The sequence below is a fragment of the Salmo salar genome, chromosome ssa12 (assembly GCF_905237065.1).
Source record: "Salmo salar chromosome ssa12, Ssal_v3.1, whole genome shotgun sequence".
NCBI lineage: Eukaryota > Metazoa > Chordata > Actinopteri > Salmoniformes > Salmonidae > Salmo > Salmo salar.
In genome coordinates this window covers 98,833,900-98,905,988 of record NC_059453.1, presented here as the reverse complement: position 1 = coordinate 98,905,988, position 72,089 = coordinate 98,833,900, and the positions used below count along the sequence as shown (strand labels likewise).

General features: G+C 43.5%; 2 protein-coding genes across 2 annotated transcripts; both read left to right on the top strand.

The window, feature by feature from the left end:
• The first annotated feature begins 28,651 nt into the window (after positions 1–28,651).
• LOC106566241 (dual specificity protein phosphatase 7) lies at positions 28,652–48,169 on the top strand. Its single transcript, XM_014134132.2, has 3 exons — positions 28,652–29,538; positions 38,283–38,714; positions 46,994–48,169. Exons 1-3 carry the CDS (start codon positions 29,130–29,132, stop codon positions 47,302–47,304), a joined length of 1,152 nt encoding a protein of 383 aa, XP_013989607.1. The 5' UTR covers positions 28,652–29,129; the 3' UTR covers positions 47,305–48,169.
• Positions 48,170–50,664: 2,495 nt separating this feature from the next.
• Positions 50,665–55,210, top strand: LOC106566242 (repetitive organellar protein). The gene is made up of 2 exons (XM_045691984.1): positions 50,665–52,419; positions 52,453–55,210. Exons 1-2 carry the CDS (start codon positions 52,351–52,353, stop codon positions 53,824–53,826), a joined length of 1,443 nt encoding a protein of 480 aa, XP_045547940.1. The 5' UTR covers positions 50,665–52,350; the 3' UTR covers positions 53,827–55,210.
• Positions 55,211–72,089: the final 16,879 nt, after the last annotated feature.

Genomic DNA, 72,089 nt, shown 5'->3' with positions numbered 1-72,089 from the left:
ATTTTCTATAGGATTGAGATCAGGGCTTTGTGATGGCCACTCCAATACCTTGACTTTGTTGTCCTTAAGCCATTTTGCCACAACTTTGAAAGTATGCTTGGGGTCATTGTCCATTTGGAAGACTCATTTGCGACCAATCTTTAACTTCCTGACTGATGTCTTGAGATGTTGCTTCAATATATCCACATAATTTTCCTCCTCATGATGCCATCTATTTTGTGAAGTGCACCGGTCCCTCTTGCAGTAAAGCACCCCCACAACATGATGCTGCGTCCCCCGTGCTTCACGGTTGGGATGGTGTTCTTCGGCTTGCAAGCCTCCCCCTTTTTCCTCCAAACATAACGATGGTCATTATAGCCAAACAATTCTATTTTTGTTTCATCAGACCAGAGGACATTTCTCCAAAAAGTACGATCTTTGTCCCCATGTGCAGTTGCAAACCGTAGACTGGCTTTTTTATGGCGGATTTGGAGCAGTGGCTTCTTCCTTTCTGAGCGGCCTTTCAGGTTATATCGACATATGACTCGTTTTACTGTGGAAATAGATACTTTTGTACCTGTTTCCTCCAGCATCTTCACAAGGTCCTTTGCTGTTGTTCTGGGATTGATTTGCACTTTTTGCATCAAAGTACATTCATCTCTAGGAGACAGAACACGTCTCCTTCCTGAGCGATATGATGGCTGCGCGGTCCCATGGTGATTATACTTGCGTACTATTGTTTGTACAGATGAAATTGGTACCTTCAGGCATTTTGAAATTGCTCCCAAAGATAAACCAGACTTGTGGAGGTCTACAATTTTTTTCCTGAGGTCTTGGCTGATTTCTTTCGAATTTCCCATGATGTCAAGCAAAGAGGCACTGAGTTTGAAGGTAGGCCTTGGAATACATCCACAGGTACACCTCCAATTGACTCAAATTATGTCAGTTAGCCTATAACCGGAACCTACCGTTGATTTGTCAGAGGACAAACAAATACACAGAGACAAACTGATATCTTTCCCACAAAAAAGATCTAAACCAGGCAAAAAACTTGTCCGTGTAGATTAGGGTTTCCAATCTCTCCAAAATAACGTGGTGATCGATGGTGTCAAAAGCGACACTAAAAAAGTGCTTTACCATATCATAATGTTAGTGGATATACACTGAGTGGTGTGAATGTTAGTGGATATACACTGAGTGGTGTGAATGTTAGTGGATATACACTGAGTGGTGTGAATGTTAGTTGGCTCTAGAGACTCGCCTGGGAATCTTGCATCCCATATTGATGCGTCTCCAGCATCATGGAGTTCTGATTGACGAGGAGAAGGAGGTGATGTCCAGCGACTCCACCAAGACCAGAACCCTTGTCATGTCCTGCCCTGCTGGACATGGTGGTAAGGAAAGGGGATGAAGCCCAGGAGGAGTTCTACCAGGTCCTGAGAGAAGCAGACCAGCAGTCTCGGGTCCAAAACCATACTGGAGCATTTCATATACATTATTGGTCTTCAGGAAGGTAGTGAGTTGTTGAGAAAGAGCTTTACAAAAAAATTCTAAGATTTAATATAGGCCGATATTCTTTTACATTTTCCAGGTCAAGGTTTGGCATTTTCAGAAGTCTTTATCACTGCCACTTTTAGTGAGTTTGATACACATCCAGAGGATAGGGAATTATTTATTATGTTCAACATAGAAGGGCCAAGCATTGTCACATCCTGACCAGTAATAGGGGTTATTTTGTTATCATAGTTTGGTCAGGACGTGGCAGAGGGTGTTTGTTTCATGTGGTTTGGGCTATGTATTTAGGTAGAGGGGTATTTGTTTTATATGGTTCGGGGTGTGTGTGTATGTAGAGGGGTGTTGGATTTATGTGTTCCGGGGTTTTTGGTTTATGTTCTTGTTTTGTATTCTAGGGTTTCTATGTTGTGTATTTCTTTGTGTTGGCCTGGTGTGGCTCTCAATCAGGAACAGCTGTACATCGTTGTTTCTGATTGAGAGTCATACTTAGGGAGCCCTGTTTTTACCTGTCCCTTTGTGGGAGATTGTTTTTGCACTGCTGTGTGTAGCCTGCGAAACTGTCGTTCTTTGTTTATTGTTTTTTCGTGTTCACCTATAAATAAAATAATGATGAGCACGCAACCCGCTGCGCCTTGGTCTTTAACCTACAACATCCGTGACACTCTTTCAGTAGTTTAGTTCAGTGGAAGGTTTGGAGGCCATTACTATGTTCTGTGGAGAGATACAGGATTAAATTATTAATGTGTCTCCATTGATCCTAGGTCCTGGCACTTCAGACTCAGGACCGCTGTTTTAGAGAAATACACGTAATTTGTTTTCAAATGATTATGATATTTTCCTCATAGAAGTTCATGAATTAATCACTGCTGAAGTGAAGGCCATCTCACTTGGGGAATGCTGATTTCTTTAGTTAGCATTGCGACAGTATATATATATATTTTTTTGCGATTGTTTATATTCTCCTCAATCAAGTTGGAACAGTAGGCTGATCGATTTTCAACATTGCACAGTATTGTCTTTCCAAGCTAGTGAGAAGACTTCGCATTTGGTGGAGGGTAATTTCCGTTCCAATTTTTTGGAAGCTTCAGGGTATTTTCTGTTGACCAGGGAGTTAATTCTTGTGAGACATTTTGTTTTGTTTTTAGAGGTGTTGAGTCCACTGGTCCCACTTACACAGAACTACCCTACGCCTTGACCTCTTTGATTGGCCAACATAAACCAAAACTTTGGTGAAATTACACTTTACTTTTTTACCCTCTTAATATTTTTTACCCTCACTCATCTACTTCTAGGAGCTCTTATTCTATCCATATTCACAGTAGAAGCATGAAACAATGTTCTAAAGACTGTTGACATCTAGTGGACGCCTTAGGAAGTGCAAAATGAACCCAAAGTCACTGTATACTGTAAAGGCAATCACTTGAAAAACTACAAACCTCAGATTTCCACACTTCCTGGTTGGATTTTTCTCAGATTTTTGCCTGTCATATGAGTTCTGTTATACTCACAGACATCATTCAAACAGTTTTAGAAACTTCAGAGTGTTTTCTATCCAAATCGAATGATAATATGCATATCCTACCTTCTGAGCCTGAGTAGCAGGCAGTTTAATTCGGGCGCGCCTTTCATCCGGACGTCAAAATACTGACCACTACCCTAAAGAAGTTAATGGTGTTCTTTAGTAGTGGTTTCTTTGCAGCAATTGACTGACCTTCATGTTTTAAGGTAATGATGGACTGTCGTTTCTCTTTGCTTATTTGAGCTGTTCTTGCCATAATATGGACTTGGTCTTTTACCAAATAAGGCTATCTTCTGTATACCCCCACTACCTTGTCACAACATAACTGATTGGCTCAAATGCATTAACCTGTCTGGGAGCCTGAGTCAACAGCCAGTGGAATCGCGTCGCGTGGAATACAAATACCTCATAAATGCTATAACTTAAATTTCTCAAACATATGACTATTTTACACCATTTTATAGATACACCTCTCCTGAATCGAACCACGTTGTCCGATTTCAAAAAGACTTTACAGTAAAAGCAAACCATTAGATTATGTCAGGAGAGTACCCTGCCAAAAATAATCACACTGCCATTTTCAAAGCAACCAGCATGCATCACAAATACCCAAAACACAGCTAAATGCAGCACTAACCTTTGACAATCTTCATCAGATGACACTCCTAGGACATCATGTTACACAATACATGCCTTTTTTGTTCGATAAAGTTCATATTTATATATAAAAACAGCATTTTACATCGGCGCGTGACATTCAGAAAATATTTTCCCTCAAATGCTTCCGGTGAAACAGCGCTACAATTTACAGAATTACTATTCGAAAACATTGTTAAAATGTTATATTGTCATTCAAAGAATTATAGATTAACATCTCGTGAATGCAACCGCATTGCCAGATTTAAAAATAACTTTACTGGGAAATCACACTTTGCAATAAACGAGGTGCTATGCTCAGAAAAATAGGCTAGGCGATACAGGTTAGCGCCATCTTGGAACCATCTAAAATCAAATATACTATTGTAAATATTCCCTTACTTTTGATTATCTTCATCAGAATGCACTTCCAGGAATCCCAGGTCCACAACAAATGTAGTTTTGTTCGAAAAAGTTAATCATTTATGTCCCAATAGCTCCTTCTTGTTAGCGCGTTCCGAAGGCTACTCATAATGTACGAGGCGCGCGGGACTTGTCGTCACGAATGTGCAAAAAATATATATTTACGTTTGTTCAAACATGTCAAACGTTGTATAACATAAATCTTTAGGGCCTTTTTCAATCAGAGCTTCAATAATATTCAAGGCGGACAATTGCATTGTCTTACTAAACGTTTCGGAACGAAAGGGTACCCACGGGCGCCCGCGTCATAGTAGTAATGGCCCTCCCCCATGACCAACTTTCCAGGCCTCTTGTTTGGTCAGTTTTTACCGGAGAAGACTCAAACCACTTTGTAAAGACTGTTGACATCTAGTGGAAGCCTAACTCATGGTGTGTTTCATAGGCAAAGTGTTGAAGGTGATTCCACAAATCAGATTTCCACTTCCTGCATGGAATCTTCTCAGGTTTTTTCCTGCCATATGAGTTCTGTTATACTCACAGACACCATTTAAACAGTTTTAGAAACTTTAGAGTGTTTTCTATCCAAATCTACTAATTATATGCATATTCTAGTTACTGGGCAGGAGTAGTAACCAGATTAAATCAGGTACTTTTTTTATCCGGCCGTGCAAATACTGCCCCCTAGCCCCAACAGGTTTATGAAGGAAAGAAATTCCACAAATTAAATTTTAACAAAAGTAAATTGAAATGCATTTCAGGTGACAACCTCATGAAGCTGGTTGAGAGAATGCCAAAAGTGTGCAAAGCTGTCATTAAGGCAAAGGGTGTCTATTTGAAGAATCAAATATAAAATACACTTTTTTTTGGTTACTACATGATTCCATGTGTTATTTCATAGTTTTGATGTCTTCACTATTATTATACAATGTAGAAAATAGTCTAAAATAAAATAAAAACCCTTGAATGAGTAGGTGTGCCCAAACTTTTGACTGGTACTGTAGGTGCACACAGGTCTAGAGACAAATTTGATGTGACTCATGAACAGATGGTGACATTCAATACCACTTTGAACACACTTGCCTGCTGATAGTTCTAATCATTAGTCCAATCATTAGTCCAACAATTGCAAGCGAGAGTTTCTATTGGACAAATTCAGGTATGTTTATCCCCGTTTTGTTCCGTTTGCTTCTGTTTTAAGAAACTTTTTTCAACAGAATTAATTCATTAATACACCCCTGATCACACGTTAACACAGTTCACCATTTCATAGCAGCCACGTTGTATTCCTTCTCGCATATACGAAATGCGCTCTCCTTCTTTCACCTCTTCCCTTCGCTTGTGGACAACAGATTAGCTGTATGTGACCAGGCGAAAAAAAACTTTCCAAGCCAAATCGCTTCACACAGCCTGCATCGTTGTCACCATATTATCTAAAGTAACATCATAGTCAACATAGCGAATGGAACTAATGTATTAGTAAACCCGCTACAGTCATGCAGTAACATTACAGTCTGTAAGCAGTTACACCGGCGGGCCCCGGTGACAATACATTTGTTAAACCAAAAGCTTACCTTGTCTTGGAAAAGTTCCAGTGTTGTGTTGGAAAGACATAGCCAGCTAGCTAACATAGCATCCCTCTGTTTGAGCAGAGTGTTTCAGTAGGCTAAACTAGCTAGCTGCATTTGCTAGCTAAGTAAGTGAAACTGGACCTGGACCTGTCTCCCTCTCCATCCCTCCATTCTCTGTCATCTATATTTATTGAGATCTGCTCAGTGTATTTCCAGAGGAGACTATGGCAGTTAGGACTACCCCCGCAGAAACTACAACACATCCCAGGGTCCTTCACAGCCAGTCAGCTTGTCCTGGTGTACCAATCATGCCATGTCGCCGCTTTGTGTAAGGGTTAGGTTTGGTAAGGGTTAGAGTTAGGTAAGGCTTAGGTGTCAGGTAAAGGTTAGGGTTAGGTAATGGTTAGAGTTAGGTAAGGCTTAGGTGTCAGGTAAAGGTTAGGGTTAGGCAAGGGTTAGGCAAGGGTTAGAAAAGGGTAAGACTAGGGTTAGCTAAGGGTTAAGTTAAGGTTAGTTTATTGTTAGATTAGGTTAGGGTTAGGTACGTGTTACGTAACAGTTAAGGTTAGGTAGGGGTTAGGTGAGGTTATTGTTAGGTTAGGTTAAGGTTAGGTAACGGTTACGGTTAGGTAAGGGTTAGGTAAGGGTTAGGTGAGGTTATTGTTAGGTTAGGGTTAGGTTATTTTTAGATTACGTTAGTGTTATGTACAGGTTAGGTAACAGTTAGGGTTAGGTGAGGTTATTGTTAGGGTTAAGTACGGGTTAGGTAAGGGTTAGGTTAGGTTAGGGTTAGGTAAGAATTAGGGTTAGATTAGGGTTAGGTAGGGGTCAGGTTAGGCTAGGGTTAGGCTAGGGTTAGGTAAGGGTTAGGTTATTGTTAAGTTAGGATTAGGTTATTGTTAGGTAAGGTTTAGGTTATTGTTAGTTTAGGGTTAGGTTATCGTTAGGTTAGTGTTAGGTAAGTTTAGGTAAGGGTTAGGTTATTGTTTGGTTAGGGTTAGGTTATTGTTAGGTTAGTGTTAGGTAATGGTTAGGTAAGGGTTAGGTTATTGTTAGTTTAGGGTTAGGTTATCGTTAGGTTAGTGTTAGGTAAGTTTAGATAAGGGTTAGGTTATTGTTTGGTTAGGGTTAGGTTATCGTTAGGTTAGTGTTAGGTAATGGTTAGGTAAGGGTTAGGTTATTATTAGGTAAGGGTTAGGTTAGGGTTAGGTTATTGTTAGCTAGGGGTTAGGTAAGAGTTATGTAAGGTTTAGGTAAGGTTTAGGGTTAGGTAAGAGTTAGGACCCATCATCCTTCCACTCCCTCTTCAGTCACTGCTAAAGCTACTTTCTATGACTCTAAATTTAAAATGTCTGCCTCTAAGCCAAGGAAACTCTTCTCCACCTTCTCCTCCCTCCTCCATCTCAGTGGACGACTTTGTCAACCACTTTGAAAAGAAGGTTGGTGACATCCGCTCCTCATTCACTCAGCCTATTGAGTCCACTGGTCCCAGTCATTCACTCAGCCTATTGAGTCCACTGGTCTCACTCATTCACTCAGCCTATTGAGACCACTGGTCCCACTCATTCACTCAGCCTATTGAGTCCACTGGTCCCAGTCATTCACTCAGCCTATTGATTCCACTGGTCCCAGTCATTCACTCAGCCTATTGAGTCCACTGGTCCCACTCATTCACTCAGCCTATTGAGTCCACTGGTCCCACTCATTCACTCAGCCTATTGAGTCCACTGGACCCACTCACACAGAACTACCCTACGCCTTGACCTCTTTGATTGGCCAACATAAACAAAAACTTTGGTGAAATTACACTTTACTTTTTTACCCTCTTAATATCGCTGACTGCTGATAGCTACTTTATTGAGGAAAAAATGTACTTACTGTGACTGTGATATGTGGTTGTCCCACCTAGCTATCTGGAGATGAATGTACTGACAGAAATCGCTCTGGATAAGAGCGTCTGCTAAATGACTAAAATGTAGAAATGTTAGGTAAGGGTTAGGCAGGGATGGGGGGGTTTGAAATATTTGAAATAATTTCACTATTCTAATAGTATCATGAATTTTTGTTGGATATATGCGTACTCGAAAAACACTTATTTTTTTACATACGATTTTAACCTGAGCCAAGGGAGAGCGGCATGCTCTCTATTGCTGCAGCTACAGATGGGTCGTGGATGCAGAAGCGAGCAGACGGAGGGAGAGAGAGAGAGAGAGACACAGTAGCCTCCTCGGCTACAGCCATGACTAGGTAACTTGTAGCAACCACAATGTTATTTATCATCCACATAACGGTGCCTGTCTTGACTGAACTAGCCTAGAGAAGCTAGCCAGCTATAGCTAGCTAGGCTAATTGATGCCACATCGCGCTCTTTCTCTCCAACCCCTTTCAGATAAAACGACAGCCTATCTGTTGGTTGCTTGTGGTCCCCTCCGAACTCCTTCGCCATTTTGATAACTTTTTTAATTCCGTCATTTTATTCCATCTTGCATTAGTGACCCCTCACACCTCTCGCCTTTGATTGGCCGACATAAACAACATGCTACACACATGCAAAGGCTAACAGTCATTTTATGGGGGGCGCACGTCATAAAAACTACATTGAAAAGTTTTGTTTTATTAAATTAATATTTTGAAATGTCGTTGTATATCCTTATATAAAACAATGTTACATGGATATTTTTAATTGAATTTAGAAAAATCATTTTCATTGTTAATATAGGTCTATAATATCTTTTTTCTTGCAAAAATGAATACTCACATATTCAGTATTACTCAGCTTTCAAATACTAATATCCGTACCGAAAATGTTATATTCAAATAACCATGAACATCCCTAGGGTTAAATTAGGTAAGGGTTAGGTAAGGGTTAGGTTAGGGTTAGGTAAGGGTTAGGTTAGGGTTAGGTTAGGGTTAGGTAAGGGTTAGGTTAGGGTAAGGGTTAGGTTAGGTTAGGGTTAGGTTAGGGTTAGGTAAGGGTTAGGTAAGGGTTAGGTTAGGGTTAGGTTAGGGTTAGGTAAGGGTTAGGTTAGGGTTAGGGTTAGGGTTAGGTAAGGGTTAGGTAAGGGTTAGGTTAGGGTTAGGTTAGGGTTAGGGTTAGGGTTAGGTAAGGGTTAGGTAAGGGTTAGGTTAGGGTTAGGTAAGGGTTAGGTTAGGGTTAGGTTAGGGTTAAATTTGGTAAGGGTTAGGTTAGGGTTAGGGTTAGGTTAGGGTTAGGTAAGGGTTAGGTTAGGGTTAGGTAAGGGTTAGGTAAGGGTTAGGTAAGGGTTAGGTTAGGGTTAGGGTTAGGGTTAGGTAAGGGTTAGGTTAGGGTTAGGGTTAGGGTTAGGTAAGGGTTAGGTAAGGGTTAGGTTAGGGTTAGGTAAGGGTTAGGTTAGGGTTAGGTTAGGGTTAGGTAAGGGTTAGGTTAGGGTTAGGTAAGGATTAGGTTAGGGTTAGGTAAGGGTTAGGTTAGGGTTAGGTAAGGGTTAGGTTAGGGTTAGGTTAGAGTTAGGTAAGGATTAAAAAGTGCTCATTATAGATTATGGACTGCAAAAACACTTTACTTTTGTAAATTGTTTATAAATGTGGGATTAATGATTAATAAATGGTTTATAACGGACTGTTAAAATAATGTGTTACCAGAAGTACAACCCCTGGACGCTAGTCTATTGCAGGGCCTTACCCACAATACATCTCTTTAATGCTGAGTGCCAGGCAGAGATGCATCGGGTCCCATTTTTACAATCCATAAAATTTGACCCTCCAATCTCAGGGTTAGGGTTAGGGCACTGAGTCGGTCTAAACTGTAATCTCAGGTCAGACACTCTAACCACAAGGCCACTGAGTCGGTCTAGGCTGTAATCTCAGGCGAAGACACTCTAACCACAAGGCCACTGAGTCGGTCTAGGCTGTAATCTCAGGGAAGACACTCTAACCACAAGGCCACTGAGTCGGTCTAGGCTGTAATCTCAGGGCAGACACTCTAACCACAAGGCCACTGAGTCGGTCTAAACTGTAATCTCAGGGCAGTCACTCTAACCACAAGGCCACTGAGTCGGTCTAGGCTGTAATCTCAGGCGAAGACACTCTAACCACAAGGCCACTGAGTCGGTCTAGGCTGTAATCTCAGGGAAGACACTCTAACCACAAGGCCACTGAGTCGGTCTAGGCTGTAATCTCAGGTCAGACACTCTAACCACAAGGCCACTGAGTCGGTCTAGGCTGTAATCTCAGGGCAGACACTTTAACCACAAGGCCACTGAGTCGGTCTAGGCTGTAATCTCAGGGCAGACACTTTAACCACAAGGCCACTGAGTCGGTCTAGGCTGTAATCTCAGGTCAGACACTAACCACAAGGCCACTGAGTCGGTCTAGGCTGTAATCTCAGGTCAGACACTAACCACAAGGCCACTGAGTCGGTCTAGGCTGTAATCTCAGGTCAGACACTAACCACAAGGCCACTGAGTCGGTCTAGGCTGTAATCTCAGGGCAGACACTTTAACCACAAGGCCACTGAGTCGGTCTAGGCTGTAATCTCAGGGCAGACACTTTAACCACAAGGCCACTGAGTCGGTCTAGGCTGTAATCTCAGGTCAGACACTAACCACAAGGCCACTGAGTCGGTCTAGGCTGTAATCTCAGGTCAGACACTAACCACAAGGCCACTGAGTCGGTCTAGGCTGTAATCTCAGGTCAGACACTAACCACAAGGCCACTGAGTCGGTCTAGGCTGTAATCTCAGGTCAGACACTAACCACAAGGCCACTGAGTCGGTCTAGGCTGTAATCTCAGGGCAGACACTTTAACCACAAGGCCACTGAGTTGGTATAGGCTGTAACCTCAGGGCAGACACTTTAACCACAAGGCCACTGAGTCGGTCTAGGCTGTAATCTCAGGGCAGACACTTTAACCACAAGGCCACTGAGTCGGTCTAGGCTGTAATCTCAGGGCAGACACTTTAACCACAAGGCCACTGAGTCGGTCTAGGCTGTAATCTCAGGTCAGACACTAACCACAAGGCCACTGAGTCGGTCTAGGCTGTAATCTCAGGTCAGACACTCTAACCACAAGGCCACTGAGTCGGTCTAGGCTGTAATCTCAGGGCAGACACTTTAACCACAAGGCCACTGAGTCGGTCTAGGCTGTAATCTCAGGTCAGACACTAACCACAAGGCCACTGAGTCGGTCTAGGCTGTAATCTCAGGGCAGACACTTTAACCACAAGGCCACTGAGTCGGTCTAGGCTGTAATCTCAGGTCAGACACTAACCACAAGGCCACTGAGTCGGTCTAGGCTGTAATCTCAGGGCAGACACTCTAACCACAAGGCCACTGAGTCGGTCTAGGCTGTAATCTCAGGGCAGACACTCTAACCACAAGGCCACTGAGTCGGTCTAGGCTGTAATCTCAGGGCAGACACTTTAACCACAAGGCCACTGAGTCGGTCTAGGCTGTAATCTCAGGGCAGACACTCTAACCACAAGGCCACTGAGTCGGTCTAGGCTGTTTAGTTTAGTATAGTATAGTTCCTTATTCTTTTTGTTCAATTTAGTCAGTTGATATATCAATTTGAAATGTGTTTGCCAATCGGTTGTCCTGCCAGATTTATTTGCCTTTTACCTCATCCCTCTCTACCATACCATTTTTTCAATTCCTCATCAATCCAAGGGGATTCAACAGTTTTTACAGTCATTTTCTTAATGGGTGCATGCTTATTATTAAATGGAATAAGCAATTTCATAAATGTCTGGTTGCTCCTCATTACACACCACAGACCAGCAAATATTATTTACATCATCAACATATGAATCACTACAAAACGTATTGTATAACATCTTATACATATTAGGCCCAGCCTTTAGAACTTTGGTTTTCCTAGATATGGCTACTATATTGTGTTACGAACCGGCTCAGAGTTCGCAACAAAAGGGAGACAACGTGGAGACAAGGAGTATCAAAATATATATTTATTAAATAAAGTAACTAAGTAATTAACAATGGTGTGTGTAATCAGTAATCAGTAGTGTAAGTGAGTGTTTTGCATACCTGAATGTAATAATGCAGAGTGTTGAAAAGTGCCAAAGCAAATAATCCAAAAAGCCACCAAAATACTACAACCAACATCAACAAAGTGTCTGCGTGGAGAGAGTCTCCTCAATAACTGTGGAAGAGGTGCCTTTATCCTGGGACACACCCGAGCCCAGGTGTTTCCCATTTAGCTGACGACCCTCCCAACTCCGCCCACCGGCATCCTAATAAGGAAACAAGAGCAGAGAGAGAGAATACGGCAGACAGAGTGGGAGGGACCAACAAGGACCCCGGAACAACGTACCAGCCTCTGCGTCCCAAATTGACAAGGGGTTACGTGTTCACAGTTCCACCTGCCCCAACCAACCTCCTCCCCAGACCTCAGCAACCTTTACACAGGAAGCAACTTTTAAGAGGAAAGACGAAAACGAGACCAGGAGGGAACAGACAGGAATGAGTGGGAGGGTCGTCACAATTGTGATCACTACATCTGATGGATCTGGATACTGCATTAAAGCAAATTTCTGCAGCATTAGTAAAGATGTGATCAATACATGTTGAGGATTTAATTCCTGTGCTGTTTGTAACTACGCTGGTAGGTTGACTGATAACCTGAACCAGGTTACAGGCACTGGTTACAGTTTGAAGCTTTTTCTTCAGTGGGCAGCTTGATGAAAGCCAGTCATTATTGAAATCACCCAGAAAAGATACTTCTCTGTTGGTATGACAAACATTATCAAGCATTTCACACGTATTATCCAGATACTGACTGTTAGCACTTGGTGGTCTATAGCAGCTTCCCGCCAGAATGGGCTTTAGGTGAGGCAGATGAACCTGTAGCCATATTATTTCCAACAGTATTTAACATGAGATCCTCTCTAAACTAATATCGACCAATCACCTCACCTATTGGCATTTCTGTATTTTCTGTAGATGTTATAACCATGTATTGCTACCACTGTATCATCAAAGGTATTATCTAAGTGAGTTTCAGAATATGAATGGCATCTGTTACAAGCAAGTCATTGACTTCATAAACCTTGTTTCTCAGGTTCGATCAGGTTCAAGTCCGGGCTCTGGCTAGGCCACTCAAGGACATTCAGAGACTTGTCCTGAAGCCAGTCCTGCATTATCTTGGCTGTGTGCTTAGTGTCGTTGTCCTGTTGAAAGGTGATCCTTCGGCCCAGTCTGAGGTCCTGAGCAGGTTTTCATCAATGATCTCTCTGTACTTTGCTCCGTTCATCTTTGCCTCGATCCTGACTAGTCTCCCAATCCCTGCCTCTGAAAAACATCCCAACAACATGATGCCACCACCACCATGCTTCACTGTAGGGATGGTGCCAGGTTTTCTCGAAGAGTTCAATCTTGGTTTCATCAGACCAGAAAATCTTGTTTCTCTGTACAATTTCTTAAATTCCATTATTTTACTTGTCACGGTTGTTGTAAGGAGTGGACAAAAACACAGCGGGAAAATGTATACTCATCTTCTTTTTTATTTGAAGAAGGAAAAAACTAAATAAACACGTATACAAAAAACAAACGACTCCAAACAGTCCCGTCAGGTGCAACAAACACTAAACCAGGAAATAACTACCCACAAACCCCCATCAAACAAACACCCCTATAAATAGGACCTTCAATCAGAGGCAACGAGAAGCAGCTGCATCCAATTGAAGGTCAACCAACCAAATAAACACCACATAGAAATAGACCAACTAGAAATAACATAGAAATACACTAACATAGAACATAACCCAAACAACCCCGAAACATCCTAAACAAACACCCTCTGCCACGCCCTGACCAAACTACAATAACAAACAACCCCTTTACTGGTCATGACGTGACATTTATGACATTTACATTTATTTACTTTTAGAATTGTTTTGAATTGTTAGAAACTACTGCACTGCAGGAGCAGTGCAGTAGTTTACCAGTTTGCTGGACACCCGCAATAACATCTGCTAAATATATGTATGTGACCAATAAAATTTGATTTGTTTTGATTCAATTTAAACTGTGGATATAATGTCATCCAAAATAATATTGCGAAATGTAACTGTATCGATTTCTTCCCTCATCACTAGAGAATAGGCTGCCATTTGGGACGCAACCTCACGACTGAAGATGGTGGGAACACAGTACACTGCGTTGTGAGGAAGGGCTAGTGTGATTGACTTTTCTCAATCAGACAGGAGTTATACCATAGCTGCTGCAGGTACAGTTGAAGTCGGAAGTTTACATACACCTTAGCCAAATACATTTAAACTCAGTTTTTCACAATTCCTGACATTTAATCCTAGTAAACATTCCCTGTTTTAGGTCAGTTAGGATCACCACTTTATTTTAAGAATGTGAAATGTCCGAATAATAGTAGAGATAATGATTTATTTCAGCTTTTATTTCTTTCATCACATTCCCAGTGGGTCAGAAGTTTACATACACTCAATCAGTATTTGGTAGCATTGCCTTTAAATTGTTTAACTTGGGTAAAACGCTTCGGGTAGCCTTCCACAAGGTTCCCACAATAAGTTGGGTGAATTTTGGCCCATTCCTCCTGACAGAGCTGGTGTAACTGAGTCAGGTTTGTGGGCCTCCTTGCTCGCACACGATTTTTCAGTTCTACCCACAAATTTTCTATGGGATTGAGGTCAGGGCTTTGTGATGGCCACTCCAATACCTTGACTTTGTTGTCCTTTAGCCATTTTGCCACAACTTTGGAAGTATGCTTCGGGTCATTGTCCATTTGGAAGACCCATATGCGACCAAGCTTTAACTTCCTGACTGATGTCTTGAGATGTTGCTTCAATATATCCACATAATTTTCCTGCCTCGTGATGCCATCTATTTTGTGAAGTGCACCAGTCCCTCCTGCAGCAAAGCACCCCCACAACATGATCCTGCCACCCCCGTGCTTCACAGTTGGGATGGTGTTCTTCGGCTTGAAAGGTCTCCCCCTTTTTCCTCCAAACATAACGATGGTCATTATGGCCAAACAGTTCTATTTTTGTTTCATCAGACCAGAGGACATTTCTCCAAAAAGTACAATCTTTGTCCCCATGTGCAGTTGCAAACCGTAGTCTGGCTTTTTTATGGCGGTTTTGGAGCAGTGGCTTCTTCCTTGCTGAGTGGCCTTTCAGGTTATGTCAATATGGGACTTGTTTTACTGTGGATATAGATACTTTTGCACCTGTTTCCTCCAGCATATTCACAAGGTCCTTTGCTGTTGTTCTGGGATTGATTTGCACTTTTCACACGAAAGTACATTCATCTCTAGAAGACAGAACGCGTCTCCTTCCTGAGCGGTATGGAGGCTGCACGGTCCCATGGTGTTTATACTTGCGTACTATTGTTTGTACAGATGAACGTGGTACCTTCAGGCGTTTTGGAAATTCCTCCCAAGGATGAACCAGACTTGTGGTGGTCTACAATGTTTTTCTGAGATCTTGGCTGAGTTCTTTTGATTTTCCCATGATGTCAAGCAAAGAGGCACTGAGTTTGAAGGTAGGCCTTGAAATACATCTCCAATTGACTCAAATTATGTCAATTAGCCAATCAGAAACTTCTAATGACATCATTTTCTGGAATTTTCCAATCTGTTTAAAGGCACAGTCAACTTAGTGTATGTAAACTTCTGACCCACTGGAATTGTGATACAGAGAATTATAAGTGAAATAATCTGTCTGTAAACCATTGTTGGAAAAATTACTTGTGTCATGCACAAAGTAGATGTCCTAAAACTATAGTTTGTTAACAAGAAATTTGTGGAGTGGTTGAATAAAATGAGTTTTAATGACTCCAACCTAAGTGTATGTAAACTTCCGACTTCAACTGTATCTAAGCCGCCGTTGATTAGTAGGAACTCAGTCCAAAATTCCCAGATTTAACACACAGTATTTCAGAAAGACAACATTCACTAAATCAAGCAATCTCATGTTGTATGAGTGGTCTGGGTCATGGAGAGAACAAATGTGCTTCAAGGAAGATCACGGAGGTTCATGGTAACATTCATTCAAAGGAATAATTCCGTACTCTCTGATCACCGACTCAATCACAGCGAATAAGTGCTTTTTCTTTGGACAAAACATGGACAATGTTTAATAATGTTACAACATGGATAATAGATCATGATTAATAATCACCCTATTCCCTATATAGTGCACTACTTTTGACCAGGGCCCTATGGGGAATAGGACTATACAGGGCCCATATGACTGGTCAAAAGTAGTGCACTACCTAGGGAATAGGGTGCAATTTTAGATGAAACCCTAAACTAGCCAGAAGCTCACAGCCACTGTTGAATAATTCACATATGAACCCTGAATACTGGAATATGCTGTGCTTGCTGCTTTTAATGTCTCTCTTTCTGTCTCTCTTTCTGTCTCTCTCTCTCTCGCTTTCTATCTCTCTCGCCTCGCTCTTTCTTTCGCCTCTCTCTCTCTCTCTCTCTCTCGCCTCTCTTTCTGTCTCAACATCTCGTCTCTCTCTACCCCCCCATCTACCCCTTCCTCTCTCTCTACCCCCCCATCTACCCCTTCCTCTCTCTCTCTGTACCACTGAGCAGCAGCATCAGTATGGGACAATCCCTCTGTCCCCCTACTCTCTCTCTCTGTACCACTGAGCAGCAGCATCAGTCTGGGACAATCCCTCTGTCCCCCTACTCTCTCTCTCTCTGTACCACTGAGCAGCAGCATCAGTCTGGGACTGTCCCTCTGTCCCCCTCCTCTCTCTCTGTACCACTGAGCAGCAGCATCAGTCTGGGACAATCCCTCTGTCCCCCTACTCTCTCTCTCTGTACCACTGAGCAGCAGCATCAGTCTGGGACTATCCCTCTGTCCCCCTACTCTCTCTCTCTGTACCACTGAGCAGCAGCATCAGTCTGGGACAATCCCTCTGTCCCCCTACTCTCTCTCTCTGTACCACTGAGCAGCAGCATCAGTCTGGGACTATCCCTCTGTCCCCCTCCTCTCTCTCTCTGTACCACTGAGCAGCAGCATCAGTATCCCTCCCCACCTCATGGTAGAAATAATGAGTGGTATTGTGAGTGATGTGTGTGTGTGTGTTAAGGGTCACCTCAGGGTTCTGATAAGCCAGAACTGCCTTCTGGGACAGTCCAAAGTCAAGTGTGTGTGAGTGGCAGTGAGTGATGTTAGGGATTGAACAGATGAGTGGTCGAGCCAGATGGGTAGAAAAGAACACCAACCGTGACAGCTCTGATTACTGTGATACCGAAGAAACAAGGATCAAACATTTTCCCTTCAAATTAGATTCAAGGGATTTCTTTTTCTGAATTGATTTTCTTCTCCTCATTATGATAAATACTTTACCGGACCCATATGCATAACCTGATTAGGGCGTCTACCCACAGTGCTCAGAATGACATAAATCCCATTTAGATTATTGTAATTCATTTTAATAGAAAACGCAACAATCTCAGATGACTTCTCAGAGCGTGGCCATGTCCTGTCCTGATTTAACCCCAATCTCAGATGACTTCTCAGAGCGTGGCCATGTCCTGTCCTGATTTAACCTCCCACATCTCCTCCTCCACCTCCTCCTCCATCTCCACCTCCATCTCCTCCTCCCCATCTCCTCCTCCATCTCCTCCTCCATCTCCTCCTCCATCCCCTCCCCATCTCCTCCCCATCTTCCTCCTCCTCCATCTCCTCCATCTTCCTCCTCCATCTCCTCGTCCATCTCCTCCTCAGTCTCAGTGCACTAAAACGGGAATGTGATGCTCTGGTCAAAAATAGTGCACTAAACGGGAATAAGGTGCCATTTGGGACAAGGCTCAGGTTTCTTCTGTTATTGTCTTCTTTTATCAACCTGCTTATCCATTGTGTTTCCCTTCAAAATGTTTGATTGCTGCCTCGCTGGACAGAAACAGAGATCTAACCCTCGACTGTCACCACAGAACTTCCTGTTGTTTTTTGAAACAAGCTATTATCCCTCGCTTTTCTCTGGCTTTTCTTTCTCTCCTTAAATCTCCTCTCTTTCTATATGCTCTCTCTCAGTCACTGTGTCTGTGGAGCCCTTGTTCAAGCCCTGACTGTCACCACTCAGCCCGGCTGAGTTAGGGCCCTTGTCAAGCCCAGCCCAGGGAATCAGACTTCCAGCTCAGGGAATCAGACTTCCAGCTCAGGGAATCAGACTTCCAGCCCAGGGAATCAGACTTCCAGCTCAGGGAATCAGACTTCCAGCTCAGGGAATCAGACTTCCAGCTCAGGGAATCAGACTTCCAGCTCAGGGAATCAGACTTCCAGCTCAGGGAATCAGACTTCCAGCTCAGGGAATCAGACTTCCAGCCCAGGGAATCAGACTTCCAGCTCAGGGAATCAGACTTCCAGCTCAGGGAATCAGACTTCCAGCCCAGGGAATCAGACTTCCAGCCCAGGGAATCAGACTTCCAGCCCAACTTTCAGGCGCCAGACACCTCCAGGCCAGAGACTGACACCAGAAATTAAGCCCCTTTCCTAGACAGGAGAAAAACTCTGATGTCACCCTGACCACTGACTCCATATTTATCATCCCAATGAACTGACCTGACATGACCCCATCAAACAACTTCTATATCCCTGAAATACTAAAGGCAGCTGCCGTAAAGCAAACTGTCTCCCCAGTCCCACATGGGCCCTGGTCAAAATGTTGCCACTATAGTGGGAATAGGGTGCCATTTGGGACACATCCCTGTAGTCAGGCTTGTTAAACAGACATACGTCTTAGTTCACACCGGTTAGGATTCAGTGTCACGACTTCTGCCGAAGTCGATGCCCCTCCTTGCTCGGGCGGCGCTCGGCGGTCGACATCACCGGTCTTCTAGCCATCATTGATCCATTTTTCATTTTCCATTTGTTTTGTCTTGTCTTCCTACACACCTGGTTCCAAATCCCATTAATTACATGCTGTGTATTTAACCCTCTGTTTCCCCTCATGTCCTTGTCAGAGATTGTTTGTGGTTATGTGTTTGTGTATTTTGTATAGGTGTGCGACGGATATGTTTACCCATGTTTATTTTTATGTTCGTTGGTTTTTTTGGAGTTTGTTTTATAATAATTAAACTACTCCAGTTACACCAAGTTGGTTTCCCCTGCGCCTGACTTCCCTGCCACCTACACACACGACAATGGCAGAATCTCCGACCAAATGATGAAGTCAGCAGGAGAGGATAGCCCGGACATGGAGGTGGAGGAGCGCGTCCAGAAGCAAGCGAAGAAGAAGCTTCACCATCTGTGCGCCGCCATGGATCGCGTTGTCCAGAATATGGACCGCTGGGAGAGACAGGGAGTTCTTCCAGCGCCTCCACCAGCCCAACCGGGGTCTATACTGAGCGTCCCTTCTCAACCTGAATCTGGTGGGATCCGTATATCCATGCCTCAGGGGTACGACCGAAATACTGCTGGCTGCCGGGGTTTCCTCCTCCAATTAGACCGATTTTCCCCTGGAGTTCAGGACCCTGGCAGCCGGTGCGGGATGGAATCACGGGGCCCTGATCGACCATTACCGCTGCAGTCTGCGTGAGGTCATCCGTCAGGAGCTGGCCTGCAGAGACACCACCCTCACCTTCAACCTGCTGGTGGATCTGTCCATCCGGCTGGACAACTTGCTGGCTGCTCGCGGACGTCCAGATCGGGGTCTGCTGGTTCCATCCTCCCGCACCCCGTCTCCTATACCCAGGGAACTGGGAGAGGGGGTGCACAGGGAGACCGGAGGGGGTTCCATCCCCCAGCACCCCGTCTCCTATACCCAGGGAACTGGGAGTGGGGGTGCACAGGGAGACCGGAGGGGGTTCCCACTCGCGCACCATCTGTGGTCGCAGAGGTCACACTGCTGGTCGGTGCCGGGTTGGTTCCTCTGGGAATCGAGGTAGCAGGCAGGGAGCTCTGGCGCCACCCCAGGTGAGTAGGCACCATTCTCATCCAGAGCCCTCTGTTGCCCATATATTTGTGTCTGTCACTTTTCCTGATTTTTTCCCCCTCGTTCCCAGCATAAGGCGCTAGTAGATTCAGGCGCGGCTGGGAATTTTATTGATCAAGCGTTTGCTCATAGTTTAGGGATCCCTATTGTACCCTTGGATGTGCCTTTCCCCGTTCACACATTAGATAGTCGACCATTAAGGTCAGGGTTAACTTCTATGGGCTACGTGGGACGCTAGCGTCCCACCTGCGGGACACAGCCAGTGAAATATCAGGGCGGCAAATTCAAAAACAACAAAAACTCATTCAACTTTCTCAAACATACAACTATTTTACACCATTTTAAAGATAAACTTCTCTTTGATGTAACCACATTGTCCGATTTCACAAAGGCTTTACAGCAAAAGCAAAACATTAGATTATGTTAGGAGAGTACATAGACAAAAATAATCACACAGCCATTTTCCAAGCAAGGACGTGTCAATAAAACCCAAAACACAGCTAAATGAAGCACTAACCTTTGACGATCTTCTTCAGATGACACTCCTAGGACATTATGTTACACAACACATGTATGTTTTGTTAGATAAAGTTCATATTTATATCCAAAAATAGCATTTTACATTGACACGTGATGTTCAGAAAATGTATTCCCACCAAAACGTCCGGTGAATGTGCACATCAATTTACAAAAATACTCATCATAAACGTTGACAAAATATATAACAATTATTAAAAAAATTATAGATAGACTACCCCTGGATGCAACCGCTGTGTCAGATTTTAAAATAGCTTTACGGAGAAAGCACATTTTTCAATATTCTGAGTACATAGCTCAGCCATCACGGTGAACTATTCAGACACCCGCCAAGTTCGGGGCAACCTAAACTCAGAATTAGTATTAGAAATATTCTCTTACCTTTGCTGATCTTCGTCAGAATGCACTCCCAGGACTGCTACTTCCACAAGAAATGTTGTTTTTGTTTGAAATAATCCATATTTATGTACAAATACCTCCGTTTTGTTCGTGCGTACAGATCACTTATCTGTACGCGAGCGTGGAACAAGAGACAAAAAGTCAAAATGTTCCATTACCGTACTTAGAAGCATGTCAAACGCTGTTTAAAATCAATCTTTATGGTATTTTTTTACGTAAAATTGCAATAATATTCCAACCGGACAATAACATATTCATTCAAGAAGAAGAAGAAGGAATGGCGCGCTCGCATGACCGCGCATATCCAATCCTTTTGTTGCCAGGCAGACCACTCAGTAACTGAGCTCCTATTATCTGCCCAGTGAAAGGAAAATGCTCAAACCACTTTCTGAAGGCTGTTGACAGCCAATGGAAGCCTTAGGAAGTGCAACGTCCCCCCACAGACAAAGTAGCTTCGATAGAGAATCAAAAGAACCTGGGATAGGATATAGTAATCCTTCTAACCCCCCCCCCAAAAAAATATATATATAGATGTACTATTGTAAAGTGGTTGTTCCACTGGATATCATAAGGTGAATGCACCAATTTGTAAGTCGCTTTGGATAAGAGCGTCTGCTAAATGACGTAAATGTAAATGTAAAAAAGAAGAACTACAATTCTCAGACTTTCCACTTCCTGCTTGGATTTTTCTCAGGTTTTTGCCTGCCATATGAGTTCTGTTATACTCACAGACATCATTCAAACGGTTTTAGAAACTTCAGAGTGTTGTCTATCCAAATCTACTAATTATATGCATATTCTAGTTTCTGGGCCAGAGTAGTAACCAGTTTAATTTGGGTACGTTTTTCATCCGGCCGTGAAAATACTGCCCCCTAGCCCAGACAGGTTAAAGGGGCAAGTCAGTACAACTGCAGGGACTTTACTGTTAAAGGGGCTAGTCAGTCAATCTGCAGGCAGAGGAAATTCCAATGAAGGCATGTGAGTCAGTAGGACTATGTAGGCTGGTTGTGGGATCTGTGTTTGGTTTTCTGTTGGGGTGTACAGTAGTTCATGTATACATGAAAGTCATGGTTGTAACTCTGTGTAATTTACAGTAGCAGTATAGTTTATACACTACATGACCAAAAATATGTGGACACCTGTTCGTCGAACATCTCATTCCATAATCATGGGCATTGTCATGCTGAAACAGGAGAAGGGCTTTCCCCAAACTGTTGCCACAAAGTTGAAAGCACAGAATTGTCTACAATGTAATTATATGCTGTTGTGTTTAGTTCCCTTAACTGGAACTAAGGGGCCCGAACCATTAAAAACAGCCCCAGACCGTTATTCCTCCTCCACCAAACTACAGTTGTCGCTATGCATTGGGGCAGGTAGCGTTCTGCTGGCATCTGCCAAACCCAGATTCGTCTGTCGGACTGCCAGATGGTGAAGCGTGATTCGTCACTCCACCACGCTTTTCCACTGAGTCCACTGACTGGCGGTGAGCTTTTCATTGATAGAGATGATCCATTATTCACAACCTAGATGATGTTCCTGGGTTCTATCTGGTGCAACACTCTGCACTATCCAGCCATTAGTGCCTCAAAGGATACCGCAAAGTAAGTCAGTCCCACTCTCTCCCAACCCCTACTCCTTCCTTCCCTCCCTCCCTCTCCTCCCTCCTTCCCCAGACCATTAATCTTCATCCACCGAACTCAGATTTGTCCGTTGGACTTCCAGTTGGTGAAGCGTGATTCATCATTCCAGAGAACGCGTTTCCACTGCTCCAGAGTCCAATGGTGGCGGGATTTACACCACTCCAGCCGATGCTTGGCATTGCCCATGGTGATTTTAGGCTTGTGTGCGACTGCTAGGCCATGGAAACCCATTTCATGAAGCTCCCAACAAACAGTTATTGTGCTGACGTTGCTTCAAGAGGCAGTTTGGAACTTCGGTAGTGGAGTGTTGCAACCGAGGACAGACATTTGTTACGCACTACATGTTTCAGCACTCGGTGATCCTGTTCTGTGAGCTTGTGTGGCCTACCACTTCCTGGCTGAGCCGTTGTTGCTCCGAGACGTTTCCACTTCACAATAACAGCAATTACAGTTTACCGGAGCAGCTCTAGCAGGGAATAAATTTGATGAATTGACTTGTTGGACAGGTGGCATCCTATGACAGTGTCACATTGAATGTCACTGATCTCTTCAGTAAGGGCCATTCTACTGCCAATGTTTGTCTATGGAGATTGCATGGCTGTGTGCTTCATTTCACACACCTGTCAGCAACGGGTGCGGCTAAAATAGCCCAATCAATTAATTTGAAGGCGTGTCCACATACTTTTGTATATATAGTGTATATTCATAAACTCCAGTGTGTCTAGACAAATAGACAGCAGAGCTAGTTTAAACCCTGGGCCCTTCTAGTGTATAACTAAGACCTGGAGGTTTAAACTCTGGGCCCTTCTAGTGTATAACTAAGACCTGGAGGTTTAAACTCTGGGCCCTTCTAGTGTATAACTAAGACCTGGAGGTTTAAACTCTGGGCCCTTCTAGTGTATAACTAAGACCTGGAGGTTTAAACTCTGGGCCCTTCTAGTGTATAACTAAGACCTGGAGGTTTAAACTCTGGGCTCTTCTAGTGTATAACTAAGACCTGGAGGTTTAAAGTCTGGGCCCTTCTAGTGTATAACTAAGACCTGGAGGTTTAAACTCTGGGCCCTTCTAGTGTATAACTAAGACCTGGAGGTTTAAACTCTGGGCCCTTCTAGTGTCTAACTAAGACCTGTTTTTTTTCCCTTCTTGGTCTGATCACATGGTCAGGACAAACTCCTTGCCCTATGACTGGACAAACAGATTCAAACCATTCCCAACAACTCATAGGTAATTGAACAAGATTCTGTACAATTCTTCTTGGTCTGTACATTTAGCCAGGGCCTAGTGTTGCAAGGCTAACAGCCTCAGCTCATTGTGGTATAGTAGCTAGCCTAGTACGGCCAGCACTCAGTGGGTAGGTCTGTAACTTACTGTTGAGAGGCTATCAGTAGCTACCCTAGTAGCGTCAGTGCTCAGTGGGTAGGTCTGTAACTTACTGTTGAGAGGCTATCAGTAGCTAGTAGCGTCAGCGCTCAGTGGATAAGTCTGTAACTTACTGTTGAGAGGCTAACAGTAGCTAGTAGCGTCAGCGCTCAGTGGGTAAGTCTGTAACTTACTGTTGAGAGGCTAACAGTAGCTAGTAGCGTCAGCGCTCAGTGGGTAAGTCTGTAACTTACTGTTGAGAGGCTAACAGTAGCTAGTAGCGTCAGCGCTCAGTGGGTAAGTCTGTAACTTACTGTTGAGAGGCTAACAGTAGCTAGTAGCGTCAGCGCTCAGTGGGTAAGTCTGTAACTTACTGTTGAGAGGCTAACAGTAGCTAGTAGCGTCAGCGCTCAGTGGGTAGGTCTGTAACTTACTGTTGAGAGGCTATCAGTAGCTAGTAGCGTCAGCGCTCAGTGGGTAGGTCTGTAACTTACTGTTGAGAGGCTATCAGTAGCTAGCCTAGTAGCGTCAGCGCTCAGTGGGTAAGTCTGTAACTTACTGTTGAAAGGCTAACAGTAGCTAGTAGCGTCAGCGCTCAGTGGGTAGGTCTGTAACTTACTGTTGAGAGGCTAACAGTAGCTAGTAGCGTCAGCGCTCAGTGGGTAGGTCTGTAACTTACTGTTGAGAGGCTAACAGTAGCTAGCCTAGTAGCGTCAGCGCTCAGTGGGTAAGTCTGTAACTTACTGTTGAAAGGCTAACAGTAGCTAGCCTAGTAGCGTCAGCGCTCAGTGGGTAGGTCTGTAACTTACTGTTGAGAGGCTAACAGTAGCTAGTAGCGTCAGCGCTCAGTGGGTAGGTCTGTAACTTACTGTTGAGAGGCTAACAGTAGCTAGCCTAGTAGCGTCAGCGCTCAGTGGGTAAGTCTGTAACTTACTGTTGAAAGGCTAACAGTAGCTAGCCTAGTAGCGTCAGCGCTCAGTGGGTAGGTCTGTAACTTACTGTTGAGAGGCTATCAGTAGCTAGTAGCGTCAGCGCTCAGTGGGTAGGTCTGTAACTTACTGTTGAGAGGCTAACAGTAGCTAGCCTAGTAGCGTCAGCGCTCAGTGGGTAAGTCTGTAACTTACTGTTGAGAGGCTAACAGTAGCTAGTAGCGTCAGCGCTCAGTGGGTAAGTCTGTAACTTACTGTTGAGAGGCTAACAGTAGCTAGTAGCGTCAGCGCTCAGTGGGTAAGTCTGTAAGTTACTGTTGAAAGGCTAACAGTAGCTAGTAGCGTCAGCGCTCAGTGGGTAAGTCTGTAACTTACTGTTGAAAGGCTAACAGTAGCTAGCCTAGTAGCGTCAGCGCTTAGTGGGTAGGTCTGTAACTTACTGTTGAGAGGCTATCAGTAGCTAGTAGCGTCAGCGCTCAGTGGGTAGGTCTGTAACTTACTGTTGAGAGGCTATCAGTAGCTAGCGTAGTAGCGTCAGCGCTCAGTGGGTAGGTCTGTAACTTACTGTTGAGAGGCTAACAGTAGCTAGCCTAGTAGCGTCAGCGCTCAGTGGGTAAGTCTGTAACTTACTGTTGAGAGGCTAACAGTAGCTAGCCTAGTAGCGTCAGCGCTCAGTGGGTAAGTCTGTAACTTACTGTTGAGAGGCTAACAGTAGCTAGTAGCGTCAGTGGGTAAGTCTGTAACTTACTGTTGAGAGGCTAACAGTAGCTAGTAGCGTCAGTGGGTAAGTCTGTAACTTACTGTTGAGAGGCTAACAGTAGCTAGTAGAGTCAGCGCTCAGTGGGTAAGTCTGTAACTTACTGTTGAGAGGCTAACAGTAGCTAGTAGAGTCAGCGCTCAGTGGGTAGGTCTGTAACTTACTGTTGAGAGGCTATCAGTAGCTAGTAGCGTCAGCGCTCAGTGGGTAGGTCTGTAACTTACTGTTGAGAGGCTATCAGTAGCTAGCCTAGTAGCGTCAGCGCTCAGTGGGTAAGTCTGTAACTTACTGTTGAGAGGCTAACAGTAGCTAGTAGCGTCAGCGCTCAGTGGGTAAGTCTGTAACTTACTGTTGAGAGGCTAACAGTAGCTAGTAGCGTCAGCGCTCAGTGGGTAAGTCTGTAACTTACTGTTGAGAGGCTAACAGTAGCTAGTAGCGTCAGCGCTCAGTGGGTAAGTCTGTAACTTACTGTTGAGAGGCTAACAGTAGCTAGTAGCGTCAGCGCTCAGTGGGTAGGTCTGTAACTTACTGTTGAGAGGCTATCAGTAGCTAGTAGCGTCAGCGCTCAGTGGGTAGGTCTGTAACTTACTGTTGAGAGGCTATCAGTAGCTAGCCTAGTAGCGTCAGCGCTCAGTGGGTAAGTCTGTAACTTACTGTTGAGAGGCTAACAGTAGCTGGTAGAGTCAGCGCTCAGTGGGTAAGTCTGTAACTTACTGTTGAGAGGCTAACAGTAGCTAGTAGCGTCAGTGGGTAAGTCTGTAACTTACTGTTGAGAGGCTAACAGTAGCTGGTAGAGTCAGCGCTCAGTGGGTAAGTCTGTAACTTATTGTTCATGGGGGGGGGGGGGGTTTGGGAAGAAGAGAGGGATGGAAACACAAGAGTTAGCTGTCAGAGTCTGAAGTAAGCGTTAAGTCATTGGGACAGAGGGATAAAGAGGCATTGTCTGCTGCCAGTGGCTCTCTATGCCTTCGGTCCCGCAGCTGTGAGCGTAAAAACATGAGATTATTATTTTATTTTTCAATCAGGGCGGTTCATTCATAATGACTAGTCTTCTCACGGAGGGAGGGGGTGAGACAGAGGGGGGAGGGGGTGAGAGATAGAGGGGAGGGAGGGGGTGTGAGAGAGAGGGAAGGGAGGGGGTGAGAGATAGAGGGGAGGGAGGGGGTGAGACAGAGGGGAGGGAGGGGGTGAGAGATAGAGGGGAGGGAGGGGGTGTGAGAGAGAGGGGAGGGAGGGAGGGGGTGAGAGATAGGGGAGGGGGTGAGACAGAGGGGAGGGAGGGGGTGAGAGATAGAGGGGAGGGAGGGGGTGAGAGATAGATGGGAGGGAGGGAGGGGGTGAGAGAGAGGGGAGGGAGGGGGTGTGAGAGAGAGGGGAGGGAGGGGGTGAGAGACAGAGGGGAGGGAGGGGGTGAGAGATAGAGGGGAGGGAGGGGAGAGAGGGGGTGAGAGACAGAGGGGAGGGAGGGGGTGAGAGAGAGGGGAGGGAGGGGGGTGAGAGATAGAGGGAGGGAGGGAGGGGGTGAGAGAGAGGGGAGGGAGGGGGTGAGAGATAGAGGGGAGGGAGGGAGGGGGTGAGAGAGAGGGGAGGGAGGGGGGTGAGAGATAGAGGGGAGGGAGGGAGGGGGTGAGAGATAGAGGGGAGGGAGGGGGTGAGTGAGAGGGGAGGGAGGGGGTGTGAGAGAGGAGGGAGGGGGTGAGAGATAGAGGGGAGGGAGGGGGTGAGACAGAGGGGAGGGAGGGAGGGGGTGAGAGATAGAGGGAGGGAGGGGGTGAGAGAGAGGGGAGGGAGGGGGTGTGAGAGAGAGGGGAGGGAGGGAGGGGTGAGAGACAGAGGGGAGGGAGGGGGTGAGACAGAGGGGAGGGAGGGAGGGGGTGAGAGGGGAGGGAGGGAGGGGGTGAGAGAGGGGGAGGGAGGGGGTGTGAGAGAGAGGGGAGGGAGGGGGTGAGAGACAGAAGGAGGGAGGGAGGGGGTGAGAGAGAGGGGAGGGAGGGGGTGAGAGATAGAGGGGAGGGAGGGAGGGGGTGAGAGAGAGGGGAGGGAGGGGGTGAGAGATAGAGGGGAGGGAGGGAGGGGGTGAGAGATAGAGGGGAGGGAGGGGGTGAGTGAGAGGGGAGGGAGGGGGTGTGAGAGAGGAGGGAGGGAGGGGGTGTGAGAGAGGAGGGAGGGAGGGGGTGAGAGAGAGGGGAGGGAGGGGGTGAGAGATAGAGGGGAGGGAGGGAGGGGGTGAGAGAGAGGGGAGGGAGGGAGGGGGTGAGAGATAGAGGGGAGGGAGGGAGGGGGTGAGAGAGAGGGGAGGGAGGGGGTGAGAGATAGAGGGGGAGGGAGGGAGGGGGTGAGAGAGAGGGGAGGGAGGGGGTGAGAGATAGAGGGGAGGGAGGGAGGGGGTGAGAGAGAGGGGAGGGAGGGGGTGAGAGAGAGGGGAGGGAGGGAGGGGGTGAGAGATAGACGGGAGGGAGGGAGGGGGTGAGAGAGAGGGGAGGGAGGGGGTGTGAGAGAGAGGGGAGGGAGGGGGTGAGAGACAGAGGGAGGGAGGGAGGGGATGAGAGACAGAGGGGAGGGAGGGGGTGAGAGATAGAGGGGAGGGAGGGAAGGGAGGGGGTGAGAGATAGAGGGGAGGGAGGGGAGGGGGTGAGAGATAGAATGGAGGGAGGGGAGGGAGGGGGTGAGAGACAGAAGGGAGGGAGGGGGTGAGAGATAGAGGGGAGGGAGGGGGTGAGAGATAGGGGAGGGGGTGAGACAGAGGGGAGGGAGGGGGTGAGAGATAGGGGAGGGGGTGAGACAGAGGGGAGGGAGGGGGTGAGAGATAGAGGGGAGGGAGGGGGTGAGAGATAGAGGGGAGGGAGGGTGGGGGTGAGAGATAGAGGGGAGGGAGGGGGTGAGAGAGGGAGGGGGTGAGAGAGGGGAGGGGGGGGGGGGGGGTGAGAGAGAGAGGAGGGGGTGAGAGAGACGCGAGAGGAAAGAGAGGGAAGGTGACAGATCTGTTAAAGAGGAACCGGCCGCGTCAATGCGTCGTCTGTGTCCACCGATGGCCATTACCCATTGTCCTTTGTTTGTAATCTCATCATTAAAGGCCTATTGCAATCTGAAAGGCATGTATGTGAATGTTTAGAAGGGACAATCTTAGCTAATTGTATTGTTATGGTCCAATGTCTATCCTATCCAATCATGGAATAATAGTCTCTGTGCCAGAGTTTGCCCCCAAAAAATGTTTCTCGACGCAATTATGCAAATTATGCATTTGGAGATCCCAAGAGACTTCTCCAGTTGCCCCGGAATCCGAACAGGTTGAATTAATGATCAGTCACATATTTTAGCCCATTATGTGTGCTATTCAAGTGGCGAGAAACATAGAGGGAACACGATGTCCGAATCTCTTCTCCGCTGTGCGCTCCGCTGTGCGCTGCGTCTTTAACTGTTCCCGAACTCCTCCTTTTCCTTCAGTGACATGCCCTCCTGTCTGCATACTCCCTTTCAGTTCAGTCTGCCTCTCATAACGGTTACTGGAAATGACACACGGGAGGCGGTCGAAAGGCAAATGTCCCCCCCCAAAAAAAAATATAATGTGCTGTAGTTATGATTCACCTGGAAGCCACATTTGGATCAGATTTATAATAAACCAGACAACACTTAGCGTATAGAGGGATCTTTTCAGTAATGGGACGCTAAAAGAACGCAGTATCAAATCGTCGACGGGTATTGAATGAGTCCAGAATAATTTCTACGGTCTGAAAGAAAATATCGTTCATGTGTTTAAGCCTAGTGGTGTGTTGATTCCGTGTACCGGCCCTGGAGATCCGCTGCTGTATCGTGGGACGACAGTGATTAGAGCGGACAGACGTGGTTCTCTCCATATCCACACGAGTACAACTTTATTGCCGTGATTTTTTTTTGATTTATTTATTTTTGCCCGTGTGTTAGTGCAAAGAGCAGCATCTATATTTCCCTAATGAAAATTACTCTTTGGAAGGGTTCCCGGGTCGTGACAGAGATGATGTCGAGTAAAAGTGTGGAATGGCTTCAAGAGGAACTTGAGTCCGGGCTCGGGTTGAGCTCACTACTGCTGTTGGACTGCCGATCTCACGAACTCTACGAATCGTCACACATTGAGTCGGCCATCAATCTGGCGATTCCCGGTTTGATGCTGCGGAGACTTAAAAAGGGGAATCTACCGATCCGGTCCATCATCCCCAACAACGAGGATAAGGAGAAATTCGTAAAGCGATGCAAGACAGATATGGTTGTTCTCTACGACGAGGCCACTACGGACTGGCAGGAGACCGGGCTGGTGAGCTCTGTCCTCGGCATGCTGCTGCAGAAGCTCCGGGATGACGGGTGCAAGGCTTTTTACCTGGAAGGTGAGAGTTAGTTTCTTTGGTCTTTCATTGTGATATTTCCGTATTCTATTCTACACTCTTGGGGGGGGAAGGATAACCCTTTAGAGAATCCTTTTGGTTTCAGATAAATCACATTTGGGGTTCCATGTTGAACCCATTCCAAAGAGGGTTCTACATGGAACGAAAAAGGGTTCTCCTATAGGGCCAAATAACCCCTTTGGAACCCTTTTTTTTCTAAGAGTGTATATTCTATTCTGTTCTAGACTACCTGTTAGTTTGCGAATCCACTATAGCCCAAACTATATTCTATTCCTCAGCCTGGTCTCATAGGCTAGACGTAACATACTAAATTCACTGTCTGGATTTTAATGTACTATATGATATATTATGTTTGGTATGGTTACATAAGACAGGAGGTTACTAAGGTTACATAAGACAGGAGGTTATTAAAGGCAAAAATTGAAAGGAGGGTGGTTGGTCAGGTAGATAACACAAACGTCTAGCAACCCGAAGATTGTGTGTTCGAATCTCATCACATACGATTTTAGCAACTTTGCAACTACTTAGCATGTTAGCTAACCTTTCTCCTAACTCTAACCTTAACCTCTTACATCTAGACGTTCCGCTAGCGGAACACCTGCTCCAATATCCAATGATAGGCGTGGCGCGAATGACAAATTCCTCAAAAATACAAAAACTTCAATTTTTCAAACATATGACTATTTCACAGCATTTTAAAGACAAGACTCTCCTTTATCTAACCACACTGTTTCAAAAAGGCTTTACAGCGAAAGCAAAACATTAGATTATGTCAGCAGAGTACCAAGCCAGAAATAATCAGACACCCATTTTTCAAGCTAGCATATAATGTCACAAAAAACAAAACCACAGCTAAATGCAGCACTAACCTTTGATGATCTTCATCAGATGACAACCCTAGGACATTATGTTATACAATGCATGCATGTTTTGTTCAATCAAGTTCATATTTATATCAAAAACCAGCTTTTTACATTAGCATGTGACGTTCAGAACTAGCATACCCCCCGCAAACATCCGGTGAATTTACTAAATTACTCACGATAAACGTTCACAAAAAACATAACAATTATTTTAAGAATTATAGATACAGAACTCCTCTATGCACTCGATATGTCCGATTTTAAAATAGCTTTTCGGTGAAAGCACGTTTTGCAATATTCTCAGTAGATAGCCCAGCCATCACGGCTAGCCATTTAGACACCGACCAAGTTTAGCCCTGACCAAACTCCGATTTACTATTACAAAAGTTTCATTACCATTGTTGTCTTCGTCAGAATGCACTCCCAGGACTGCTACTTCAATAACAAATGTTGGTTTGGTCCAAATGTTGGTTAATCCATCGTTATATCCGAATAGCGGCGTTTTGTTCGTGCGTTCCAGACACTATCCGAAATGGTAAAGAAGGGTCGTGCGCATGGCGCAATTCGTGACAAAAAAATTCTAAATATTCCATTACCGTACTTCGAAGCATGTCAACCGCTGTTTAAAATCTGTTTGCCATTTTTCTCGTAGAAAAGCGATAATATTCCGACCGGGAATCTCCTTTTCGGCAAACAGAGGAAGAAATCACAAAGATGGGGGCGGTCAGGTCACGCGCCTAAGCCCACAGTCCCTTGATCGGCCACTTGAGAAAGGCGATAATGTGTTTCAGCCTGGGGCTGGGATGACGACATTCAGGTTTTTCCCGGGCTCTGAGCGCCTATGGACGACGTAGGAAGTGTCACGTTAGAGCAGAGATCCTTAGTAAAAGATAGAGATGGCAAAGAAGTTCCAGAAATGGTCAGACAGGCCACTTCCTGTAAAGGAATCTCTCAGGTTTTGACCTGCCATTTGAGTTCTGTTATACTCACAGACACCATTCAAACAGTTTTAGAAACTTTAGGGTGTTTTCTATCCATATATAATAAGTATATGCATATTCTAGTTACTGGGTAGGATTAGTAACCAGATTAAATCGGGTAAGTTTTTTATCCAGCCGTGAAAATACTGCCCCCTAGCCATAAGAGGTTAACCCTAACCTTATGCCTTTAACCTAATTCCTAACCTTAATCTTAACCAGGGATGAAAACTAGTCACCTTTCAGTGAAATTCGCCATTTTGAATCCAAAATAGGTGACCTACGTGATTTGTGTAGATCCGATGATAAAACTTTAGGGGGGGGGGGGGGGGTGGAGCAATACTGGCTGTGTCCAAGGCTCAGCCAATCGTTCACATAACAACAGAATGCAGTGCAGCACGCGACTGAAGAAAGAAGAGACAACCAATTTACTAGTTACAGCATCAGCGTTCGCTCTGGAAAGGCAGCTTGTCAGTTACAGCAGCGCGTCCCCTGAACGATAACGATGAGGTAACGTTAGGCGAGAAGCCTGACCACGGAGACCGCGGGTGAGAAGGTGATGATGCGTACTTCATGAGCTGTAACCGAAAAAACAACTGCCATTTGGAAAGTTTGAGGTGAGGGAGAAAGTGTGGTGGAACGAGTATTTTAAGTAACTTGCTAGCTGGATCGAATTCCCCGCTAGCTAGCCAGAGAAATATTGAGCAACATTAGCCAACTTATCTGATCAAATAATTGAGTTTATAGTTTAGAAAATTTGCTGGTTAATAAAGTCAGAAAGCTAATTTTAGCTAGCTAACGTTACAACATCAGATGAGCAAACGTTAGTAACCTAACCAATTCGCTATAGTATTAACTGGTAAACGTTAGTAACCTAACCAATTCACTATAGTATTAACTGGTAACGTTAGTAACCTAACCAATTCGCTATAGTATTAACTGGTAACGTTAGTAACCTAACCAATTCGCTATAGTATTAACTGGTAAAACGACTCCTTGCCGTTCCTCAAGTTATAACGTGTTAGTTACTTACTAAACCCTGGCAATCTGTGTGAAATGTTAACTAGTTAACGAACTAACCACTATCTGTTAACGAATGTTTTCCCTCTACAGTCTGTGGTTAATATTCAGAATGAGAGAATTAGGTGAAAATGAGGCGTTGCTTGTTAAACAAGTGGATTCAGGGATCAAGTGTAGCTGGAGTTGGTCCTGGTTTAAACTGGACGCCTCTATAGAGGTGAAAGAAACACCACACACTTTCCCTCTGTCTCACTTCTTCAATACAGTGGATACAAAGGGGTATGCCAGGTGTACTCTCTGCCTGAAAGAGATCAATTATACCAACAAAGGGTACCATGCTCTGCTGGCACGTTGTAGAACAGACGTCCACAGGCAGAAAGTGTACAATGTAATAATGTGCAGACAAAATATATTGTTTTAGTTGTGTTGAACTTGACAGTAACACCTGTATGAGTGAGGGGCGATTTGATTTTTTATTTTTTTTTACTCAGTGAATATTATTTTTGCACAAATGTGGCCTTGTGTACTTGATCAATGTCTACGATAATGGCTACTATAATAGACCAACAATAGAATGCTTGTTTGTTTTTATTCTATTTCTACTTTAAGATGGGTTTTTTCTTCCCCAAGTTCAATATTTAGATGTGTGTGGTCACAAGCCTTCTATTATAAAGGCTGTCATGGCTAACTGCAATATTAGTGTATTGTTTTTTTCCTCAAGACTTGAGTGTCATTTGGAGTAAATGTAACAGTGTAGGTTCCGTCCCTCTCTTCGCCCCAACCTGGGCTCGAACCAGGGACCCTTGCACACATCAACAACTGACACCCCACGAAGCATCGTTACCCATCGCGCCACAAAAGCCGCCGCGGCCCTTGCAACGCAAGGGGAAACCCTACTTCAAGTCTCAGAGCGAGTGACGTCACTGATTGAAACGCTATTAGCGCGCACCACCGCTAACTAACTAGCCATTTCACATCGGTTACATAAAGTCTAGGCAACAAATAACATTGGATTGTTTTCTTTACATTTTTTTAGCTGTGAGTTCGGTTCACATGAACCACTTTTTATTTTACACACAGAGACTGATCATATAGATTATATTATTTGTTGTTTAGTTAGTTAAATCCTGTATTTTCCCCTAGCAGGGATTTATTGCATGTTTCAGTGCAAAAAGAAAGTGTCACCATTTTAGGCCCTCAGCAGTTGGCATCACTGCCTAACGCCTAGGCTAGCTAACGTTAGCAACAACAAATTGGAATTCGCAACATATCATACGTTTGGCAAATCCGTAACATATTGTACGAGTTGCAATTCGTAACATACTGTATCATATGAATTGTAATTGGTAACATATCATACTAAATGGAGTGTCACGAATTTACGTACAGAATAATACGAAATGCTGTGAAACCAGGTTGCAGCCATTCCTAAGGGGCTACTAGGTAGCCTAGTGGTTTCGAATCCCCGAGCGGACGAGGTACAAAATCTGTCGTTCTGCCACTGAACAAGGCAGTTTAACCCACTGTTCCTCGGTAGGCCGTCATTGTAAATAAAAATGTGTTATTAACTGACTTGCCAAGTTAAATAAAGATACTGTAGTTACCACTGGATTATAGCCCAAAGTTAAATTGTAGTTAAATCAAGGCAACAGTATTATAGTATGTATCTATTTGTTTCCCTTTCAACAAGTTACACTATTATTTTCCTTTCGAGTCTGTATCATATTAAAGTTGTAAAATAATTGTTGTCTGAATGAAAAGTCAGTGGAATGCAGCTCCGGTTCCCATGCCATAATACACAGTATTAGGATATAAAACATTACAGAAAATAATACTGCTCTTTATTTTTCCTAGCCACCGTGCTTCTACACCTGCATTGCTTGCTGTTTGGGGGGTTTTAGGCTGGGTTTCTGTACAGCACTTTGAGATATCAGCTGATGTACGAAGGGCTAAATATAAATACATTTGATTTGATTTTGATTTGATATTTTCTCAAGTGCTTCAAGTTAAACCAATTTATATATTTTTTTTTCATATTTTTTTGTTGTTGTCCCTTTGTTGGAATCAATCGTGGAAAGGCAGTCGTGGAAATGATAAATTCTTCTTCTATTGTCTAATAGTCGCTTATTTCTTACTCTGTCACAGTAGTAAGAATCACAATGGTTCAAGCCCTTTAACTTTCGACTGTTAGACTAACCTAATCCAGTAAACATGTTATATGAATTATTTAAAGGGTTTTTGAAAGAATGTGGAATGAACCAAATATGTTTTCAATTAATGTTCTAAAATGGTTCTGCCATGTTGTACTGTGTTCCTTCTGGAAAATACTTTCGTTTCATAAATGCACAGGGCCTCGTCTCCCAGTTGGGATGTAGGTCTAACTTAAAGGATTCTGATGAGCCACACCCGTCGCTGACAGGTCTAACAAATCCAGCACCCAGCCATGCAATCTCCATAGACAAAAATTGGCAGTAGAATGGCCTTCCTGAAGAGCTCAGTGACTTCCAACGTGGCACCGTCAAAGGATGCCACCTTTCCAACACGCCAGCTCGTAAAATTTCTGCCCTGTTAACCTGTTGGGGCTACAGGTTAGCAATGAACCCCGAGTCGGGATTGCTAACAAGGCTGGAAATTCAAAACATCAAAAATCTAATAATTTCAATTTCTCAAACAATCAACTATTTTACACAATTTAAAAGATAAACATCTCCTTAATCTAACCACATTGTTCGATTTTCAAAGAGGCTTTACGGCAAAAGCATAAAGTTAGATTATGTTAGGACAGTACATAGCCACAAAAGTACAAACATCCATTTTCAATTCAAGGTCAGGCGTCACCAAAAGCAGAAACCAGCTAGAATTATGCACTAACCTTTGTCAATCTCCATCAGATGACACTCCTAGGACATTATTTTATACAATACATGCATTTTTTGTTCCATCAAGTTCATATTTATATCCAAAAACAGCATTTTACAGTAGCGTGAAATTCAGATTTTTTTCTTCTCTGAAATGCTTCCGGTGAACATAACAAAATTACTATTCGAAAACATTGGTAAATTATAATATTGTCATTCAAAGAATAATATATTATCATCTCGTAATTGCTACCGAATGGCCAGATCTCAAAATAACTTTACTGGGAAATCACATTTTGCAATAAACGGGGTGCTATGCTAAGAACAATAAGCTTCCCCGGTCAACTGTAAGTGCTGTTATTGTGAAGTGGAAACTTCTAGGAGCAACAACGGCTCAACCGCGAAGTGGTAGGCCACAGAAGCTCACCCCTGAGTGCTGAAGCGTGTAGCGCGTAAAAATTGTCTGTCCTCTGTTGCAACACTCATTACCGAGTTCCAAACTGCCTCTGGAAGCAACGTCAGTAAACTGTTTGTTGGGAGCTTAATGAAGTGGGTTTCCATGGCCGAGCAGTCGCACACAAGCCTAAAATCACCATGGGCAATGCCAAGCGTCGGCTGGAGTGGTGTAAATCCCGCCACCATTGGACTCTGGAGCAGTGGAAACGCGTTCTCTGGAGTGATGAATCACGCTTCACCAACTGGCAGTCCAACGGACAAATCTGGGTTTGTCGAATGCCAGAAGAACACTACCTGCCCCAATGCATAGTGCCAACTGTAAAGTTTGGTGGAGGAGGAATTATTGTTTGGGGCTGTTTTTCATGGTTCGGGCTAACACTATTGCATACAATGACATTGTAGACAATTCTGTGCTTCCAACTTGGTAGCAACAGTTTGGAGAAGGCCCTTACCTGTTTCAGCATGACAATGCCCCCTGTGCACAAAGCAAGGTCCATGTAGAAATGGTTTGTTGAGATCGGTGTGGAAGAACTTGACTGACCTGCACAGAGTCCTGACTTCAACCCCATTGAACACCTTTGGGATGAATTGGAACGCCGACTGCGAGCCAGGCCTAATCACCCAACATCAGTACCCGACCTCACTAATTCTCTTGTGGCTGAATGGAAGCAAGTCCCAGCAGCAATGTTCCAACATCCTAGTGGAAAGCCTTCCCAGAAGACTGGAAGCTGGTATAGCAGTAAAGCGGGGGACCAACTCCAGATTCGATCTGCAGGTGTCCACATACTTTTGGTTATGTAGACAGTAGTAGTTCCAAATCTTGGTCCCGTTTCCCGATGGCGATGGAATTTAGGCTCATGGGTGTTTTTAACGATGCATCTTTTCGTACGACGACCGAAGATGTAACATGCGTTTCTCAAAACACCTTGCAGAAAGAACATTCGCAAAACTGTATCGTTGAGGCACGTTGTTAATACTGATAGAATTGATAGAAAGACAGCTCTGCTCTCGGATCAGATTTCTCCATTTAAATCTTACCGTAACATTATAATTATTCCACCAGTACTGACGACGGATCAGTTCCTAGAGAGATATTATCACGTATGACGGCAAATATTCAGGCGGCTTATTCTAATGCTTACCCTATATAATAGGCTAAACTTCATAAACGATATTGAGACAAATTACAGACAGTAGCCTACAAGTAGCAATTTAGCAACTCAATTGATTTAACAAGCAATGTAATTCAATATGATTTAAATATATAGGCCTATAGCCAACTGTATTTACATGTTAATGCTTTCATCTCAGTTGTATTTATTTGATGCATCCTTTTTATACGTCGCTTGTTTGTATGAATTGATGCAAAGACATGGGCAACTTTGAATTGGTAGTCAAATTTGTTCTAAAGTTATGGCGGTCATAGCGGATAAACCATGAGATTCTACATTTACCGGAGATGTTCTGTGTATGAAGTGACGCGGGGGGGGGGGAATAGCATCTTTACGATGCATTTAGCTGTTCTACCAGTGGTCTAACGTTAAATTACGAGCGTTTTCAAGTGCAACGTTAATAACCATGCTTTTTGGGAAACAGCTCGGAGATTTAACGATGCTCCTACGAAGGATCTAACGATGAATTTAACCATAAGATGCTTTTTTGGGGGGGGGGGAACCGGGCCCAGATTCATTACCCATATCCATAGAAAGATAGACCTATGAAATGTAATGTCCTTTTATGTTGAAGGAGTGGAAACGTGGGATATACAGTAATCCCATTCCCAAAACATCAGTGTTTGAGATGGGTTTATTATTGTGTTATAGGGTTTAATGTGCTAATGTATCAGTATACATTTTATCTTACCATCATGTAGGAAGTAGGCCTATCTCCGTTTCCTGTCTCCACATATAAATAGTATCAGGTTGTTTTTTGGAGTTTATTTCACCATTTTGAATTGATATATGCTGTTCACACCTTTTGTTCAGTATTCTGGTAGATCTCTGTTCATGCTATCATTCATCACACACAGAGACGATATTCCAATTTACACATCGGACAATAAAGCTATAATCTAATCTAATCTCTCTGTATTGTATTTACAGAATAGCTGGAATGAGGTGTCACAGAATCTTTCTCATATTGTGATTCTGACCCATCTGTGTTCCTGTTCTTTCCAGCAGTTCTCTTCTGTTTTATTTGATTCTATTCTATTTGATTCTATTCTAAAACATCTCTGTTGTTCTTTCCAGCAGTTCTCTTCTGTTTTATTTGATTCTATTCTAAAACATCTCTGTTGTTGTTTACAGCAGTTCTCTTCTGTTTTATTTGATTCTATTCTATTTGATTCTATTCTATTTGATTCTATTCTAAAACATCTCTGTTGTTCTTTCCAGCAGTTCTCTTCTGTTTTATTTGATTCTATTCTATTTGATTCTATTCTAAAACATCTCTGTTGTTGTTTACAGCAGTTCTCTTCTGTTTTATTTGATTCTATTCTATTTGATTCTATTTTATTTGATTCTATTCTAAAACGTCTCCATTGTTGTTTCCAGGTGGTTTCAACAAGTTCCAGACAGACTACCCAGAACACTGTGAGATCAACCTTGACTGTTCTTCCCCCAGCAGCTCCCCGCCTGCGTCTGTCCTGGGGCTAGGGGGGCTGAGGATCAGCCCTGACTGTTCTGACGGGGAGTCATCGGACAGAGAGCCGGGCAGCGCTACCGAGTCCGAGGGTAGCCCTCTCCCAAACAACCAGCCTGCCTTCCCGGTCCAGATCTTACCGTACCTCTACCTGGGCTGTGCCAAAGACTCCACCAACCTGGATATCCTGGGGAAGTATAATATTAAGTATATCCTGAACGTCACGCCCAACCTGCCCAACATGTTTGAACACGACGGAGACTTCAAGTACAAACAGATCCCCATTTCCGATCACTGGAGCCAAAACCTCTCGCAGTTTTTCCCAGAGGCCATTTCTTTCATTGGTGAGTTGTGGCACTAGTCTGCTCATTTGGATGTTGTTCAATCACAGATCAGCTGGAGTTCAAAGTCTTTTCATTCTTGTCTTGTGTTGTAATGTTCGTTTGCGTAATGTTTCATGAACCCAGGTCATAGTTGATTCATTTGAAAACGATTTCCTCAGCTCTTCCCACCGGCATGCAGGTTATATAACTATAAAACTAAATTAGGCATTGATAGACTCATTAAGTTGTTGGCTGAGTCAAACAAGCTGTCTTATTGCTTAAAACATAGATTTATAAGTACAATAACAAATTTTATAACTCAAAATATATATAGTATAGATGTATTAGTCAGCAACTTAAACTAACAAGACTCAGATGCTTCACCCTTCACGAAACAACTCTGATTGATCTCTTCTGAGCGGTTTGTGGTATTTCCTGCTACACGCCTCATTTCACACCATGAACGCTATGAGTCATGACTTGATCTGAGTCGCTCTAGCGTTGGAAGGATTATAGCATCAAATCACAGAGTGGGCCTTTTAATTAACTCATCAAAAGTTGGCCTTACAGGTTTCTAGCACACTCGTTATACAACAGAAGGGAATCTGTGAATGAAGTCGGCCAGGTCATCTTGAGTACCACCGTGAATGAAGTAGGCCAGGTCATCTTGAGTACCACTGTGAATGAAGTAGGCCAGGTCATCTTGAGAACCACTGTGAATGAAGTAGGCCAGGTCATCTTGAGTACCACTGTGAATGAAGTAGGCCAGGTCTTCGTGAGAACCACTGTGAATGAAGTAGGCCAGGTCTTCGTGAGAACCACTGTGAATGAAGTAGGCCAGGTCATCTTGAGAACCACTGTGAATGAAGTAGGCCAGGTCATCTTGAGAACCACTGTGAACGAAGTAGGCCAGGTCATCTTGAGAACCACTGTGAACGAAGTAGGCCAGGTCATCTTGAGAACCACTGTGAATGAAGTAGGCCAGGTCATCTTGAGAACCACTGTGAATGAAGTAGGCCAGGTCATTTTGAGTACCACTGTGAATGAAGTAGGCCAGGTCATCTTGAGAACCACTGTGAATGAAGTAGGCCAGGTCATCTTGAGAACCACTGTGAACGAAGTAGGCCAGGTCATCTTGAGAACCACTGTGAATGAAGTAGGCCAGGTCATCGTGAGAACCACTGTGAATGAAGTAGGCCAGGTCATCTTGAGAACCACTGTGAATGAAGTAGGCTAGGTCATCTTGAGAACCACTGTGAACGAAGTAGGCCAGGTCATCTTGAGAACCACTGTGAATGAAGTAGAGTAGGTCATCGTGAGAACCACTGTGACGACTGAAGAATGAAGGATAGACTAACATGTTGACCACCCACCACCACCCTTGCATGCGCGAGCGTTGCAAAATTTACACAAACGTTATTCTATTTGATTTTAAAAAACACATAAAAATACACCTTATGGAACAGCAGGATTGTGAAGCAACACAAACATAGACACATGCATACAAACACACGATAACATACGGACTATACACACATGGATTTTGTGTTATAGATATGTGGTAGTAGAGTAGAGGCCTGAGGGCACACACTTAATATGTTAGGAATGTATTGTAAGGTTTTTAATCTGCCTTAATTTTGCTGGATCCCAGGAAGAGTAGCTGCTGCCTTGGCAGGAACTAATGGGGATCCATAATAAACTCCAGGAAGAGTAGCTGCTGCCTTGGCAGGAACTAATGGGGATCCATAATAAACTCCAGGAAGAGTAGCTACTGCCTTGGCAGGAACTAATGGGGATCCATAATAAACCCCAGGAAGAGTAGCTGCTGCCTTGGCAGGAACTAATGGGGATCCATAATAAACCCCAGGAAGAGTAGCTGCTGCCTTGGCATGAAGTAATGGGGATCTGTAATAAATCCCAGGAAGAGTAGCTGCTGCCTTGGCAGGAAGTAATGGGGATTATTAATAAACTCCAGGAAGAGTAGCTGCTGCCTTGGCAGGAACTAATGGGGATCCATAATAAACACCAGGAAGAGTAGCTGCTGCCTTGGCAGGAACTAATGGGGATCCATAATAAACCCCAGGAAGAGTAGCTGCCTCCTTGGCAGGAACTAATGGGGATCCATAATAAACCCCAGGAAGAGTAGCTGCTGCCTTGACAGGAACTAATGGGGATCCATAATAAACTCCAGGAAGAGTAGCTCCTGCCTTGGCAGGAACTAATGGGGATCCATAATAAACCCCAGGAAGAGTAGCTGCTGCCTTGGCAGGAACTAATGGGGATCCATAATAAACACCAGAAGAGTAGCTGCTGCCTTGGCAGGAACTAATGGGGATCCATAATTAATACAATTGTTGCACCCACACTGCTCGCACGCGTCAACGAGCGTCTGCTTAGCCAGGTGCAAAAATAGAACTTTGTTCTATTTGTGATGCTTGAAGCGCTGCAATTCCCGCCTCTCCCATCTCCTCATTGGTTTTTAGGATTATATACCCACGTGGGTGATTGAAAGATGAACTGAGGTCCACACTCCAGTCCAGTTGGTGGTGGTAATGCACCAACTGGTAATGCAGTTGGTTGTCAACCGCCATATAAAGTCCAAAGAAGAAGAAGCCTGAAGGAGGAGAGATTACTAGAAACTAACTTCCCAGTTTCCCCTTTTATCTGTGGATTAATTGTGGGAGTAGAGGACCTTGTGCATTTCAGGTAAAATAACAACCCAATGTTTATATCCCATGACAAATTAGCTAGCAACGGGTGGCATCCCTACGTCTAAATATTCCTGTTACATTGCACAACCTTCAATGTTATGTCATAATTACGTAAAATTCTGGCAAATTAGTTCGCAACGAGCCAGGAGGCCCAAACTGTTGCATATACCCTGACTCTGCGTGCAATGAACGCAAGAGAAGTGACACAATTTCACCTGGTTAATATTGCCTGCTAACCTGGATTTCTTTTAGCTAAATATGCAGGTTTAAAAATATATACTTCTGTGTATTGATTTTAAGAAAGGCATTGATGTTTATGGTTAGGTACAGTCGTGCAACGATTGTGCTTTTTTCGCAAATGCGCTTTTGATAAATCATCCCCCGTTTGGCGAAGTCGGCTGTCTTTGTTAGGAAGAAATAGTCTTCACAGTTCGCAACGAGCCAGGCGGCCCAAACTGCTGCATATACCCTGACTCTGTTTGCAAGAGAAGTCACACATTTTCCCTAGTTAAAATAAATTAATGTTAGCAGGCAATATTAACTAAATATGCAGGTTTAAAAATATATACTTGTGTATTGATTTTAAGAAAGGCATTGATGTTTATGGTTAGGTACACGTTGGAGCAACGTGTACCTAAGCGATTATATGCAATGCAGGACAGGCTAGATAAACTAGTAATATCATCAACCATGTGTAGTTAACTAGTGATTATGATTGATTGATTGTTTTTTATAAGATAAGTTTAATGCTAGCTAGCAACTTACCTTGGCTTCTTACTGCATTCGCGTAACAGGCAGGCTCCTCGTGGAGTGCAATGTAAAGCAGGTGGTTAGAGCGTTGGACTAGTTAACTAACCGTAAGGTTGCAAGATTGAATCCCCGAGCTGACAAGGTAAAAATCTGTCGTTCTGCCCCTGAACAAGGCAGTTAACCCACCGTTCCTAGGCCGTCATTGAAAATAAGAATGTGTTCTTAACTGACTTGCCTAGTTAAATAAAGGTGTAAAAATACAAAATAAATTTACAAAATTGCAAATCGGCGTCTAAAAATACCGATTTCCGATTGTTACGAAAACTTGAAATTGGCCCTAATTAATCGTCCATTCTGATTAATCGGTCGACCTCTAGATGTAATGAATGATGGATATCTAGGGTTGTTTGGTTGATGTAATGAATGAATGATGTCTAGGGTTGTTTGGCTGATGTAATGAATGATATCTAGGGTTGTTTGGCTGATGTAATGACTGATGGATGGCTAGAGGTTCATAGCGTCGGGCCAGTAACTGAAAGGTTGCTGGTTCGAATCACTGAGGTAACTAGGTGAAAAATCTGTCTGTACCCTTGAGCAAGACACTTAGCCCTAATTGCTCCTGTACTTCGCTCTGGATAAGAGCGTCTGCTAGATAACTAAAATATAAATGCAAGATAAAAACCTCAGGGGGAAACAGTGAAGAAAAACAGTTTAACCTCATCCATGACTTGAAAGACATTAGCATCAGTTATAGCAGCATTTGTGTTAGCTATCTAATTGACTTGACATCAAAATTGATGTTGAAACGTTCTTCTTTTTTTGTTGTGAAAACAGCTGTCTCTTCTCTTCATCAAAAGAGTTAAAACCACTGGGTACAGTTTGTCAGACAGTGTTAAATAAACGTGTACAGCGGTGAAATAAGGAGAGAAGCTGTATTGTAGCTGTCATCCTGTCAATAACGCAGGTTTATTACTAGTCCCCGAAGTCCTTCTCTGTCCATGGTCACACCTGGGCCTGAATCCTAATTGGCACCCCGTTCCCTACGGAAGTAGTGCACTATATATTGGGAATAGGGCTCTGGTCTAAAGTAGTGCACTATATATTGGGAATAGGGCTCTGGTCTGAAGTAGTGCACTAAATAGTGCTCTGGTCTAAAGTAGTGCACTATATATTGGGAATAGGGCTCTGGTCTAAAGTAGTGCACTATATATTGGGAATAGGGCTCTGGTCTAAAGTAGTACACTATATAGGGAATAGGGCTCTGGTCTAAAGTAGTGCACTATATAGTGAATAGGGCACTGGTCTAAAGTAGTGCACTATATAGGGAATAGGGCTCTGGTCTAAAGTCGTAAAGTAGTGCACTATATAGGGAATAGGGCTCTGGTCTAAAGTAGTGCACTATATAGGGAATAGGGCTCTGGTCTAAAGTAGTGCACTATATAGTGAATAGGGCTCTGGTCTAAAGTAGTGCACTATATAGGGAATAGGGTTCCACAGCAACAATCCTTTCAGAAAGTTTCTCTTGACTTATTCCCTCTGCACAAGACAAACTCCCACGTCTACCAATCTGGACGCGTTTTCACCTTGGATCCGCAGTAGCAATAGAAAATAAAATAAATCTGTTTTGACTGTTGCGAATCAAACAAGACGGTGTAGGACTCCGTGTTAGTCAGGCCAGTTGAGTCACGACTATACACAAAGAATTATAACAGAGGTTTGTTTTATTATGTTTACTTATTACTATTTCAGAACCAGACTATTTGACAATAGTTTCAGTATTTCAGACCAGACTATTTGACAATAGTTTCAGTATTTCAGACCAGACTATTTGACGATAGTTTCAGTATTTCAGACCAGACTATTTGACAATACTTTCAGTATTTCAGACCCAGACAATTTGACAATAGTTTCAGTATTTCAGACCAGACTATTTGACAATAGTTTCAGTATTTCAGAACCAGACTATTTGACAATAGTTTCAGTATTTCAGACCAGACTATTTGATTATATTTTCAGTATTTCAGACCAGACTATTTGCCAATAGTTTCAATATTTTAGATCAGACCATTTGTGGTTAGTTTCAGTATGTAATTAATCAGCCTACTACTGGACGAATACCCAGGGTTTTCCCCTCATCGGCTTCACGGGAATGTGTAGTTTTGGTTTGGCTCTGGAATATATCCAGCGCCGTGTTTGTTTTGAAAGTGCCACAGTTAAGAAACACACTATGATATGTGAAAGGGTCGAGTCAGAGTTTGAGGGTCTCGGTCAATCGCTGGAATGTGTGGTAACAGGGATTGCTGCTCCACTTTTAGGGAAATATGTAAAGCTACTGTAGGGGCCTGTTAATTAGTTAGGACCTGTTAATTAGTTAGTTAGTTACTTTGGACCTGTTAGTTAGTTAGGGCCTGTTAGTTAGTTAGGGCCTGTTAGTTAGTTAGGACCTGTTAGTTAGTTAGGGCCTGTTAGTTAGTTAGGACCTGTTAATTAGTTAGTTAGTTACTTTGGACCTGTTAGTTAGTTAGGGCCTGTTAGTTAGTTAGGGCCTGTTAGTTATTTAGGGCCTGTTAGTTATTTAGGGCCTGTTAGTTAGTTAGTTAGTTACTTTGGACCTGTTAGTTAGTTAGGGCCTGTTAGTTAGTTAGGGCCTGTTAGTTATTTAAGGCCTGTTAGCTAGTTAGGGCCTGTTAATTAGTTAGTTAGGGCCTGTTAGTTATTTAGGACCTGTTAATTAGTTAGTTAGGACCTGTTAGTTAGTTAGGGCCTGTTAGTTAGTTAGGGCCTGTTAGTTAGTTAGAGCCTGTTAGTTAGTTAGTTAGTTAGGACCTGTTAGTTAGTTAGGGCCTGTTAGTTATTTAGGGCCTGTTAATTAGTTAGGGCCTGTTAGTTAGTTAGTTAGTTAGTTAGTTAGTTACTTTGGACCTGTTAGTTAGTTAGGGCCTGTTAGTTAGTTACTTTGGACTGATTTTTGCCCATTCTTTAAGGCAAAACTGCTCCAGCTCCTTTAAGTTGGATGGGTTCTGCTGGTGTACAGCAGTCTTTAAGTCATACCACAGATTCTCAATTGGATTGAGGTCTGGCCTTTGACTAGGCCATTCCAAGACATTTAAATGTTTCCCCTTAAACCACTCAAGTGTTGCTTTAGCAGTATGCTTAGTCATTGTCCTGCAGGAAGGTGAACCTCCGTCCCAGTCTCAAATCTCTGGAAAACTGAAACAGGTTTCCCTCAATAATTTCCCTGTATTTAGCACCATCCATCATTCCTTCATATCTGACCAGTTTCCCAGTCCCTGCCGATGAAAAACATGGTGGTATGGTGTTCTCGGGGTGATGAGAGGTGTTGGGTTTGTGCCAGACGTAGCGTTTTCCTTGATGGCCAAAAAGCTCAATTTTAGTCTCATCTGACCAGAGTACATTCTTCCATCTGTTTGGGGAGTCTCCCACATGCCTTTTGGCGAACACCAAAAGGCATGTTTATTTTTTTCTTTAAGCAATTGCTTTAATTCTCTGGCCACTCTTCCGTAAGGCCCAGCTCTGTGGCGTGTACGGCTTAAAGTGGACAGATACTCCAATCTCCGCTGTGGAGCTTTGTAGCTCCTTCAGGGTTATCTTTGGTCTCTTTGTTGCCTCTCTGATTAATGCCCTCCTTGCCTGGTCTGTGAGATTTGGTGGACGGCCCTCTCTAGGCAGGTTTGTTGTGGTGTCATATTCCTTCCATTTTTTAATGGTAGACTTTATTGAACTAATTATGTGACTTCTGAAGGTAATTGGTTGCACCAGATTTTATTTAGAGGCTTCATAGCAAAGGGTGTGAATACATATGCGCGCACCACTTTTCCATTTTTTAGAATTTTTTTAAACAAGTTATTTTTTTCACTTCACCAATTTGGGCTATTTTCTGTATGTCCATTACATGAAATCCAAATAAAAATCCATGTAAATTACAGATTGTAATGCAACAAAATAGGAAAAACGCCAAGGGGGATGAATACTTTTCAAGGCACTGTATTGGTGGATAGGTAAACAAAACAGACATTGAATATCCCTTTGAGCATGGTGCAATAATTTATTACACTTTGGATGGTGTATCAATACAACCAGTCACTGCAAAGATACAGGCGTCCCTCCTAACTCAGTTGCCAGAGAGGAAGGAAACCACTCAGGGATTTCACCATGAGGCCAACGGTGACTTTAAAACAGTTACAGAGTTTAATGGCTGTGAGATGAGGAAACTGAGGATGGATCAACAACATTGTAGTTACTCCACAATACTAACCTAATTGACAGAGTGAAAAGAAGGACGCCTGTACTGTATAAACATACTCCAAAACATGCATCCTGTTTGCACAAAAGTAATACTGCAAAAAAATGTGGCAAAGCAATTAACTTCTGGTCCTGAGGACAAAGTTTTATATTTGAGGCAAATCCAATACAACAAATTACTGAGTACTACTCTCCATATTTCAAGCACGGTGGTGGCTGCAACATGTTATGGGTATGCTAGTAATCGTTAACGACTGGGTAGTTTTTCAGGATAAAAAAATAAACGGAATGGAGCAAGGCACAGGCAAAATCCTAGAGGAAAACCTGGTTCAGTCTGCTTTCAACCTGACACTGGGAGATTAATTCACCTTTCAGCAGGACAATAACCTAAAAAGTTGGTGTAGCTGTTCTGTCATTATAAACTCCTGAAACCAGAGAGGTGGAGTTGGTATAGCTGTTCTCTTTTAAATATTTCTGAACACTCAAAGGCTTCACACAAGTTCAATAAAGTAAGTAAAACTCATTTATGTTGCATTAAAAAACACCTCAAACTGATCTTTACCTTCTCTCTTCCAGATGAAGCTCGTTCCAAAAAGTGTGGTATCCTGGTGCACTGCCTGGCAGGGATCAGTCGCTCGGTAACGGTCACCGTGGCATACCTGATGCAGAAGCTTAACCTGTCGCTCAACGACGCCTACGACTTCGTCAAACGCAAGAAATCCAACATCTCGCCCAACTTCAACTTCATGGGTCAGCTTCTGGACTTTGAGAGAACGTTAGGGCTCAATAGCCCATGTGACAACCACACCTCCACCAATGACCAGCTGTTCTTCACCACGCCAACCAATCATAACGTGTTCCAGCTCGACACGCTGGAATCTACATGAAAGGTTAGGAGGGGCGAGACTTGAGCGGCCAACTTGGATGTGAATGTTTATCTTCTGATCGTCAGAGGCTGGCTGGCTTTGACAGCGGATAGTCTGGGATGGTGGATGGACATGGGAAGAGGACAGGGACAGAACAGATGCCAAATGGAAGTCTGTTTTGGCTTGTTGAATCATTGGTCTCTCAGAGAGGAAGAGGAGGAAGCCTGTTCTGCTGTTTAATCTCCACAGTGGTTTGGGAAGCGCCTTATCTTGTCATCTTTTTTGACCAGCCTGTTATTTTATGTCTAAGGAAGGAAGAAGTCCTAGATGTAGACAGAACCGTACAGAGAATCATACAAAGATGGGTAACACAGATAGATGGATCTGCTGCAGTCATTCATTGATTCATTGTCGTCCTCTTGTACAAGCTCCTCATCAACAGCGTCTTGATGATGATGATGGTGCCAATGTGTTGGAGGGTCTTGGATTCACCCGTATGGAGCTGGTCTCCCTCTATTGAATGTTGGTCAATTTTTTTTTAAACAAACTTAAGTTATTATTAAAACAAAACACAAGTCTGTTCAAGTGATGCTAATAACAATGTAATTACAAGTACGTATTATCAGAATGTATGTATGTATGTATGTATGTATGCATTTGTATATTTGAATACATTTACACACAAATGTATTTCTACTTCCACTACTACTACTACTACTACTACTACTATACTCTTACCTGTACAAAAACACACTAACAGCTGAAGGAGATAGTATAACTAAAGAGAAAACAGACCAACAGAAAATAACTTTTTGATAATATTCTGGTTGTTTTTGTAATTTCTTTTCTATGTTTGTAAAGATGACCTAATGCAGTTTGCACAGTGGTGAAGCCTATCGTTTCTTTGCACTTGAGAGAGAGAGAGGCATTGAGAGAGAGAGAGAGAGAGAGAGAGAGAGAGCGAGAGAGAGAGAGAGAGAGAGAGAGAGAGAGCGAGGCATTGAGAGAGAGAGAGAGAGAGAGAGAGAGAGCGAGAGAGAGAGACATTGAAAGAGAGAGAGAGACATTGAAAGAGAGAGAGAGAGAGAGAGAGAGAGAGACATTGAGAGAGAGACATTGAAAGAGAGAGAGAGACATTGAAAGAGAGAGAGAGAGAGAGAGCATTGAGAGAGAGAGAGAGAGAGAGAGAGAGACATTGAGAGGAACATTCAGAGATTGAGGGACATTCAGATATTCAGAGAGAGACATTCAGAGATTGAGAGAGATTTAGAAAGGGACATTCAGAGGTTGAGAGAAGAAGAGAGGGACATTCAGAGATTGAGAGAAGAAGAGAGGGACATTCAGAGGTTGAGAGAAGAAGAGAGGGACATTCAGAGATTGAGAGAAGAGAGGGACATTCAGAGATTGAGAGAAGAAGAGAGGGACATTCAGAGATTGAGAGAAGAAGAGAGGGACATTCAGAGATTGAGAGAAGAAGAGAGGGACATTCAGAGATTGAAAGAAGAAGAGAGGGACATTCAGAGATTGAGAGAAGAAGAGAGGGACATTCAGAGATTGAGAGAAGAAGAGAGGGACATTCAGAGATTGAGAGAAGAAGAGAGGGACATTCAGAGATTGAGAGAAGAAGAGAGGGACATTCAGAGATTGAGAGAAGAAGAGAGGGACATTCAGAGATTGAGAGAAGAAGAGAGGGACATTCAGAGGTTGAGAGAAGAAGAGAGGGACATTCAGAGATTGAGAGAAGAAGAGAGGGACATTCAGAGATTGAGAGAAGAAGAGAGGGACATTCAGAGGTTGAGAGAAGAAGAGAGGGACATTCAGAGATTGAGAGAAGAAGAGAGGGACATTCAGAGATTGAGAGAAGAAGAGAGGGACATTCAGAGATTGAGAGAAGAAGAGAGGGACATTCAGAGATTGAGAGAAGAAGAGAGGGACATTCAGAGATTGAGAGAAGAAGAGAGGGACATTCAGAGATTGAGAGAAGAAGAGAGGGACATTCAGAGGTTGAGAGAAGAAGAGAGGGACATTCAGAGATTGAGAGAAGAAGAGAGGGACATTCAGAGATTGAGAGAAGAAGAGAGGGACATTCAGAGATTGAGAGAAGAAGAGAGGGACATTCAGAGATTGAGCTGGGTGAAGCACTTAATTTAAAGCTTATTGTTCCTTAATTGTATATGAAAGATAGCATGCATCCCAAATGTCCCCCCTACTCCCTACATCAGAGATATTCAACCCCTACCCTACGAGGTCCGGAGCCGGCTAGTTTTCTGTTCTATCTGATAACGAATTGCACACCTGGTGTCCCAGGACTAAATCATTCCCTGATTAGAGGGAAACAATGACTAAAATGCAGTAGAACTGTCTTCCAGGTCCAGAGTTGAGTTGGAGAGCCCTACGTAGTGCACTACGGAGGGAATAGGGTGCCATTTGGGACGTAGGTTCATTTATTTTGGTTTAAGCAAAGATCCCAACATCCTCCGAAAGAGTTTTAATCGTGGGAACAATCATCCTGCAAGCCATGGCTATATTATACATATTAAATTACTCTAAATGATTTATATTATATTAGGAATAAAAGATTAGCTAAATTCTCTACATGAGCATGCTACTGTGTGCTCTCTACCTTGTGGGGTGGTGGGTGACTACACAGGGAAAAGGTTGGTTGTGAATAGGTTTGAAAATGTTTCTACATTTCCAGGTTTTCCAAAAAATCCTAGTTTGGAGATTTCCATATTGAGGGAACAAGCAGAACATCCGGGAATCCTTCTTCCAGGATTTCTGGAAAACCTGGGAATTGTAGAAAATGACTGTAATTTTGCAACCCTTAGTTGGGAGGTGTTTGGTGGTTCATTGTTGGTGGTTCATTTACGGGTTGGAAGACGGACGATGACATCAGTTTCTTTACTACTATTACTGCTGCCTGCCCGCCTGCCTGTCTGTCTGTCTGCCTGCCTGCCTGCCTGCCTGCCCGCCTGCCCGCCTGTCTGCCTGCCTGCCTGCCTGCCTGCCTGCCCCCTGCCTGCCCGCCTGCCCGCCTGTCTGCCTGCCTGCCTGCCTGTCTGCCTGCCTGTCTGCCTGTCTGCCCGCCTGCCCGCCTGCCCGCTTGTCCGCCTGCCTGCCTGTCTGCCTGCCTGTCTGCCTGTCTGCCCGCCTGCCCGCCTGTCTGCCTGCCTGCCTGCCTGTCTGCCTGTCTGCCCGCGTGCTGCCTGTCTGCCGGCCCGCCTGCCCGCTTGTCTGCCTGCCTGCCTGTCTGCCTGCCTGCCTGCCTGTCTGCCCGCCTGCCCGCCTGCCCCCTGCCTGCCTGTCTGCCTGCCTGCCTGTCTGTCTGCCTGCCTCTGCCTGCCTGCCTGCCTGCCTGCCTGTCTGCCTGCCTGCCTGCCCTGCCTGCCTGCCTGCCTGCCTGCCTGCCTGCCTGCCTGCCTGCCTGCCTGTCTGCCTGTCTGCCTGCCTGCCTGCCTGCCTGCCTGGTATAGACCCCGTTCACACCTTGGACTCTATTAAATCTGTAATCTGTATTGCTGAAGGTAGTGCGACCTAAATGAAAGGTAATTTCCCACTGAGCCGACAGGCGTTGCCCGTGAATGGAGTCTCTGCTGACACGGGGAACATTGCCTTTACATTTCAATCACGCTGAACTTCAGCCATACAGATCGAACCCGGACCTTTAGGTTGCACAACTGATGTACAACGCGTTTCACACAACGGTCGCGATACAATTTATATATTTTTTTCTAATACGTCATGCTGAAAAATCCTCTGTTGTATCGCAACCGTTGTACCAAATGTGTTGTACGACTCGAGTGTGGGGTCATATAGAGGAGAGGAAGGTTGTTAGCGTTAGCTATTATAAGTGGTTATAAGCTCTAGCTGTTGGAAGAGGTTATAAGCTCTAGCTGTTGGAAGAGGTTATAAGCTCTAGCTGTTGGAAGAGGTTATAAGCTCTAGCTGTTGGAAGAGGTTATAAGCTCTAGCTGTTGGAAGAGGTTATAAGCTCTAGCTGTTGGAAGAGGTTATAAGCTCTAGCTGTTGGAAGAGGTTATAAGCTCTAGCTGTTGGAAGAGGTTATAAGCTCTAGCTGTTGGAGGAGGTTATAAGCTCTAGCTGTTGGAAGAGGTTATAAGCTCTAGCTGTTGGAAGAGGTTATAAGCTCTAGCTGTTGGAAGAGGTTATAAGCTCTAGCTGTTGGAAGAGGTTATAAGCTCTAGCTGTTGGAAGAGGTTATAAGCTCTAGCTGTTGGAGGAGGTTATAAGCTCTAGCTGTTGGAAGAGGTTATAAGCTCTAGCTGTTGGAAGAGGTTATAAGCTCTAGCTGTTGGAAGAGAGGTTATAAGCTCTAGCTGTTGGAAGAGGTTATAAGCGCTAGCTCATCACATACAGCAGTATACAGTGTATGGCCAGGAGGGTTTATAAAGCCTAATTCATACCGTACACAAAAACACAACGCAAGAACACAATTAGTTACTCAAAATCGCGATCCTGCGTAGTTGCGTTGAGTTACAAACTCCGGAGCTGCGCACGTTTGCGTATTTCTGCTATGCAAATACACAGAACAGCCATTTTGCAAATATGACGGCATTATTGTGTATGGTCCACATCAGACTCAACGCAGAGACATGTGACTGGTCCAAAGGAAGAAGAACCAGGTAGCATGCTAGCAGATACCAATAGACTTCCAGGCATTGCGCTAACGCTAGTTAGCATCGGCTCACGAAACTACCTCTTAATTTCCTTCATACTGGACACAGAGACATTAAAATGGTGTCCATGAGTTCATCTGACTCTGGGGATGTAGAAAAAGGGCCTCATTGCCAAAATCCCCAAGTATCCCTTTAATAATAATAATATAAATCAAAACAAACATGGTAATGACAAGCAACTAATTGTCTGCAATAGCACCCTGTTCCTAATAAAGTGCACTACTGCTACTTTAGTGCTCTATTGTGGTCCAAAATAGTGCGCTATATAAGGGAACAGGGTGGCATTCGGGGACGAATTAATTGTTTCTTAACTGGTTTTCAGACGAGGTGGTTTTTCTTACTGTTCTGGTGTTTTCAACATCTATCTATCATGTCCTATTGCTCGTCTGTTCAAGACCTCTCCTTTATGGCACTATGTTTTCAGAGAACAATTCTGGACATCAATACAGAATACAGCTATAGAATTCTAGACATCAATACAGAATACAGCTATAGAATTCTAGTCATCAATACAGAATACAGCTATAGAATTCTAGACATCAATACAGAATACAGCTATAGAATTCGAGTCATCAATACAGAATACAGCTATAGAATTCTAGACATCAATACAGAATACAGCTATAGAATTCTAGTCATCAATACAGAATACAGCTATAGAATTCTAGTCATCAATACAGAATACAGCTATAGAATTCTAGTCATCAATACAGAATACAGCTATAGAATTCTAGACATCAATACAGAATACAGCTATAGAATTCTAGACATCAATACAGAATACAGCTATAGAATTCTAGACATCAATACAGAATACAGCTATAGAATTCTAGACATCAATACAGAATACAGCTATAGAATTCTAGTCATCAATACAGAATACAGCTATAGAATTCTAGTCATCAATACAGAATACAGCTATAGAATTCTAGACATCAATACAGAATACAGCTATAGAATTCTAGACATCAATACAGAATACAGCTATAGAATTCTAGACATCAATACAGAATACAGCTATAGAATTCTAGTCATCAATACAGAATACAGCTATAGAATTCTAGTCATCAATACAGAATACAGCTATAGAATTCTAGTCATCAATACAGAATACAGCTATAGAATTCTAGACATCAATACAGAATACAGCTATAGAATTCTAGTCATCAATACAGAATACAGCTATAGAATTCTAGTCATCAATACAGAATACAGCTATAGAATTCTAGTCATCAATACAGAATACTGCTATAGAATTCTAGACATCAATACAGAATACAGCTATAGAATTCTAGACATCAATACAGAATACAGCTATAGAATTCTAGTCATCAATACAGAATACAGCTATAGAATTCTAGACATCAATACAGAATACAGCTATAGAATTCTAGACATCAATATAGAATACAGCTATAGAATTCTAGACATCAATACAGAATACAGCTATAGAATTCTAGACATCAATACAGAATACAGCTATAGAATTCTAGACATCAATACAGAATACAGCTATAGAATTCTAGACATCAATATAGAATACAGCTATAGAATTCTAGTCATCAATACAGAATACAGCTATAGAATTCTAGACATCAATACAGAATACAGCTATAGAATTCTAGACATCAATATAGAATACAGCTATAGAATTCTAGACATCAATACAGAATACAGCTATAGAATTCTAGACATCAATACAGAATACAGCTATAGAATTCTAGACATCAATATAGAATACAGCTATAGAATTCTAGACATCAATACAGAATACAGCTATAGAATTCTAGACATCAATATAGAATACAGCTATAGCTCTGACTGCTCTCCTTATTTGTTGGGCTAAGTTGCCCCTAAACACTGATCTTGGGAAGTTTTGCTAGCCTGGGTCCCACATCTCCCATGTTATCTTGCCAATGTAACAGAGTGAGCTTCCTATCCTAACACCCAGCAGTGTGAGGAAGGAAGCTATACTGTTAAGCAAGCCCAGTGAAACCTGTTACACCTACTCCATGGCTAACTCTCATTGTCAAGCCATTTGTGTGGGATGGCAATTCCGTAATGAGTTGGCAAGAGAGCACAAACAGACTGGCACCCAGGCTAATACTTAGTATTATCACCTAGCCTGGGCATCAGTCTGGTTGTGCTAACATTCCACACCTTGTAGCGTGTTGTCATATGGCAAGGAGTGGTATGATGGCACAAACTGATGTGGGACCAGGCTTACCAAAACACTTAAGAAGTGGGTGACAACCTACACACCTATATCTTAGCATGTTTTGCATCTGTCACAGATCGTTAATCCCTTACATTGAAATGTCTTTTCTTCAGGGATTTCTTTTTTTATTTTTATTTTTTGATAGTTTGCTCTATGCTATCGGTCTAGTCATGTGGCTTTTCTCAATATATTAAGCTGATATGCAAAGTTGTTTCTCCTAAATATAACATAGCATTTTTTTTTTTTTAGATGATGATGGTGGGTATTTTACATCCTTGAAAGGACTTTAATACTAAGGAGTTTGAACCCAGTCACAACAATAAGGAAATATGAGGCTCCAGTCAGAAGTAGTGTAATATATATATAGGGAATAGGGGAAGATTTGGGACGCACATTAGGGTTACACCCTTAGGGTTGAAATGTATTTAAGTACTTTTTTTATTTGTATTTTATTAAGAGAAAATCCTTGATTTCAAGCTGCTTCATGTGTTTGTGTCTTTGTAACGATGAAAGATAAAACCTTGCATTTTTCTCTGTATATTTGACGGAATACAGGAACAATGTAACTTGAGTTTGCATCCAAAATAACAACCTATTCCCTATGTAGTGCCCTACTTATGACCGGCTCTGGTCTAAAGTAGGGCACTAATTATAGAGAATAGGGTGCCGTTTGGAACACAGAGAGAAAGTGACCGATCATCATCTTTACCTCGGCTGAGGGAATTTTCAGGGATTGTTTTTGACAATGCATCTTCATACCCGTTCAATACCTGTTTAATACCCGTTCAATACCTGTTTAATACTCGTTCAATACCTGTTTAATACTCGTTCTATACCTGTTTAACGTCTGCATACATGTAGAACACGATGCCATCTATCTACGACGTGTAGAAAACTGTCAACAGGGCTTATGATACGTCCTGCTGTTGAAGGATGTTGACCCTATGTATTGTATAGTTAAATGGAAACATGTTTATACGGCAAATAAATATTGAATAATGATTTTCTTTAACATGTGTAATCTGCTCTTATGTGGGGTAATGTATGGTAATAACAGGGTTATGTGGTTCAACAGGGTAATGTGATAACAGGGTTATGTGGTTTACTGTAGGTGAGACCACATCAGGACTGTGGTTCCCATTTCACATGCTGATATACCCCATCTAGTACTAGACATGCTGATATACCACATCTAGTTCTAGACATGCTGATATACCCCATCTAGTACTAGACATGCTGATATACCCCATCTAGTTATAGACATGCTGATATACCCCATCTAGTTCTAGACATGCTGATATACCCCATCTAGTTCTAGACATGCTGATATACCCCATCTAGTTCTAGACATGCTGATATACCCCATCTAGTTATAGACATGCTGATATACCCCATCTAGTACTAGACATGCTGATATATCACATCTAGTTCTAGACATGCTGATATACCCCATCTAGTACTAGACATGCTGATATACCCCATCTAGTTCTAGACATGCTGTTATACCCCATCTAGTTCTAGACATGCTGATATACCCCATCTAGTTCTAGACATGCTGATATACCCCATCTAGTTATAGACATGCTGATATACCCCATCTAGTTATAGACATGCTGATATACCCCATCTAGTAATAGACATGCTGATATACCCCATCTAGTTATAGACATGCTGATATACCCCATCTAGTAATAGACATGCTGATATACCCCATCTAGTTCTAGACATGCTGATATACCCCATCTAGTTCTAGACATGCTGATATACCCCATCTAGTTCTAGACATGCTGATATACCCCATCTAGTTATAGACATGCTGATATACCCCATCTAGTAATAGACATGCTGATATACCCCATCTAGTTCTAGACATGCTGATATACCCCATCTAGTTCTAGACATGCTGATATACCCCATCTAGTTATAGACATGCTGATATACCCCATCTAGTTATAGACATGCTGATATACCCCATCTAGTACTAGACATGCTGATATACCCCATCTAGTTCTAGACATGCTGATATACCCCATCTTAGTAATAGACATGCTGATATACCCCATCTAGTTATAGACATGTTGATATGGGTGGGGGGGGATAAAGTGCATAATTGGCGTTCATTAATGTCCTAAATAGACAAGATATCGAGTCTCTTAGCAAAGGTGCATATGGAGCCAGGTTAATTAGATGTAGTGGCTAGTCTTGTAAATGTATTTTGCATGATGATTCATTTGTGTAGGTAGGAGGCACATGTACTGGCCCAGACAATATTACAGTAAGTCTCCCAGATGCTTGAATTACAGACGCGCAACCCTTCCCATCGGTGAGAGCAGGCCAGTGCACAGAGAAGATACAAAAAGCCTTACTCCTACATCTTTCCCTCTGTGTAAGTTTGTTAATTTTATCTGGGATTGCTTACCTTGTCATTATATTTTGAAACTGCACTATGGATTTTTTTCCCAATAGCCAGAATAGGGAGACAAGAGAAGCATTGAACTACATAAATTGAGCTGCGGCAATATATTTATTTCGACAAAAGATATTCTACCAGTTAAAGCAGCTGGGATATTAGTCCATCTACTGTGGACAGATTTAATTTATTTGATTTAAGAGTTCTGTTAAAGTTTCTGGCAATGGTTTTATCTAAGGAAGGATAATATCTATTCCCAAATATTTAAAATGGAAACGATTAGGATCCTTTATGTAGAGATAGAGGCAGTAGGAACGATTTGGTTCGATTCATTTTATAACTTGAGATGGAGCTGAATTTGTCTACGATCTTCAAAGCTTTGGGGAGATACATTGTCTAGATAAAATAATATATCGTCTGCACATAATGAGATCCATAGAATTGAGAGATAATGGTGTAATTTCTTTCTATTGTCAAAGTGCCTGGGCCAGGGGCTCCATAGACAATACAAATAGCAGAGGTGAAATGGGATCACCTTGCCTGCTACATCTAGTTATTCTGAACAGAACAGGGCAGGTATTGCCTGTTATTACTATGGCTGAGGGATTGGCACATAGTATTTTAATCAGATGAATAAAATTGGTGTCACGTCCTGACCCCAGTAAGATGTCCTGACCCTAGTAAGATGTCCTGACCCTATTTTCTATAGTAGAGTTGGTCAGGGCGTGACAGGGTGGTATTTTGGGGTTTTCTATGTTTTATATTTCTATGTTCAGCGGCGGTCTGCAGCCCAGATCCTCCAGCGGCGGCTTGGAGGTCAGAACCTCCAGCGGTGGTCTACAGCACAGGGATTCCGGTAAGGATCTACAATCCGATTCCTCCAATAATAATCTACAGTCTTCCCTGTGGCTCAGTTGGTAGAGCATGGTGTTTGCAACGCCAGGGTTGTGGGTTGTTGGGGGGCCAGTACGGGGAAAATAAAAAGAATGAAATGTATGACTTCACTACTGTAAGTCGCTCTGGATAAGAGCGTCTGCTGAATGATTAAAATGTAAAAATGTACAGGCTTATGTTACAGAAGCAGAGGAATCTTCGGGCGGAATGGAGGTTTCGCCCTGAGCCAGAGCCACCTCCGTTGCTGGAGGATCGGGAGAAGAGGAAGGTTCTGGGTGTTGCATATGAGCCGCCATAGACTGTTGTCACCCTCCCTACCCTCCCTTTTGTTTTGTGTTTTTTTTTGTTAGTTTTGTTGCATTCAGAGTCTGCACATTTTGGGGGGGGGTACTGTCACGTCCTGACCCTAGTAAGATGTCATTTTCTATAGTAGAGTAGGTCAGGGCGTGACAGGTGGTATTTTGGGGGGTTTCTATGTTTTATATTTCTATGTTTAAGTTCTAGTTTTTCTATTTCTATGTTGGGATTGTTTGGGTTGATCTCTAATTGGAGGCAGCTGAACCTCGTTGCCTCTGATTGGAGATCATATTTAACTAAGGGTTTTTCTTCCTGGGTTTTTGTGGGTAGTTGTTTTCTGTTTAGTGTAGTTCACCTGACGGAACTGTTGTTGGTCGTTTTGTTAAAAAGTATATCCATTAAAAGTAAATATGAGCACTCTACACACTGCGCCTTGGTCCCCTTTATACGACCCGCGTTACAATTGGAGCCAAGTCCCATATGTTCCAAAACCGACCAAAGATATGACCATTCTAGTCTATCAAGAGATATGACCGTTCTGGTCTATGTAACAGTATAGCTTCCGTCCCTCTCTTCGCCCCAACCCGGGCTCGAACCAGGGACCCTCTACACACATCAACAACTGACACCCCACGAAGCATCGTTACCCATCGCGCCACAAAAGCCGCGGCCCTTTGCAACGCAAGGGGAAACCCTACTTCAAGTCTCAGAGCGAGTGACGTCACTGATTGAAACGCTATTAGCGCGCACCACCGCTAACTAACTAGCCATTTCACATCGGTTACATCTATCAAAAGCTTTTTCTGCGTTGAGAGAGAGAGAGAGAGAGAACTGCCCAAGGACCTTTAGTTTCTGATGAAGCACTTCAGATATGTAATAGACGACAGAGATTATCTGAGGAGAATCCTTTTTTTAACTAACTTTGGTCCGGATGTACCAATCTGGGTAAGTAAGAAAATAGTTTCATATCTGTGTTTATCAGAGATACGGGGGCGATAGTGAGAACATCTATAACCATATGTTTGTGTTATGAACGACCAAAGTGGTCTGACTTTAAAGTAAGTACAGTGTCATGCGATATAGTGTCTTGATGGATGTGTTATGAACGGCTGAAGGTGTCTCACTTCAAACAAAGTATTACAGGATACTACAGAAAGTGTCAATAAATAGGTCTTAAACGTTTTGCTCATTTATGAAGGTTGTCTCATGATCCACAGGTTACTGGAGATTGATGGACATGCAAAGCGTGTGTGTGTGTGTGTGTGTGTGTGTGTGTGTGTGTGTGTGTGTGTCAGAGCCAAGATGATTTGGAGTAGGCCTAGTCCTACCTGTAGGGCTTGATTACAACCTGTTACAATGTTGCCAACAGTTTGTGGCTGATCTTTAATTGAGAGATAGGGTGAATGTGTCAGAGACCTGACTGGGCCCAGCACTGTATGGTATGGCTCCTTATATTGTTGTAGAGAGCCTGACTGGGCCCAGCACCATGTGGTATGGCTCCTTATATTGTTGTAGAGACCTGACTGGGCCCAGCACCATGTGGTATGGCTCCTTATATTGTTGTAGAGACCTGACGGCCCAGCACCATGTGGTATGGCTCCTTATATTGTTGTAGAGACCTGACTGGGCCAAACACCATGTGGTATGGCTCCTTATATTGTTGTAGAGACCTGACTGGGCCCAGCACCACATGGCTCCTTATATTGTTGTAGAGACCTGACTGGGCCCAGCACCACATGGCTCCTTATATTGTTGTAGAGACCTGACTGGGCCCAGCACCACATGCTATGGCTCCTTATATTGTTGTAGAGACCTGACTGGGCCCAGCACCACATGGTATCGCTCCTTATATTGTTGAAGAGGCCTGACTGGGCCCAGCACCATGTGGTATGGCTCCTTATATTGTTGTGTGCTTGTACTGAGGAACATGTAACTTGATTCTATGAGAAAGACACATTCAATTTCCATATGTTAGGGGCTTTCAAGGTAAGTGTTTCTTGGTATAATGTAATCCTGCAGCACAACATGTCACCCTTTATAAAATACCTTTTGTGTCATATTTGACTAAGTGGGTTGTGTTTGTATTTGTATTTATTATGGATCCCCATTAGCTGCTGCCAAAGCTGTAGCAAAATAAGGCAATTTATACAATTTTAAAACATTACAATACATTCACAGATTTCACAACATACTGTGTGCCCTCAGGCCCCTACTCCACCACTCCCACATATTTACAGTACTAAATCCATGTGTGTGTGTGTGTGTGTGTGTGTGTGTGTCTGTGCCAATGTTTGCATTGCTTCACAGTCCCCGCTCTTCCATAAGGTATTTTTGATCTGTTTTTTAAATCAAATTTTACTGCTTGTGTCAGTTACTTGATGTGGAACAAAGTTCCATCTAGTCATGGCTCTATGTAGTACTGTTTGCCTCCCATAGTCTGTTATGGACTTGGGAACTGTGAAGAGACCTCTGGTGGCATGTCTTGTGGGGTATGCATGGGGTGTCCGAGCAGTGTGCCAGTAGTTTAGACAGACAGCTCGGTGCATTCAACATGTCAATACCTCTCATAAACACAAGTAGTGATGAAGTCAATCTGTCCTCCACTTTCAGCCAGGAGAGATTGACATGCATATTATTAATATTAGCTCTCTGTGTACATCCAAGGGCCAGCCGTGCTGCCCTGTTCTGAGCCAATTGCAATTTTCCTAAGTCCTTTTTTGTGGCACCTGACCACACGACTGAACAGTAGTCAAGGTGCGACAGAACCAGGGCCTGTAGGACCTGCCTTGTTGGTAGTGTTGTTAAAAAGGCAGAGCATCGCTTTAGTATAGACAGACTTCTTCCCATCTTAGTTACTACTGCATCAATGTTTTGACTATGACAGTTTACAATCTAGTGTTACTCCAAGCAGTTTAGTCATCTCAACTTGCTCAATTTACACATTATTTATTACAAGATTTAGTTGAGGTTTAGTGTTTAAGTGAGTGTTTTGTTCCAAATACAATGCTTTTAGTTTTAGAAATATTTAGGGCTAAATTATTCCTTGCCACCCACTCTGAAACTAACTGCAGCTCTTTGTTGAGTGTTGCAGTCATTTCAGTCGCTGTAGTAGCTGACGTGTATAGTGTTGAGTCATCTGCATACATAGACACACTGGCTTTACTCAAAGTCAGGGGCATGTCGTTAGTAAAAGTATAATAAAGCAAGGGGCTTAAATAGCTGCCCTGGGGAATTCCTGATTCTAACTGATTATATTTTATAGGCTTCCATTAAAGAACAGCCTCTGTGTTCTGTTAGACAGGTAACTATTTATCCACATTATAGCAGGGGGTGTAAAGCCATAACACATACGTTTTTCCAGCAGCAGACTATGATCAATAATGTCAAAAGCTGCACTGAAGTATAACAAGACAGCCCCCACAACCATTTTATCATCAATTTCTCTCTGCCAATCATCAGTCATTTGTGTAAGTGCTGTGCTTGTTGAGTGTCCTTCCCTATAAGCATGCTGAAATTCTGTTGTCAATTTGTTTACTGTAAAATACAGCTAAGGACTAATTTACTCTGTTCTCCTGCTGTAACAGCTAAGGACTAATTTACACTGTTCTCCTCCGGTAACAGCTAAGAACTAATTTACTCTGTTCTCCTGCTGTAACAGCTAAGGACTACTTTGATCTGAACCCTGGAGATTTAATTTCAACCCCGAGGGCCCGTTTCCCAGACACAGATAAACCCTATTTCTCACCTGAACAAAGAATTTTGTTGAATGGATTCTCAATTGAAAGTACATTTTTAGTCCAAGACTAGGTTTAATCTGTGTCTGGGAAACCAACCATGAGTGTTTTCTCCTACAATTATCACCAGGTTATTATTCCTTGTTCTAATAACAAGCTTCACATTTTAGTCATTTAGCAGACGCTCTAATCCAGAGCGATTTACAGTAGTGAATGCATACATTTCATGAATATATTTATTTTTGTACTGGCCCCCCCCCGTGGGAATCGAACCCACAACCCTGGCGTTGCACACACACCATGCTGGCGTTGCAAACACCATGCTCTACCAACTGAGCCACAGGGAAGGCCCTTTACTGGGGTGCAGATTGACCTCCTTCCAAGCAGTTCTTTGAGAAGGTAAACATTGTGGACTTTGGATCTACCAGCCATAAAACGTAAATACTTTGAAGTCAAGTCAGAGAAGGATTGATCAAGATTGTCTGAATGACTATTTTATATATTTAACCTTTGTAAGCCTACATGTGTTTACAGCTAAGTCAATTAAGTGGGCAATATGCGATTGCTACATACATTTTTGTACTTTTAAATTCTTTAATTAACCTTTGCTTCTTGAAGAATATAACTTATAAATGCCTCGAGCTTAGTTCAACTGTCACACTCCATCAGAGCCCAAAATACTCCAATGTTTCGTAAACAATGTAATTATAAACAAACATTTTACAGCCTCAACATAGTTAATTAAAACCACAATTTTAATATCATGGATGGTCAGTCCCTTCATCCTTCGATTTGGCTATGAATTTGAGAGTGGTTAAATTTCTCCAGACCCATTCCTCAGCTGTTTACCGTAACAGAGGATTTGTTATTGTTTGTTTGGCAGATTTCCCCTTTAATAACAGTTTCTTATTGCAAAGACGATCAGTCAAGTACATAGACAGCTTGGAAGACAGAAATGTGTCCTTCAGTATTGGATATGCTAGTAATGATATATGAGCGAGGAGTTGGTTGGATATGTAGGTAGGTTGGATATGGTTGGATATGTAGGTAGGTTGGATATGGTTGGATATGTAGGTAGGTTGGATATGTAGGTAGGTTGGATATGGTTGGATATGTAGGTAGGTTGGATATGTAGGTAGGTTGGATATGGTTGGATATGTAGGTAGGTTGGATATGGTTGGATATGTAGGTTGGTTGGATATGGTTGGATATGTAGGTAGATTGGATATGTAGGTAGGTTGGATAAGTAGGTGGTTGGATATGTAGGTAGGTTGGATATGGTTGGATATGGTTGGATATGTAGGTTGGTTGGATATGTAGGTAGGTTGGATATGGTTGGATATGTAGGTAGGTTGGATATGTTAGGTTGGATATGTAGGTAGGTTGGATATGGTTGGATATGTAGGTAAGTTGGATATGGTTGGACATGTAGGTAGGTTGGATATGCAGGTAGGTTGGATATGGTTGTATATGCAGGTAGGTTGGATATGGTTGGATATGTAGGTAGGTTGGATATGTAGGTAGGTTGATATGGTTGGATATGCAGGTAGGTTGGATATGTAGGTAGGTTGGATATGGTTGGATATGTAGGTAGGTCAATTGTGCAGGTAGGTTGGATATGGTTGGATATATAGGTAGGTTGGATATGGTTGAATATGTAGGTAGGTTGGATATGGTTTGATATGTAGGTAGGTTGGATATGGTTGGATATGTAGGTAGGTTGGATATGGTTGGATATGTAGGTAGGTCAATTGTGCAGGTAGGTAAATTGTGCAGGTAGGTTGGATATGGTTGGATATATAGGTAGGTTGGATATATAGGTAGGTTAGATATGTAGGTAGGTCGGATATGGTTGGATATGTAGGTAGGTTGGATATGCTTGGATATGTAGGTAGGCTGGATATGTAGGTAGGCTGGAAATGGTTGGATATGTAGGTAGGTTGGATATGTAGGTAGGTTGGATATGGTTGGATATGTAGGTAGGTTGGATATGTAGGTAGGTTATGTAGGTAGGTTGGATATGTAGGTAGGTTGGATATGTAGGTAGGTTCGATATGCTAATAATGATATATGAGAGAGTAGTAGGTTGGATATGGATGGATATTGTTGGATATGTAGGTAGGAGGGATATGGTTGGATATGTAGGTAGGTTGGATATGTAGATAGGTTGGATATGCTAGTAATGATATATGAGGAGTAGATTGTCCCATCAGGGACTGTCTGACGGAGCGGTATTTGGCACGCTAACACACAATTAACTTTACACCCATCAGTCTGATGGAGCGTTATTTGGCATGCCAACAGACACACACACACACACACACACACACACACACACACTTTTGTTTTGCTAACCTTGTGGGGACCAAACAATTGATTCCCATTCAAAATCCTATTTTCTCTAACCCCTAACCCTTAACCCTAACACTAACCTTAATCCCAAAACCCTAAACCTAAGACCTAACTCTTAACCCTAAATCTTACCCTAAATCTAAACCTAATTGTAAACCTAACCCTAACCCCTAAGCCTAAAAAAATATATTTTTCTAATGGTGACCAGCGAAATGTCCCCACTTGTCCAAAGTTTCCATGTTTATCTATCCTTGTGAGGACTTATAGTCCCATTGAGCCGACATATTCAGCGTTTACCGTGAATGCAGTCTCCATGAACATTGCCTTAACATTTAAAACGCTTTGTACCACGGATCTTCAGTGCTACAGATTGAATTAACTTAATTAAGCCCCTAGTGAGTACTACGGTGTACAGCAGTTCCCTGTTCCTCTCCAGCCTTTCTGAACAGAACACAGTTTATAAATGATGTGTCAGAAGGTAGTCAGACAGTCATTCATCACCACTAGAGTTCTAGAGTTCTACAATGAGTTCTAGAGTTCTACAATGAGTTCTAGAGTTCTACAATGAGTTCTAGAGTTCTACAATGAGTTCTAGAGTTCTACAATGAGTTCTAGACAAATCCAGAAAAAGAACACAAATCTGACTGATCTAATAATAATTTATAACAGCCTAATCAAAATACAGACAAAACCCAGGAGGAAATAATATTGTTCAAACCATGTTCTGCCTGTTTGACTGATGACCGTTGACTGTTGACTTTTCCAACCATGTTTGACTGTTGACTTTTTCCAACCATGTACTGCCAGTTTGACTGATGACTGTTCCAACCATGTTCTGCCAGTTTGACTGATGACTTTTCCAACCATGTTTGACGGATGACTGTTCCAACCATATTCTGCCTGTTTGACTGATGATGATGATTCATTCATGTTTGACAGCCACTTCACAAGACATTGACTTGACTGACGGCCACTTCACAAGACATTGACTTGACTGACGACCACTTCACAAGAGCTGTCTCTTTCTTTATTGTCATTTTCATATTAAAATGTCAATCAGTAGTTTAACTCAACATCTAAAATGTTGAATTGTACATCTACATTCAATAGAAATGACTAGTGTGTGTGATTCTGCTGATGATGACCTGGCTGCCTGGCTCGCTAGATTAACACCAGTCTGGTGATGATGACCTGGCTGGTTAGATTAACACCAGTCTGGTGATGATGACCTGGCTGGTTAGATTAACACCAGTCTGGTGATGATGACCTGGCTGGTTAGATTAACACCAGTCTGGTGATGATGACCTGGCTGGTTAGATTAACACCAGTCTGGTGATGATGACCTGGCTGGTTAGATTAACACCAGTCTGGTGATGATGACATGGCTGGTTAGATTAACACCAGTCTGGTGATGATGACCTGGCTGGTTATAATAACACCAGTCTGGTGATGATGACCTGGCTGGTTAGATTAACACCAGTCTGGTGATGATGACCTGCCTGGTTAGATTAACACCAGTCTGGTGATGATGACCTGGCTGGTTAGATTAACACCAGTCTGGTGATGATGACCTGGCTGGTTAGATTAACACCAGTCTGGTGATGATGACCTGGCTGGTTAGATTAACACCAGTCTGGTGATGATGACCTGGCTGGTTAGATTAACACCAGTCTGGTGATGATGACCTGGCTGGTTAGATTAACACCAGTCTGGTGATGATGACCTGGCTGGTTAGATTAACACCAGTCTGGTGATGATGACCTGGCTGGTTAGATTAACACCAGTCTGGTGATGATGACCTGGCTGGTTAGATTAACTCTAGTCTGGTGATGATGACCTGGCTGGTTAGATTAACACCAGTCTGGTGATGATGACCTGGCTGGTTAGATTAACACCAGTCTGGTGATGATGACCTGGCTGGTTAGATTAACACCAGTCTGGTGATGATGACCTGGCTGGTTAGATTAACACCAGTCTGGTGACGATGACCTGGCTGCCTGGCTGGCTAGATTAACTCTAGTCTGGTGAATGGCGCCAGAGGAGATGGCTTCCATTTTACGGGCTGTTTTTGTGTGTGTTTTTTTGCGTTATTTGTAACTTATTTTGGACATAAAGTTTCTGCCACCGTCTCTTATGACCGAAAATAACTTCTGGATATCAGAACAGTGATTACTCACCTTGCACGGGACAAAGATTTTTTCTTTAACGAGTTGGACGCGAATGATTTAGTTTAGACACCTGACAACGCTCACATCCCCGTCATTCTCAAGAGAAAGAGACTGAGATATTTGGGACGTAGGTCGGGGTGCCTTGTAAGGATACGACGGCGAGTGGGTAATCTGCCTCTACCATCAGTCCTATTAGCCAAAGCACAATCATTGGATAATAAAATAGACGAGCTACGATCACGAATATCCTACCAACGGGACATTAATAACTGTAATATCTTATGGTTCACGAATAGTGGCTGAATGACAACATGGATAAAATACAGCTGCTGGGGTTTACGCTGCATCGGCAAAATAGAACAGCTGCCTCCGATAAGACATGGAATGTCGGTCTGTGTATATTTGTAAACAACAGCTGGTGCACAAAATCTAATATTAAGGAAGTCTCAAGGTTTTGCTAGCCTGAGGTAGAGTATCTCATGATAAGGTGTAGACCACACTATTTACCAAGATAGTTTTCATCTGTATTTTTAGTAGCTGTCTACATACCACCACAAACCGATGCTGAAACTAAGTCTGCACTCAATTAGCTGTATAGGGTCATAAGCAAACAGGAAAACGCTCATCCAGAGGCAGTGCTCCTAGTGGCCGGGGACTGTAATGCAGGGAATCCGTTTTACCTCATTTCTACCAGCATTTTAAATGTGCAACCATAGGAAAACAAACTCTAGACCAACTTTACTCCACATACAGAGATGCATACAAAGCTCTCCCTCACCCTCCATTTGGCAAATTTTATCATAATTCTATCCTTTTGATTCCTGCCTACAAGCAAAATATAAAGCAGGAAGGACCAGTGACTCGGTCAATGAAGAACTGGTCAGATGATGCAGATGCTAAGCTACAGGACTGTTTTGCTAGCACAGACTGGAATATGTTCTGGGATTCTTCCGATGGCATTGGGGAGTATACCACATCAGTCATTGGCTTCATCAATAAGTGAATCGATGACGTTGTCCCAACAGTAGCCTTACATACATACCCCAACCAGAAGCCATGGATTGCAGGCAACATCTGCACTGTTCCGGACAACTGTGTGATCACGCTCTCCATAGCCGATGTGAATAAAACCTTAAAACAGGTCAACAATCACAAGGACGCAGGGCCAGACAGATAACCAGGACGTGAACTCTGAGCATGTGCTGACCATCTGGCAAGTTCTTCGCTGACATTTTCAACCTGTCCCTGACTGAGTCTATAATATCAACATGTTTCAAGCAGACCACCATAGTCCCTGTTCCCAAGAAAACTAAGTTAACCTGCCTAAATGACTGTAGCATGAAGTGGTTTGAAAAGCTGGTCATGGCTCAAATCAACACCATTATCCCTGAAACCCTAGACCCACTCCAATTTGCATACCGCCCCAACAGATCCACAGATGACGCAATCTCTATTGCACTCCACACTGCCCTTTCCCACCTGGACAGAAGGAACACATACGTAAGAATGCTATTCATTGACTACAGCTCAGCGTTCAACACCATAGTGCCCTCAAAGCTCATCAATAAGCTAAGGACCCTGTGACTAAACACCTCCCTCTGCAACTGGATCCTGGACTTCCTGACGGGCCGCACCCAGGTGGTGAGGGTAGGTAACAACACATCCGCCATGCTGATCTTCAACATGGGGGCCACTCAGGGGTGCGTGCTCAGCCCCCTCCTGTACTCCCTGTTCACCCACGACTGCATGGCCAGACACGACTCCAACACCATCATTAAGTTGCAGACGACACAACAGTGGTAGGCCTGATCACCAACAACGATGAGACAGCCTATAGGGAGGAGGTCAGAGACCTGACTATGTTGTACCAGGATAACAACCTCTCCCTCAACGTGATCAAGACAAAGGAGCTGATTGTGGACTACAAGAAAAGGAGGACCAAGCATGCCCCCATTCTCATCAGCGGGACTGTAGTGCAGCAGGTTGAGAGCTTAAAGTTCCTTGGTGTTCACATCGCCAACAAACTATCATGGTCCAAGCACACAAAGTCAGTCGTGAAGAGGGCACGACAATGCCTATTCCCCCTCAGGAGACAGAAAAGATTTGCATGGGTCCTCAGATCCTCAAAAAGTTCTATAGTTGCACCATCGAGAGAATCCTGACAGGTTGCATCACTGCCTGGTACGGCAACTGCTCGACCTCCGACCACAAGGCACTACAGAGGGTAGTGCGTACGGCCCAGTACATCACTGGGGCCAAGCTTCCTGAAATCCAGGATCTCTATACCAGGAGGTGTCAGAGGAAGTCCCTAAAAATTGTCAAAGACTACAACCACCCTAGTCATAGACTGTTCTCTCTGCTACTGCATGGCAAGCGGTATGGAGCACCAAGTCTAGGTCCAAGAGGCTTCTTAACAGCTTCTAACCCCAAGCCATAAGACTCCTGAACATCTAATCAAATGGCTACCCAGACTATTTGCATTGTCCCCCCCCCTCTTTTACGCTGCTGCTACTCTGGTTATTATCTATGCTTAGTCACTCTGGTCATGATGACCTGGCTAGCTAGAATAACAATAGTATTTTGTATCTGGGACCTGGCTGCCTGGCTGGTTATAATAACACTAGTCTGGTGATGATGACCTAGCTGCCTGGCTGGTTAGAATAACACCAGTCTGGTTTATCTGGGACCTAGCTGCAGAATAACACCAGTCTGGTTTATCTGGGACCTAGCTGCAGAACAACACCAGTCTGGTTTATCTGGGACCTAGCTGCAGAATAACACCAGTCTGGTTTATCTGGGACCTAGCTGCAGAATAACACCAGTCTGGTTTATCTGGGACCTAGCTGCAGAATAACACCAGTCTGGTTTATCTGGGACCTAGCTGCCTGGCTGGTTGGAACAACACCATTCTGGTTTATCTGGGACCTAGCTGCAGAATAACACCAGTCTGGTTTATCTGGGACCTAGCTGCAGAATAACACCAGTCTGGTTTATCTGGGACCTAGCTGCCTGGCTGGTTAGAACAACACCAGTCTGGTTTATCTGGGACCTAGCTGCAGAACAACACCAGTCTGGTTTATCTGGGACCTAGCTGCAGAACAGCACCAGTCTGGTTTATCTGTGCCCTAACTGCCTGGCTGGTTAGAATAACACCAGTCTGGTTTATCTGGGACCTAGCTGCAGAACAACACCAGTCTGGTTTATCTGGGACCTAGCTGCCTGGCTGGTTAGAACAACACTAGTCTGGTTTATCTGGGACCTAGCTGCAGAACAACACCAGTCTGGTTTATCTGGGACCTAGCTGCCTGGCTGGTTGGAATAACACTATTCTGGTTTATCTGGGACCTAGCTGTAGAATAACACCAGTCTGGTTTATCTGGGACCCAGCTGCAGAATAACACCAGTCTGGTTTATCTGGGACCCAGCTGCAGAATAACACCAGTCTGGTTTATCTTGGACCTAGCTGCAGAACAAAACCAGTCTGGTTTATCTGGGACCTAGCTGCAGAACAACACCAGTCTGGTTTATCTGGGACCTAGCTGCAGAATAACACCAGTCTGGTTTATCTGGGCCCTAGCTGCAGAACAACACCAGTCTGGTTTATCTGGGCCCTAGCTGCCTGGCTGGCTAGAATAACACCAGTCTGGTTTATCTGGGCCCATGACTCTACTAACGCTTCCTCTCAGGGCAAAGAGCAACAGGTAAATTAGTTTGTCAATGTTTGTTGACTATGAGCCGACTCAGACTCAAAGTCCACAACACAACAGACAGACACATACACACATTACAGTACATTAGAGAGTGCACGTTAGCTGTGTGTGTGTGTGCTGTGTGTGCGGTGCAGGCCAGGGCAACACCTTAATGTTCCAGCCTTCTATTTTCCTCCCACCTGAGAGGTACTAGCTAACTCATAACTCTCCCCAGCTCTTTGTCTGTTACATAACCCCCCCACACACACACACACACACTAACAGCAATGTATAGGCTTGTCCACATACAATCTAACAGCAGTGTTTAGGCTAGCCCACTGTAGCAAATTTTAAGTGCAGACAAACTGGCCTCCAAGAAATCTGGCCTCCAACAGTCATATATCCATTCAAACCTTTCCACATGCCCAGTGAGAGGGATTCTCTCCTTTCTGTAGCTCGACAATCTCTTTCAGTGGACAAGACATTTAGCTAACTTGGCGTAAATCTGTGGCAAGGAGGCTGTCAAAGTTAAATCATTAATAAATAGAACACAATAATATTTCTGTATCGCTATGGTCCAAAGATTTGTGTTAGCCTGTATCCTACCCAGATTCCTGGCCCAGATCAAGTCCTCATCTAACGGACTAGAGCTGCTAAATGTCAGACGTGTCACTCCTCTGGGTTCGGGAGAGGGTTGGCCACCATCTTGGGTTTCAGCTGCTGGCAGCCACCAGGGCCTGGGAGGAAGTGCTACTTGACATGAGGTCATCACTGATCGTCTCCTTTGGGATGCGCTCAGTTCCTGTAGAACGGTATTGCTAACACACTTCCTTCCTTTTCTTTCTCAGGTTACTCCCCTGGCCTTCAGACCAGTAGAGATTGCAGCATGGGACTAGTCAGTCAGTCAGAACCAGTCAGTCAGCCAGCCCTGTCTGTCAGTGTATCTCTCAGTCTATCTGTCCGTCAGTGTGTCATTCCATCTTTCAGTCCAACTGTCTGTCACTCCTCCAGGTATGAAGCCAAGCCACGCCAATAGAGAATGGGACACACCCAACAAAGCCTCTGCAGGCAACTACACACACACACACACACACACACACACACACACACACACACACACACACACACACACACACACACACACACACACACACACACACACACACACACACACACACACACACACACACACACACACACACACAGAGAGAGAGTCCCAGAGAGACACACGGAGGCTCACCATAGAGAGACAGAGTCCCAGAGAGACACACACACACACTCCACTGTATATTTGTATATCGACAACTCAACCTCTCTTTCCGCCTTTCCTACGCACTTCTGAGTAGTTGGTATTCAAACTTACCATATGCAGGTGCATAACAGGACGAATAAATGTAATTCAACTGCTGAAAACCCTCCCACTTGCTGGCCAACAGATTTTCTCGTGGAGTTTTCATTCAATAGGGTTATTACTCGCTAATGTTCAGTCTCTCGATGATAAAGTTGACGAGCTCAGGGTGAGGATTTCTTTCCAGAGAGACATCAGGGATTGTAACATACTTTGTTTCACGGAAACACGTCTCTCTCAGTCTGAGTCCTTACAGTCAGTTGAGTTCTCAGTTCATCGCACAGACAGAAGTAAATATCTCTCTGGGAAGAAGAAGGGGTGTATGTTTCATGATGAAAGACTCATGGTATGATTGTGATAACATACAGAAACTCAAGTCCTTTTGTTCACTCGACCTAGCATACCTCACAATCAAATGCCAATCGTATTATCTCCCGAGAGAATTCTCTTCGGTTATAGTCACAGCCATGTACACCCCCCCCCCCTAAAGACGATACCACGACGGCCCTCAAATAACTTCACTGGACTTTATGCAAACTGAAAACCACATATCCTGAGGCCGCATTTATCGCAGCTGGGGATTTTAACAAAGCAAATTTGAGAAAACAAAGTTCTATTAACACATTGACTCGTGCTACTCCAACTTCCAAGATGCCTACAAGGCCCCCCCCCGCCCTCCCTTCGGCAAATCAGATCACGACTCCATTTTGCTCCTCCCTTCCTATAGGCAGAAACTCAACCAGGAAGCACACGTGCTAAGGACTATTCAATGCTGGTCTGACCAATCGGAGTCCATCACGCGGACTGGGATATATTCCAGGTAGCCTCCGAGAATGACATAGACGAATACACTGACACGGTGACTGAGTTAATCAAGAAGTGTACAGGAGATGTTGTTTCCACGGTAACTATTAAAACCTACCCAAACCAGAAACCGTGGATAGATGGCAGCATTCGCACAAAACTGAAAGTGTGAACGATCACATTTAACTACGGCAA

Bases quoted from the DNA above. Each gene is read 5' to 3' on its own strand.
- LOC106566241 (XM_014134132.2), top strand. From the start codon at position 29,130: ATGAAAATTACTCTTTGGAAGGGTTCCCGGGTCGTGACAGAGATGATG. The intron at 29,539-38,282 runs GTGAGAGTTAGT...TGTTGTTTCCAG, and splicing joins CAAGGCTTTTTACCTGGAAG to GTGGTTTCAACAAGTTCCAG. The intron at 38,715-46,993 runs GTGAGTTGTGGC...TCTCTCTTCCAG, and splicing joins AGAGGCCATTTCTTTCATTG to ATGAAGCTCGTTCCAAAAAG.
- LOC106566242 (XM_045691984.1), top strand. From the start codon at position 52,351: ATGTCCTATTGCTCGTCTGTTCAAGACCTCTCCTTTATGGCACTATGT. The intron at 52,420-52,452 runs ATCAATACAGAA...AGAATTCTAGAC, and splicing joins TTCAGAGAACAATTCTGGAC to ATCAATACAGAATACAGCTA.